This window comes from Sarcophilus harrisii, chromosome 6, assembly GCF_902635505.1.
Source record: "Sarcophilus harrisii chromosome 6, mSarHar1.11, whole genome shotgun sequence".
Classification (NCBI taxonomy): domain Eukaryota; kingdom Metazoa; phylum Chordata; class Mammalia; order Dasyuromorphia; family Dasyuridae; genus Sarcophilus; species Sarcophilus harrisii.
This window is the reverse complement of record NC_045431.1, coordinates 50,966,129-51,038,217: the sequence shown is the minus strand read 5'-3', so window position 1 is coordinate 51,038,217 and position 72,089 is coordinate 50,966,129. Positions and strand designations below refer to the sequence as shown.

Here is a 72,089-nt window from a genome sequence, read left to right as displayed (position 1 = left end):
GGTTTTTTGTTATCTTTTCCCATCTTCCCCCATTAGATCTTCAAGGATAGATTAAGTCTTTTGTCTTTCTTGGTAGCCCCAGTGCTTAGCCTAGTGTAATCACTTAATAAAATATGCTTATTAATTGACAAATCAAGAACCCATCATGGTCTCAAGTTATCACCCATTGTTGAACAGTTAAATACAATATCAACTATATGGCTTAGTGAACTGTTTGGTACCTTTGTCACTAATTCTTGGACTAAATAATGGACTAAATCTGTCCAGTGAAGCTTAATTTAACCCTGTTTTTATCCTTTAACCTAAACAGAATGTTCTTTGTCTCACTCAGTCTAAAATCTTATTGGAGTCAAAACACTTCCTTCTGGTTAGTCTATAGCTTTCAAACTTTTACATCAAGGTTATTAATGGTTCTTTTTCTTCTTGGCCACAGGTAGAGGTGGCATTCTATTTAGGTTGTTAGAATCAGCTAAAAAAGAGAGTTTTCATCTACTTTCCTAGTAGTTATCAAATCTATACTCTTCTCTCTTATTCTTCCACATCCTTTTCCTTCAAGCAGTCTAAGAAAGAAATGATATTCAGAAATACCAACATGTCTGGTTAATGAATTCCTTTTTTTATAACTCATTTATAACCTAAAAGCTTACTTTTTTGAAACATAAATACTCCTACAAGTATCTACCTTAAGCCTCAATACCTAAAACACCAATTATTAGCTGTACCCTCAAGTGGGATTAGCTGCCCTCAAGCTGAGAACAAGGACAGGACATAGGATTTATATGTGACAGGGAATTTACAGACTAAAGGAAATGGGTCCTAGCATGATAAAAAGATAAAAGCATCAAAGACAAATCACCCATTTCCCAATTCTCTATTAGGCTTTGGCCCAGAATATCATTCAACATCATACTATGGACTATGAAGAAAAAAAGACAAACTAATTGGCCTGAATAAACTGACCTTACTGTTAAAAGAGCAAAAATTTTTTTCATTTAAAAATGTATTTTATTATATAAAACGCCAAATATGATTTTAATATCTTAAATTTTGTTACAAAAGTTTTAGTATAATTTTATGTTGCTCTGCTGGGGAGAAACTGAAACAATTGCAAATTGCTTAATTTACAGATCACAGGACTTTGAGGAGAGCACCTTGTTCCTGTCACCTGGGCAGTTAATAGGAATAAAATGTCCCCCTGCTCCTTTAACTTTTTGTTCTGAAAACTGGAACTGGGAGTTACTGACCATTTAAATGCAATTGCACTGCAGAGAATTTCCTGCTTCAGCTCATCTCCACTTGACTTTCATTGCAAAACTCCTAAGAACTTGTCCTTAGAACAAGGAATTTAAAAACTAGATAGGATTTTTAAAACATATAATTCATGGTGATTTCAAGATAAATATTCCTGTCTCTACCCCTCACCTCCTCCCCAGACCTCAAGCATTGTGTTTCTCCCGTTTCTGTAGGCATTATTTGTAAGAATTCTGGCAGCATCATCTGTGTAAATATCACAAACGCTGGGGCTCCGCTCTCCAATACATTTCAGGCTTTTGGTAAAGTGAGATTATATGATGGCAAGCTACCTCAGCAAGTGCCGGGAATCAGTGACTGCCGGGATTAGTTGGAACACTAAGTTGTTTTACCTGCCTTGACAGAAGGAATTGACAAGTGGAGTTTCTTTGTGGAGTCCACGCTCACCAGACACAAAGACAGCTCTGGGCAGGGTCCGCAGACTGACAGGTAGGGATGGGGCAGGTGGTGAATCAGACACTGTGAGCAAGGAAGTCAGAGCCAGGAAGAAGGCGCCTGCCACTCACTGCCTCCGTCTGACAGCTCTGAAAAATGACGCAAGGAGGGAGAACATCCTTCAGCAGGGAGCAGAGCAGGGAACTCTCCACTGCTGATGGCGATCCCTGAGAAGCCGAGGACTCTACTCAGCACTTTCCGAATGGTTTTCCTATTAGCCCTATAAATTCAACACATCCGAGATCAGACTCATTATCTTTCTCCCCAAACACCTCACCTATTTTTCTAGTTTCCCTGCTTCTCTCAGGGCCAGGTAGATGACTCTTTATATAGACTGGAGTCAGGAAAAATCTCAGTACAAATACTGGCCTCGCACATTAGCCTCTCTCAGTCTTTGTTTCCTCAATTGTAATAAGGAGAAATAACAGCACCTACTTTCCAGGGCTATTGTGAGGATCAAATGAGATAACATTTGTGTAAATATGAGTGTAAAAGTATTTAGCACAGAGTCTAGCACATAGTAGGTATTTAATGAATATTTTCTTCCTTCTTTCCTCCCTTTCTCCCTTCCTTCCTTCTGTCAATCTCCCTTTTCTTCCTTCCTGCTTTCCTATCTTCTTCCATTCCTTTATTCCTTCCTTCCTTCCTGCTTTCTCTCCTTCCTTCTTGCTTTCCCTCATTCCTTCCTTTTTCCCTTCCTTCTTCCCTTCTATTCTTCTGTCATTCTCCCTTTTCTTCCTTCTTGCTTTCCAATCTTCTTCCATTCCTTACTTCCTTCCCCTTCTATCCTTCCTTCTGTCGTGTTTCCTTCCTTCCTTTCTTCTTTTGTTCTTTTCCTCCTTCCCTCCCTTCCTTTCTTCCTCTATTCTATCCTTTCTTCTGTCATTTTTCCTTTTCTTCCTTCCTTCCTTCTTTTGTTCTTCCTTTTCGCCCTCCCTTCCCTTTTCTCTCCCTCCTTTTCTTCCTCCCTCCCTCCTTCCTTCTTCCCTCCCTCCTTTTCTTCCTCTTTCCTTCCTTCCTTCCAATCAAGGGCACCACTATCCTTCTAATTATTCAGCTTCACAATCTTAGAGCCACATTAGGTTCTTCACTCTCTCCCAATTCTCCCACACAGATATATCCAATCACTTGCCAAGTACAGCTCATATCCGTCTCTTTCTTCTCTCTACTCATATGGTTACCACCCCAATCCATGACCTCGTCATCTCTGAATCATACCCAAACCATTGAAATAGCCTTTTAGCTGGGCTCCCTGTCTCAAGTCTCTTCCCTCTCCTTTCCATTCTTCATACAATCACCAGGTTAATTTGACATAGATCTCCCTTGACCAAGAAGATCCAGGATAAAATATAGACTCTTCTCTTTGATATTTCCAGTTACTTGCAAATGGACTCCAGTCTATGTTTCTAGGATTGTTACAGATCATGACATGCACTCTGTATTTCAGTTGAACTGACCTTGCTGCTGTTTTTTCCCCCATTCTCCATTTTATGCACCTTTTATAAGACTGTTCCAAATTCTCTGGAATGTAGTCCCTCCTTACTTCAGTTGCTTAAAATTCCTTCTAGATTTTGCTCAAGTGTGTAACTCCTCTTTCCCCACAGTTATTAGAGTCTGTTACCATCCATATTATTTTGTATTGACTCTGCACATAAGGTATCTTAAAAGTCTTAGTGCATTGTAAATTTTGAGAGCTTAATATTAATCATTATTAATAATAATCTTGTAAGAAATTGCATTAAGACTTTGGGAATAAATTTGTATATTCTGTGTTCAACTTCATAGCTCATAGATTGAAAACTGCAAAAGACCTCAGAGCCCACATCATCTAATATCTTTCTTTCAGTGATGGAGGAAGAAGCTGAAGTTCAGACAGGATTTGCCAAACATCACACATGTGGGTGGCACAGTGGATAGAGCACTAGCCCTAAGGTCAGAAAGACATCTTCCTGAATACAAATCTGGCTTCAAACACTTACTGATGTCCTTGGACAAGTGATCTTGGACAAATGACTTAGTCCTGTTTGCCTCGGTTTCCTCATCTGTAAAATGAGCTAGAGAAGGAAATGGCCAACCCCTCCAGTATCTTGGCCAAGAAAACTCCAAATGGAGTCACAATAAGTCACGTATGATTGAATAGCAATGAAGAACTAACATCAGATTCAATATTTCATTTCAGCAGAATTTAAGTTGTCTGAGGTTAGAGGCTGTTATTGAGGTTTTTGTGGGGTTTTTTTTTATTACTGTATCTTCAGTTCCTAACACAGTGACTGGCACAGTACTTGTTGGATGAATTTAAAAATTCAGCTGAGCCTGAGTTTTAAGGATTAGGCTCAGTCTAAGAAGCTCAGGCAAGCTCATTAAACATTCTTCCTACTACATCTAAAAAATCAGCAGTGTTTGAAGGAGGTAAAAAGTAGACATACCTACCTGCCTGTCTACACTATGGCCACAGGGTTTCCACGTTTTGCTCCTACAAATATATACTATATTTTGTTAAAATATATTTTACCTTGTCTTATATTGAGAACTAATAATTAGTCTTATGTTCAGGTCAGTCTGATATAAAGCATGCTCCTTAGTCTTAAAAGCTTAAAATCTAAGTCTTCTTTTTCTTTCTTTTTACTATTCCAATATCATAATTTAGGAGTTTTTAACCTTGGATCTATGAATTAATTTTTAAATATTTTGATAATTATATTTTGATATAATTTTATTTTATTTTATGCATTTAAAAATCTTTTTTTCTGAAATGGGATCCATAGGCTTGTCCAGACTTCTAAAGGAGTCTATGACATCATGCTTTTCTCTTTTCATCTTTTTTGTTGATTTGCTTCCAGTTTCATCCTTCAGTGTCCTTGGGATGTTGCCTAAGTTTCTCACTAAGCTGTATTTTAAATTCTTTATTTCTTTCTATTGCTCTTACCTGTTTTATGAACAGAATTCTTGAAACATGGTAACTCTTAATCTTCCTTTCCTTTTTCCTTTCTTTATCTCCTTTCTACCTAACCCTTCTTCCCCTCCTTATCTTCCATTTCCCTCATTTCCTTTTCCTTTCCCCTTCCCTTCATCTCTCTATCTTACGTGGTATGGAAGAACAGCTGCTACTCATTCTGTTATGCCCAGTATTTTTCCAATTAATATAGCACTTTGACCTATTCTGTTCCACACTTGGGCCAATTGACCCTTCCTTAGACAATATGGTCTTCCCCTTTACTCTGAGAGTCCTCACTATATTAAAGTCAATCTAAGTGTGGACCTTTTATCGGCTCAGGCCAAAGTAGCTCAGAACTCCTTAGCTACAGTCTCTACTGAAGTACAATTATTTATATCACTCTTTGTAAATAATATGTCACTATAACCAATTCTATTTGTTGTTATTGTTTTATAGATCTCAGAACAATGACATCATGTCATAAATATTTTTCATTACTATTAACACTCATAAGTAGACTTTTTTGGTTATAATTGCTCAGCAATCAAGAGGTAAGCTATAAATCAGAGATATCATACTGATAAATGGAAATCACTATGTTACTCCTAAGAAAACATATCTAAGACATACACTTAGTCATATCCTAAGTAGTATCAGGAGAAACTACTTCATAACAAACCATCATGACTTTTGCATCATGTTGCCTTGGCAAGTTTTCATGCAAAAAATAAGTGATGCCATTTCCTGAGACTTTCCTTCAATTTCCAGACATAAGACAAACAGATTTACAAAAACCAAAGCTTGTGTTAATGAACAGAAATTAAAACAATAAAGAAAAATCCATTGTTCAAGAGTGGGAAACAGACTTGTGACAGTGTGGGACTTATTAAGTAACTGGGCATTGGAAAAGCTCCAAATGCTATTCTTTTGATCAAAAGATTATCTTTTTAATAAGTCATTTAATAAGTCGTTACTTACAGTGATAAAAAAAATTAAGAGTTTCCTTGCTCTTTTCAATCAATAAATCAATAAACATTTATTAAGCATCTACTATGTGAGGAACCATTCTAGGGACAAAACAAAAGCCACAGTCCCTGTCTACTAGGAGTTTGAAATCTCATAAGGGAAATGATTTGTTGGGGGTTTTTTTGGTCATCTTGTAAAAGAACCAATGACAACACAGGGAGATGTCTCAACAACTCACTCATGAATTGGATTTAAGGCAGAGTTGCACTAAGTCAACAGTGTCATTCTCTCTTTCAGAGTCATCAGAGTCCAATGGCAAGACAAAACTTGGGATGACTAGAGAGGGCCTGGGATGCAATGTATGACTTAACAGCTTTGCTATATGACCAACCTCTGAGCATTTCACAGTGTCTGCTACAGCCATCTTCACAGCCTTGGAAATAAATGCCTTTCAGCCTTCCACTGGGGGGAATCTTCACATGATTAGGGTAATTAATAATTCATCAATAGCTTTATGGCCCATTGATTACCCTCAACTTGATGTCTGCTGAAACTGTTTACTCTGTTTACAAGCTCTGCTTTCCTGGAGCCAGAAGTGAGAGTTAAGTATCAGAGACACTAAAATTGCATGAGCAACCCTGAAAACCAGAGGTGTTGGTCTTCCTTAAACACTCACTTATACACCTCAATAGGAGATAAAAGGCACATTCACAAATAACTGTAATATGGAATATTATGGATATGGATATGGAATATTACAAATATGTAATATGGAATGGAACATGCTATATCCATGAGAAGTCTATAAAAATACTCTGTGTGTGTGTGTGTGTGTGTGTGTGTGTATGTGCAATAGGAATAAGAAAAGATCAGAGGGGTAGGGGAGCAAAACAAATCATAAAAGAAAGGAACACATAAATGGATTTTGACATTTTAATGGAAGGAGTACCAATGCTAATGATATTATGGATCATCAAAATTACCAAGGCAATATACTGAATTACTATAGAATATCCAAATCCATGTTCAGCTCTATTTCTATTAGCAGTAATTCAGAGTTTCTTAAATTATTTCAAAACCATTACCTCATCCTAGAAGATAGAGGTGGAACTAAAAATAATTCTTAGGTAGTTTATGCTGTTAAACATATTATTTGCAAAATCCTATCATTCTTGTTTATTGTCCTCCTTATAAACTAAATACAAAGCCATTCATTGGTTTTTCACTACTTTTGGGGAGCTTAAGGGAAATTCCAAAAATTGACTTTGACAGATCTTTAAAGAGGTTGAGTGTCCATGGAGAAAAACCTTTCTTTATGAGTGAGTGTTCTATTTATTTAGCCTAATTTTCTCTCCCATATTGAGAAAAAGCAGAGAGGTTTTTAGCAACAAAATGCATTTGTGCAAATACAGGAAAAAAAATAGTTCTATACACTATGTAAAAGGAGAGTGAGATAATTTGACCCAGTTGGGAGAAAGGGAAAGTGGGAGACAGAAGGAGAAGTCACTTCTTTGCAACAAAGATTTTCTTTTGGTTTTCTTGGGGAAGAGTAGAGTGGGAAGCTTTAAAAATGTATGGAGGAAAGAGAACAGGCAAAGAATGGAAGTTGAGGGAAGTAAGATGTCAAATCCGAGACTACTTTAGAACAGATTAAACTTCTTATTTCTTGTTGTCTTTATTTTAAACTTTAGTGATTAGCTAACCCCCTTAAAACATGATATAGCATATTATTCACTTTAATTTGCCACAGAATTAAGAGACTAAAAAATAAAATGAGCCAGTTTAAAAGAAAAGCCAGCATCCTTTTCCATTTCTAATATTATCCCTCTAATAAAGAAGCACTTTTCACCATTTTTGCATGTCTTCAAGAAAATTTACCTTGATAACTAAATTAAAATTTTTTTCTGTCAAAATTAGAAATTAATATTACTACTTCACCTTCCTAAGATTTTTTTTCTGACATTTTGATGGGCTGCACCAAGTGATTCATACCTATAGTTTAGTCTCTTTTCCTGTTGACTAATGATACATGGCTTTTCAGAAACTTTGCCTAGGATTACATCAGTTGCTTTATTGAACCCAAACTCTTCACTCAGACAAAAAATAGAGCTAATCCCAACAGCTATTAAATTGTATGACTTCTTTGTCATTTTAAATAGATTACTTCCTCTTTCTCCTCTCTCTTTTTGAGCAGAGGGGAGGAAGTTACTCCCCAGTTTACATCTTCACAGATTGGATAACAAGAGCTCTGATATTTCAATTATGATGTTTTCCCATTTCCTTTAATTTATTTAACAGTTTCTTCCAGTGAATCAATACCTATTCTCCCAGCCCTCACCTACTTTATTGATTGATTTTTAAAATTTATTCATAAAGAATGAAAATAACTCTTCCACACAGCAATGCTCACAAAAAAACAATCCTTTGCTTTCTAGCATATAATTCTGGGACAACATCTTTCTTTCTATGTCAAGCACATGTAGGCACACTGAATAGACAGAAAATTGGACAACATCTTCATGTTATTCTCCTAATGTCTGCCAGGTGGTGAGTGGAAACTAGAATGGGTTTCTGTTATAATTATATTGTTTGACAATTAATAATTGAGAATAAAAAAATTAAACAAAATTATTGTTAGAATTATTACATTTAATTTATTAAACACTCATTCAAAAAACATTCACTGAGTGAGTACTATTCTGTTTAAAGCGTTATTCTAGATTTTGTTCTTGCCAAGTAGGAATTTATAATCTAGGATTGATGCCTGAAAAAATAATATCAAATTGAGTGGGAAAAGGATAAAGGTATAAAGGAAGAAGTCAGGGATTGTGCTCTGGGCTGGGCCTGACTCAGACAAAAGCCCTGGTAGTTCAAGTGCAATATAGGAACAAAAGGATACAGCTGGCCATTCAACTGTTAAGAGATTTACCTAACCATAGCATGAGAAGGCTTTTTAACAAAGCGAGGCATTAGAGTTGATTCAGTTTTAGGAAAGCTCTACTGGCTGAGTGGTCCATTGTGATTCATTTACCAATCATCAGAAGGCCAGACTGAAGATCCTAAAGGCTGCTTGGTACTCAGGTGATGAGGAAATAATGTCAACAGTTTAAAATAATTAAATTTTATGAATGTTCTTAATTTTAAAGAAAAACTAGCCTAATTTACATAGAAGGAAGGATGAGGATACTACTCAATTACATGAGATATATTCAAGGAAAGCTAAGACATGAGAATTACCCTAAGTAGTTTATAATCTAGTGAGGAAAAGAGTTACATGAATAATCACATACAAGGCAATATATGTGATAAGACTCATAAATGTAAAAGTCACTGGATTTGCATTCAGAATAACTGGATTAAAGTACCAGACAGTAAACTTACTCTCTGTGCTATTTTAGGCAACATGATACAACATAGGCAAGAGCCCTAACTTGAGTCATTAGACCTGGATTCAAATTCTCTTATTCTTAATGACTAAGTTTAGTCAAGTCACTTAATTTCCCTAATTTCCTTATTTGTAAAATGAGGGGGTTGGATCAGATGGCTTTTGAGGTCCCTCAGTCTTTGATTCTATTAACCTTTGATCCCTCTGAGCCTCAACTTGAAGTGGACAGAGCTCTGACTCCACAGTCAGAAAGACTTATCTTTCTGAGTTCAAATCTGATCTTAGACGCTTAGTAGCTGTGTTACTCAGGGTAAGTCACTTAAGCCTGCTTATCTCAGTTTCCTCATTATAAAATGACCTGGAAATGGCAAAGCACTCCAGGATTTTTGCCAAGAAAACCCAAATAGGATCACAAAGAGTCAGATATAACTAAATGACAAAAACAACAGCAAGGACATCAGATCAGGTCACTTCTAAAGCCCCTTCCAGTTGTACATTCTATGATCTTATAGTCATAGTTCAGGAATTCAGAATAGGGAGAAGTCATTTAAAGCAGGGGGTGACAAGGGATTAAAAGATCAGGGAAGGGGCACAACTCTGAATCTCTTTTTTTTATTAACCAAAAAATTGTCAAAAGACAAATGTAAACATTTGAATGGCCAATAGTAAGCACAAAAAATGATATGGGAGAGGAATGAAGTGTTTTTTGGGAAAAAACAAATATTTAACCCAATGGAATAAATCACCAATGATAAAATTTTTCTATAGTCATATCTACAGAGAAATCTATTTATATATATGTATATATACACATAAACATACACATATGTTTGTATGTTTTCATTTATATACATATAAACGCATATATATATTTTTTTCAAACATAAATGACTTAACAGTATTGTCTAGATTGAAAATTCCCATGATTTAAAGGTGTTACAACTATATTTTGTAAGGACCTCTGCCATGTTCCCATGATCTATCTTTTTAACTTTATTTTTTACTATTTCCCATTCTATATTTTCATTTCTGTGGGCTATACTATTCACTGTCCTTTAAACATTTTTTACTCATTCTAGTTCTTGTGCCTTTTGCTCTGGCTGTATTACTCCTCATCTAAAATAGCCTCCTTTCTTTCTCATTACCTAATTTAGTTTTACCTATGCTTCAAGGTCTAATTCAGTTCCTACCTCTTCAGAGAAATCTTCCTTGACTATTACATAGCACAATGTTGTCTCCTTTCTCTGAATTCCTATGGTACCAATCAATTGTGCAGCAAATTAGTTGCTGTCATGTATCTATCATGTATTATTTAGCTTTTCATATGGTTATGACTTGTCTTCCTAAAATCATGCCCTTACTGTCAAAAAAAAATGGCTGATGATTAATTATTGTATGCTTAAGATATTTTTCTATTGCAGATCTGGATTGGAGGAGCTTCTCACAAAAGCACTCGCCAAAGAATGGGGCATCTGAAAGTGAGCCATCAATCTGAGAATACAGGAAATTGGCCAGGTCTAGTTTGTGAGACCTGTATAAGAATTCAATCATAGTGTGTCAATTAATCTTGCTAATGAGTCCAGAAACTTATTAACATGAGAGGATTACATGAAATGGTAGATTAATTGGAGATCTAATTGAGGTTAGTGCCTTTGGACAGGAAAAAAATGAGAAAAAAAATTACAAAATCCCAGAGTTGTAGGGATCTATTCCAACGCATACATAGAAGAATTTCTACAACATATGCAAAAAGTGCTAAATTAATCTCTATTTGATGCTATTCAACAAGGGAGAACCTGCTAAACCCTCAATCTCTTCTCCTACTTTTGGACAATTCTATTTTTTGAAAAGCTTTCTCTCCTATTAAGTCAAAATTTGTTGGTTTGAACTTCTACCCATTGCTCCTAATTCTGCTCTCTATGAGTAGAACGATTTTATTCCTTCCTCCTAGTGATAACCCTCTGAGTATCTGCAGAATTGTCATGTTAAGTTTGCCAAGAAAGGCAGAAATTAAGGTAAAAGAAATCTCGGAAAGCCTGGCCGTGCAGTCCAGTCCAGAAATAGGTCTAAAAAGCAACTTATTGAGATGGTCAACTATAAGAACAGGTGGTAAAAAAAAATAAGCCACCTAGATAGAAATAGTGAGTGGACCTCAAAATTATCAGAATATCAACAAGGAAGATGGAGACATGGGCACACAGGCCTGGAGTCCATGGGAGAACAGTTAGGAAAATGCTTCTGGGAGCTGGAGATAGGGACAAATAGCAAATGAGCTCAGAGTCATTGGGATCAAGGAGACAACTGCAAAGTACTTGGAAGATGTCCCAAACTCCAGATGAGGAATTGGATGGATTTAAAGGAGGGAAGGGTAGATTATAAATCCTTAGCATAATGCCTGATATATAGTAGGCACCTGATGAATGTTTATTGATTAATTAAAGAAAGAATATCAGATATCTAGGTCAAAGACTAAGATGATTTTGAAAAAGATTAAAAATACCTGTAGGTCATATAGTAGATAGAGCACCAAAATTGGAGTCAGGAAAACCCAAGTCCAAATCTGACCTAAAATATGTGTTTGCCTATATGACTCCAGACAAGTCACTTAATCTCTCCTTGCCTCAGTTTTCTCATCTGTAAAATGGGAATAATAACAGCACCTGTCTTCCAGAGTATTTGTAAGAATCAAACGATATGGTAATTAATTGAAGTATTTAGCACAATTCTTGGCACATAGTAAGTGCCATATAAGGGTTATATTATGTCTTATTATCTCAGCTTTTAAAAAATATTATATATATATATATATATATAATATCTAGGATACACTGTGACATGTTTAACTTGTATAGGACTGCTTGCCATCTGGGGGAGGGGGTGAAGGGAGGGAGGGGAAAAGTCGGAACAGAAGTGAGTGCAAGGGATAATGTTGTAAAAAAAAATTACCCAGGCATGGGCTCTGTCAATAAAAAATTATAATATAAAAAGAAAATATATATGTGTGTGTGTATAACATATAATCCTATATCTAATTCAAGTATCACTGGGATGGCACAACACTTTGGCCAAGATCTGGATGAAGGAGCTCAGTCAAGCAGGAATACAAAACTAAGAAAGCTGTGTACCCCATTGGTCTGACTTTCCAGCTTGGAGTGTTCAAATATGGATGCAAGAACTAAGTACTTGATAGGGAAAGAAGCCTCAAGCCCTTATCGCCTCACTAAATCCATGAATATAATATGGCTTTGCTGTTGCTGTGTGGCTGCTGTGGCTACCCTTCCTTCTTTCAGGTGAAGGAGATTAAAAATATATATTTTTTTTTTAGTTTTTTTTTTTTTTTTATTTAATAGCCTTTTATTTACAGGATATATACATGGGTAACTTTACAGCATTAACAATTGCCAAACCTCTTGTTCCAATTTTCACCTCTTACCCCCCACCCCCTCCCCTAAATGGCAGGATGACCAGTAGATGTTAAATATATTAAAATATAACTTAGATACATAATAAGTATACATGACCAAAACATTATTTTGCTGTACAAAAAGAATCAGACTCTGAATTATGGTACAATTAGCTTGTGAAGGAAATCAAAAATGCAGGTGGGCATAAATATAGGGATTGGGAATTCAATGTAATGGTTTTTAGTCATCTCCCAGAGTTCTTTTTCTGGGTATAGCTAGTTCAGTTCATTACTGCTCCATTAGAAATGATTTGGTTGATCTCGTTGCTGAGGATGGCCTGATCCATCAGAACTGGTCATCATCTAGTATTGTTGTTGAAGTATATAATGATCTCCTGGTCCTGCTCATTTCACTCAGCATCAGTTCGTAAGTCTCTCAGGCCTTTCTGAAATCATCCTGTTGGTCATTTCTTACAGAACAGTAATATTCCATAATTTTCATATACCACAATTTATTCAGCCATTCTCCAACTGATGGACATCCATTCAGTTTCCAGTTTCTAGCCACTACAAAAAGGGCTGCCACAAACATTCGTGCACATACAGGTCCCTTTCCCTTCTTTATAATCTCTTTGGGATATAATCCCAGTAGTAACACTGCTGGATCAAAGGGTATGCACAGTTTGATAACTTTTTGAGCATAGTTCCAAACTACTCGAAGGAGATTAAAAATAGATAGGACCTTGTGAGTCTTGAAAGCCCAGAAGGAAATACCAGGAATAAGTCTGGCAGCTGGGATTCGTGCCAGAAGTCACCAGAAGTTAGGTGGTCAGAAGCTAAATCTACAATAATCTGCTTGATCCCATCCAGTCATCAGTCTCAGAGATGCAGAATTATCAACTGCCTCCTTTGGGCAGGCATTTGGCAGGAGGCAAATGCTATGTACAAAGAGCTTTAAGTGGGAGCCATCTCCTCAGTGACCACGCTAGCAAAGGGAAGGAAACTTATTTATACTTTTGTGCTAGCTTCATCTCTGAAATAAATATGCCCTTGTATTTTTTTTTTAAATAACAAATTACATGGAAGACCAGGGATAACTAATAAGACTGTGATTTTATAGCCTCTAGTTTATTTTAACCCATCTATGCAACCTTCTTAATGCTTGTTGGTTTTTTAAATTACTTTTAAGACCGTAAAAAAACTGTTACATGATTCCTGAAAAACTTTTTATTTTCATCTATCTACATGTAAGATGAATAACACTCAAAGGTGGTGGTGGTAAGAATATAATGGAAGAAACTAAAAAGCTGAGTAGCAGGAGGTGTAATGTATAAAAAATAAAAGTCAATAATTCCTCATAAGGATGATAAAATCCTGTAAAGCAGGGATTAGTTCCACCTCTCAATATCCAGAATACGATGGAGAAGTGCTCAATATTTACTTTATGGAGAAATGCATCATTTTTAATTCCTACCACTGAAGATGAAGAATTAGGTGGTGTCATGATCCACACATGTATGAATAGCATCCTCAGATCTTTGTTTTGTTCAAATTTGTTTGGGCACTGAATGGGGTGCCATGACAATGGGACAATGATCCATCGGCTTCTGAATCAGAAGCAGTAATTCTTGAAACATAACAGAGGAGTCTTCCCTCTGTGTTAACACCTGTTGTTTCATTTATTCATAATTGTCCAGAACAAGGAAATTCTTACTTGTTTACGAAAGCCCTTGTGTCTACGGAGTCCATTCACTAAGCTTTGCCATTGGTTAAAGTTGATACTTTTAGACTTGCTAAACAAGTTATGTTTTAATTGACTAAGATTTCCTCCTTCATCCCCAGCCAGCACACAGATCACAATTAATACAAGAGATGACATTCATTTGAAGAGAAATCTCAGAGCAGTGGGTAGACTGAAGAAAGAATCTTCTTTTCATTCAGAAAAAAAAGAATGTATAGGTAAGTGGAGTTTTACCTTTCAAACTTGGGCTGCTTTGCTTTCAAATATGATGTTGTGCCAAGTGGGGGCATGTTTAAGAATTTTAGGTTTGTCTGAAAAATGCAAACTATATATAACTTTGTTAATTTTATGTTCAAATCATTGACATTGGTTGTTTGATATTTTGTAAACGTGAGTAGACCTGAGTGAGGGTTTCTTTGTTTGAAATTTTATCAACATAAAATGAATGAATCTGACCACATGTTCTGTTATTTGGGAGATAAAATTCTAAATAAAGCAGTGTTTTTCAGATATTTGTTTCACATGCACACCTAATTTTTCCCAAATCCAAATTCTTGGGTATACAAATCAATGAATTTTTTTAATGTCATGTGTTTAAAATGTCAGATTTGGTGTTTAGGATTCTACAGTTAAGCAGCTAGTATTCTATCATCATTATATTTTAGAAGATAACCACTGTTGAACTTTACTTTTGATATTGATACAAAAAACTCTCCTTTTTAATTTAAATGGGAGCATTTGTAAAAAAAAATTATCATGAAATCAAATCATCAAAAAAAATCATGAAGAAATAAGTAGATTATAGGTAGCTCATTCTAAAACCTACACCTGGCACAGTTCTTTGTACATGAGATACTTTATTATCTTTTTTTGTTAAATCCTATTGAATCTATGCTTTCAAAAAGACGAGAGTTTGAATTCAGTACAAGAACTTACCTTTTTGTGAAACCTCATCAAAATACATACAGAACACTATGAAAAGTATAGGAAGATATAATGTTGCATAGGGAGTGTTTGGGTATGTAAATCCAAGTGTACAAGCCATTGCTTGTTTTTTCTTTTGGATCAAGTCAATCATTTAATAAGGATATCATGTTTAGTAAATCGTCTACTAACATTTGAGTATATTGTACTGGTTTCATTGAAAAAGAATCCAACTGAGCAAAATTATTTTAAGTTGCTGCCTTTATTTGAATCAGTTCTAGTGACTGAATATTTCATTAGTAGCAAATGAGAAAAAAAAAAAAAGCTGTTTTGATTATATTTAGAGAAGGGCCTCAGCCACTGACAATTCCCAAAATTTTACCCCAAATTATGCCTAAACAGGATATTCTCTTACTTTGTTATATTTCAGAATTTAGTTTGAAGAAAATTTCAAAGTAACTGAGCAAAAAGCATTTTATGTCTTGACAAGGCTAAACATAAAATAGTTGTTTATCTGTGTTCTTCCTTTCTCTCTTCATATATAGTATTTATGAATTAAGTCAACTATGGAGACCTTCCATCCAAGGTCACAACCAAGAGGAAACCAAAGTATATGGGAAAATAATTATGAGTCATAACCTTAAAAAATCAACTCTGAGTTCCAACTTATTCATTCAAAATCTGAGTTTCTGAATTTTTTACTTTTAAAAGCCATGCACTGAAAAGCCAATTGATAACTGTTTCATTTGTCAATAAAAATTAAACATATGAGAATGGATATATCTCTGGATTGATGCAAAGAATCTAGAGCCATGAGATCTCATACTAATGGTACACACTAAAAATCCTTAGGATTCATATCCCCTTGTACAACCTCCTTTCTCCTTCAACCCCTCTTTTATTCTCAATAAAAATACATCTCTGCTTTCAATGAGTTCTTTGTAACTAAAAGTAGATTGAGGAGAAGGAGGCTCCATTATTTGAAGAAGAAAGAGCAATTGGCAAAACAGTCACGTGACAGTCTTATTAATCAAATGGTTCCCAACCTTTTTTTAGGTAGGAGGACTACTACTGCCACATGCTAGTACTTGAACTACTTGGGGGAAGAAATTCTGTATCTGGCATAAGAAATTACAGAAATAAAAACATCTTCCACCTAAAAAAATAGTCAATTGATCTGTAATTTATAGTTTCACAAAGTTCTCTGGGATATCGAAAGGCTTAGTAACTTGTCCATAGCCACATAGCGAATAGATTTCAGTGGAAATATTTGAGTTTTGACATATGATTGTTTTTTTGGAGGGGGGTATAACTTCTTACTAATTGATAAAAATTAAGTATCCATCATGAAACTCAATCATTAGACAAACTTTTCAATCTGGATGTAGAAGATTTCCCATAGGACAGGGTAGGAAGATTTTCTTTTTTTAGTTCTTCAATTATTCTTGCCTAAAATAGTCAAAGATCACCCTTAAATCCTCTGTAACAAAATAGTTTTTAATATTAACACAGGAAAAATACATGTGACAAAAAGCTCATATGAATTCATTCATGATTTTAAATCAAGTTGTTATTATTATTTTTTTTTGGTATTTTTTGGTATTGAGGCTGTTTGTGCCTGAATAAAAGACAACAGGTCTCAAAAGAAAGCCTGTGACAAAGTCCCACTTGTGATACATGCTGACTATATGACCCTGGACAGTTATTTAACCTCTTTGAACCTTAAAAAATTCTCTAGGATTCAGGGAAGATGTCAACCTACATTGGATGAGGGATTTTCCTTACTGTGGGAATTCTCTATTTAAATGAAGTCAGAGTTCCCATTCCTATGTTCCTTTATTAATCACAATAGAATCTACATACACTTAAAAACAGGAATCAGTATATGTATGAGATATATTTTTCAATTAGGTCATATTTACCTATGATATTGAACAAAATTGTGTCTTATGTTTGAGACAAAAATCAAGAGGTAGCATTGCACAGTGATTGGATGACCAACCTTATAGTCATGAAAACCTGGATTCAAAGTCTTGTTTTTGAAAATTTACTTGACCACTCTATGTCCCAAGCAGCTCCCTGAACTATAAATTGCAGAACAGATGCAAATCTTCATGGATAGAGATTTTCTCACTCTATAAATGGAAGGTGGAAAAAGAAGGCAGAAGGGAAAGGGAATAGGATAAACACTGATATATTGCTTATTATTTGCCAAATACTTTTTTAATATTTTTAATTTTTTAAGCCCTTTTAAAATATTATCTCATTTATCCTCACAAAATCCCAAGAAGGTAGATACTATTATTATGTTCATTTGACAATTGAGGAAACAAGTGACTTCCAAAAGGTCATGCGGCTATTAAGTGTTTGAGGCTAGATTTGAAATGAAGTCTTCTGCTTCTGGAATTCTTGGAAGTCTTCAGCATCAATAGAATCATTTGGTAAAATAAAATCACAGTATCTAGTGTATATTTGGATTCACAGAACCCTTTTAATAATTTAGTGAACAGATTGGGATCCATTACTGTAGTCATTTTTTAAATGTCATGACCAACTTGTTGTCTCTACCGTGGGGTCACCCTGGTCCTCCCAACTCCTGTCCTTCCCTCTGTTATTTTTCTCTTTCATTCTACCCAAAAGACAGCATAAATTCATAACCAAAAATATCTTAGACAATATAGTCTAACTACTAGAAGAAGAAAACTGAGAAACAAAACTATCTAGAAAGGTGATGAATTCAAAATATAGAAAGAGATATATTTTTCTTGATAAAAACAATGGGAGAAATCTGTTTCGCTTGACTATACATATGTGTTACAAGTGTTTTTCATTTTTCACAAGGGCATAGAAGAGAGGAAAAGATTGTTAGTTGAAATTTTTAAAAAACCTAAAATGTGGAAAGAATGAAAGTGGGATAATTTAGTTAACTTAAAAGAAGTTAGAGGAACAGAAAAGATGAAATCCTATTATAAATTAATATCTGAAAATTCACTTGTTTTTTGAATTAAAAATCTGGAAAAACTTGGTAGTATTAAATGTCACCTTTTCCATTCAAATGCTGTTGAGTTTTTAAAATTGTGCTTATAAGATGTTTGTACCTTTAATTTACCAGTATGGTATAATGGCAACAGCATCATACTAACAGGTCTGAAAACCTAGATTCTAATCCAGATTCTAGCACTGGGAGTCAAGTAATCACATCACTTTAAAGTTCCATTTTCTTGTTGACAAAGAGATCTTAATACTTTTCCTTCTTTACATACAGAATTGTTATGAACATCAAATTGGATACTACATGAAATAGCATCTTGAAACTGTAAAATGCTACATAAAAATAAGAGATTATTATCATCATAATTAATTATTTTCAATAACAAAACCTAGAATTTATAGAGTGCTGTAAGATTCACAAAACATTTAACATATTAACTTATTTGATTTTTACTATAATCCTGTGAAATAGAGATTGCTAATGGCCCTATTCTACAGATGAAGAAACTGAAGCATAAAGAGATTAAGTGATTTACTTGGGGTCCCAAAATTACTAAGCATTTCAGGAAGAATTCAAATTCATGTCTTCCTAATTCCAAGTTCAGTACTCTATCCACTATGCTACATAACTGCTTTCAAACCCAACTATTGTTGTTGTTTTTTAAGTTCATAACCAAAAAAAAAAATTATGTAAAGCTAAAGTGAAGGGAAGCTTAAATATTTTTGTGAAAAAATTACTTCATCTTCAATTTTTTCTCAAAGTCAGATTTCCAAGATCACCTTTTCATATTTCCAGGATACTTTTTATCCCATAAAAGAAAATATAAGAATTACTTCAGTCTCCCAATTTAATTTAAGCACCCATATATTTCAGAATAATTAAAAAGGGAATTTCATTTACAATCCCATGCTTAAATCTGAATTTGAGCAAAGTTAAAAATAAAAGAAAAGAAAAGAAAAGAAAAACTTATGCAGCATCCCAGTTCTGCCTGAGATGGATGACTTCCCAAAGTAATTATAAACAATCATATCCATAAAGCATTACATTATGACTTGTGCAATGGGACAAAAGGTAGTCATTAGTACAGATGCTTGCCTCGAGATTCAGAAACAACAATACTGAAGAGCAATGGGAATTATGATCTTAAGGTTCAATTTGGTTAGTTAACAATAAGTGTACCATACATGACTAAAGGCCTTTCTTTGTTCTTTGTTGGCCTTTACATTGAGATTTTTGTAAGAGTGAAGTCCCACCTCTCAAGTGTGCTGGGTAAAAGCTAAACACACATATGTACATAAAGACAGAGAAAAAAAGAGAGAGAGAGAGAGAAAAAGAGAAGCAGAGAGAAACAGAAACAGAAGAGAGAGAGAGAGAGAGAAATATTATTCAACTAATTTTGAAAACAAATTCTTTTTTTTTTCCCTGAGGCAACTGGGGTTAAGTGATTTGCACAAGGTCACACAGCTAGGAAGTGTTAAGTGTCTGAGATCACTTTTGAACTCAGATCCTCCTGACTTCAGGGCTGGGCAAATTAATTTTCAAACATGATATCAATCTCTGACTATGATCTAAGCAGAAGGAAGGGCTTCCAAAAATACTAGAAAGTACACTAGTCTGGGAATGAGAAGATCTATATTTTAGCTCCATGGCAAAATAGTAACCGGCTTTGGAATCCTGGTTATTTATCATGATAGGATTGTGCAAGATAACTTATTAAGTCTTTCCAGCTCTAGGGTAAATGAATTTAGAAAAATACTCATTAAGCACTTGTTGGGTGTTGAACACTTGTCAAGCATACATGAAAATAGTCCTTATCTTAAGGAACCTATACTCTTAATTAGGAAAGTTGCTGAATGAATGGAGAGGTCTAAAAATCATGAAAGAAAGAAAGTCCAGGAGTTCTTAAGTTATATCAGTAAATCAAATGGCAGTTCTAAATGTGTAAAGGTCATAGAACAGAGCATACATATGGTAAGGCTTGCAGGATCTGAGGGGACAATGGCAGGACCTATAGTCAAGCTTGGTGGTACTGCATTTCCGGGGAATGAAGAGGATAATGATTCGATTCAAGCTAAATAAGCAAGCAAGCAATATAAATTGGTTAAGTATAACTTTGGTCTAGAGTAGGGGGCAAGGAAAAGAGCAAAGGGGTAAAGCTGTCAGTCCTGGCAGGTTTTTACTGTGCTCAATTGCTCCAAATACATCTTGAATTCCATATTTAACAGGTCCCTTCTTTTATTCCTGGATGTTGTACTTAATTTGGTGTTCATAAAGAACCAGATTAATCCTCAGATGCCTTATTACCTCCTCTCTTTGAAACTCTTTTCAATAATTAGCTATTATTAGCCACAAGACATTAGCAAAAAAAAAAAAAAAAAAGAGGAGGCGCTTATTTAAGATAAAAAAAACAGGATGAATACTAAGAAAATTAAAATAATTAGGAAACATCATTACATTGTCCTCAAATGGTTTCTCCCAAGATCTAGTTTCCTAGCTCAATTTCTTTCCTCTCTGATCTTATCTTTGCATAAGGGGAGAGAGAGACAGTTATTTTTTCAGGAAGATTCATTACCTCCCAAATAGTGCTTGTGATTTCTAATAAAGCAGGAGGGCAAGAAGCTTATAGTATTGGAGGAGTGAGGAGATTAGCATGGGCTATAGGCAGTAATTGCCTTTTCATCTTACCAAAGTAGCAAGTCTTTAGGGTAGGGGTTTCTCAGACCGTGTATTATAGAACTGCTGTTGATGCTTATGGATTCTTGGATTTGGGTATTTCTCACTTGTTGGAAGGAAAGTAAACCAAGGATCAACTCTCATTACCCCAGCACTACTTTTGCCAAAAACTGGGCATAACAACAAAAATTTTCTGTTTGTTGTAATATAACTTCCAGCTTCTCCCCATGACTCTTTTCAGAATCTTCGACACCACCAGAGATTTCTCTTTCCTTATGAATGAAGAAGTTCCTAACTAAAATCTCACCTTTTACCACAAGACTTCCCCAATCCCTCTTAAATTTAGCATCTTTCCCTCTGTTAATTATTTTCTATGTATCCTGCATAGTACTTGTTTGCTTATTGTCTTTCCCTATTAGATTGTGAGTTCTTTGAAATCAGAGATTATCTTTTGCCTCTTTTTGTGTCCCCAATGTTTAGCACAGTGCTTGGCCCACAATGAATGCTTTTTGACTGACTGGGTTAACCTCCTGGAATTTGTAGTTTGAGATATTCTCCAATGAACAGAGATCTCTGGTCCCCAAATATTTGTGGGAATATAGTCCAGATGGAAAACATGGAGGCTTTACTTAACTCAAGTAGAAGTTTCATATATATTTTTTAGCACAGTCTTTCCATGTAAGGATGGGGGAAAGGAGGAAAAGAGGAAAGCTAGGATGTCAAATATAAGCATTTGGAGACTTTTCATGGAGTGATTTCTTTTTCGGAGTGATTAGACTTGTTTTGCATGGCCCTAGAAAGGAGGAACATCAGAGTCATAGCAAAAAAGGCAATATATCATTGTTACGTGAATATGTTTTGCCCTTTTTTTGGCTTCTGAGAAACCTCATTTTAGTTTATATTGTTTCCTACAAGTGAAATAACAAATGTCATTTCATCACTCACCCTAGCCAAATGGCATCCTTCCCTTATCTGAATTCCTACCTCATGGTGCTTGCTCTATATAGCATTTATTGGTCTTACTTTGTGGATTTCCATATAGATCTCTTCTTTTTTCTTTTCTCCTTTAGGACAGAGACTCTGCCCTGTTTTTATATATTACACAGAAAATAGTAAGCTGTCATGAAAATTGAAAGTATTTAATAAATGTTTGTTAAATGAATGTAAAACAAAAAAAAGTGAAGCTAGTCTAGAGGACCTTTGATTCCAAAAACATACCAATAAAATAAAAACCACAGAGACAATTAAACCGAAACGAATTTGGCATTATTCAGGAGAGAAGTAGAAGAAATGACAATCTGACAGGTGAAAACTCTGAATTATGGAAAATAGTTCAATAGTTTATTTTTGTTTGTTTCAAGCTAAAACAGAATATAAAGTAAATTTTAAATTGGTACTAATAAGTAATATAAAATAAATGGATTTAAAGTGTAAATCACAATCAATAGAAAGTTACTAATACCATATTGTAAACATAAAAATCCTTAGCATGGCTATTATTCTGAAAAAAAAGGAGGAGGTTTAAAGGTAATTGTAAGCGCAAATTGAGTCACCAACGTCATGTGGAAACCCCCAAAAGGCCATGTGATCTTGGATGCATTAATAGACATATTTTCCTTGAATATGAAGATGATAGTTCCTCTTTTCTCTACCCTTCTCTCTACACTCTTGAACTACAGCAAAGAGTTCCAGACACCATAATTTAAGAAGAACATTAAAAAGCTGGGAGGGATAGTAAGGTATTAAATGTATTAAATTTGAAGATTGGTTGAAGAAACTGAGTCTCTTTACCTTAGAGGAGAGTCACTTGGGGAATAGAATGGGATAACAGCTGTCTTGAAGGACTATTATGAGGATGAGGAATTAGACTGGTTTTACCCCAGGGGACAGAATCAAGAGCAAAGAAACAACTACAAAAAGACAAATTTTGTATTGATATTAGGAGAAACTTCCTAATGATTTTCTTGTAACTGTTGTTCAGTTGTTTCAATGGTGTCCAAATCTTCATGACCTGGCAAAGATACAACAATGGTTTGTCATTTCCTTCTCTAGTCCATTTTACAAATAAGGGAACCAAAGCAAGCCAGGGTTAAGTGACTTGCTGAGGATCATCTCACTTGTAAGTGTCTGAGGCCAAATTTAAACTCTTGTTCCTGACTCCAGGGTCAACTGCTCCATCCGTTGCATCACCTACTTGCCCTTCCTAACAATTAGCACTTTCCCACATGGAATGGTCAGGCTTTGGAGTCTCACTGAAGGTATTCAGACTGCTGAATAGCTACTCATCAGATATATTTTGGAGGGGATCCCTTTTGGGTATGGATTGATTAAAATAAGAATAAAGATATGAGATTTTATAGTCCTTTAAATTGCATTGAGACACCATCTGAAGATCTTTGCTAATAGAAGCTGTTTGATGAGACTAAGGGAACAGAATAATTTCCTAAACCAGTGAATGAAAGCTATCATTTTGAAATTAGGTAGCAATTACTGGGGAGCATCCTGAAGCTTGAATATTAATGGCCATGGAGAAAGAACTGTCAAAATGAAAACCTTCAAGGCCAGTCAGCACCAACAGGCCCAACATTCTTTCCATGTACCTTAAACACAAATAATATGGACGTGCTACCAGCCTGCCATCATCACTAGCATGATCTTAGTTGCCCACTTTGGTTCTATGCTTCAGAGATTGCAAAATACCTTCCTCAAAAACAATAACTATAAGGTAAATGTATAAGTATTATTACTTCCTTGACCACTTTGTATCCATGGATTCTTCCTGCCTTCTCCCCTGCTCAGGCTCAGACAGGGTAAGTCACTTATCTGTAGTCAAAGGGACTAGTATCAGAATTGAGATTTTAGCCATCTCTCCCTACACCATTTCCAATACACTCTACTGACTCTCTAACCATACTAAGCTGCTTTCTTCTAGTAATGATAATTATACTAATTAATTCATGCTCTTTTGTCTCATCCACCTTGTGGTGAAATGCAACAACCAATAAAGGGTCTGAAGTATTGGATACAAGCCCATCTTAGAGTAAAACAAAACTACTACTGATCCCCAGATGAATTAAACACAGGATGTAGTAATTTTTAAAATAAACACAATTTTAAAATATATCTTGGTTTTAGACATTAAGATCTTTTAAAATCTTTTGTAAAGTCACATATGTTAATATATGTGTAGGTATATAAGATATAAAAATTGTGAAAAAAATTACATGGTTTTTGAGCATCCAGATAGTATTGCAGATAGGGATCTGGGATTAGAATCAGGAAAATGAGTTCAAATCTTGTCTCAGATAATAAATACTCCATGACTCCGGGCAAGTCATATAAACTTTTTCAGCCTTTGTTTCTTTATCTGTAAAATGAGAAGGGAATATTCAAAGTCTTCTCTTCCAACTCTAAACCTATGAAACTATCATCCATAGGCTTTTCACCATTTTATAGCCTTGTTATTCCATAATCATACTATACCTTGTGCATATATGGTTCCCACAAGATTCATACATGAGCAAGATTGTCCATGTATATGCACATAAACATGTGCACGTCTGCACACTTGTTTTATATACACATTTATGTGTATGTATATGTGTATATACATATCCACATAGATATAACCATTAAATCAGAGATTTTTAAAAATGTTAAGGGCAAGTGTACATGTTGAGGACTTGCTCACTTCTCTGGCTTACTACCCTACCCAAACTACCCATGAATTTTCTGTCTGACTCTACCTAGTGCACTGTCACCAACTAACTCCCTGTGCAAAATTGGCTTATAAGGTTCCACGTTTAAGCAGGTTCATTTCTGGATCAAAAAAAGAAAAAGAAAAGAAAAACCCCAAGACAAAAATTAAATAAAACAACAAATAAAAAAACAAAAACAGAGTTCATAAAAGAGCTCATGGAAAATAATGATATTCCACCATGAGCAACCCTTCCCCACAATCTATATGAACTGAATAATTTATGGTGTCAAATTAGATAAAACTTTTAACATCAGCCAATTAGTCTCCATTGTAGCTTCCCTTCCCAGTTCCTCCACCATCTTGCATAGTATTACTTTACTCACATTTTTCCAATAGATGATGTCAGTTCTTCAGTTTTTAAAAGGTTGACATTTTTGTACTTCTGGATGATAACTTTTCTTCAGCTTTCCAATTGGTGATCACACAATAACAGGGATTATACCAATGTTCTCAGTTCCCTTGTCTTGCTACTCAACTCCAGACTCCTGCTTCTTGTTCTAATGTAGTAAAAGAGACCCCCAAATAAATGTACTTCTTTTTAAAATAGCTCTAATTCATGTCCGTGATCAGGAATACCTTGCCCCTCTCATTTTTCAAGTAGATCTCAGCCACAGGTTAGGTCAGTATGAATATTACAGTCTGATGTCTTTTCTCCCTTAAGACCTGGGCATTATGCCTCCAGTCCATGTTAGTATATCCCAGAAACGGAAGATTTCCATGTATCCCACTCATAATTTCCTCCACAATTTTCCCTTCTGTTTCAGTTTCTCTCATGTTGAATAAGGTTACTGGTATTTCCCTTCTCCTTCCCTCATCATTCAAGTCAGGCAGATTGTCTGGTAATCACTTTCCCAACACAGTCATGTTGGGGGGAGGGGGGGAATTATTATTAGGTCAGCTATACAAAAGTAAAATCAATGCGATTTTTAAAATTTATAAATGCTGAATTTGTGTAATTTTTCATCCCTGAAGCTTCCCCAATTGATAATATATGGCTTCAAGGGGAATCACGCATGACTGCTTTTTATCTGAGAAATTTTTACACAAACCCATCTGGAATGTGAACCAAGGTATTTCTGTCAGCATTCACACATGCACAGTGTTACATGTTATGTTCAGAACCAAGGCTGCAGTCAAGTTCCATGATGCAACACTGGCAAGTGCTGCCAGAAACACCTTGGATTCATTATGAATTTGGTTTTGAAAATTTTGTCATTTGATTCAAAAACCCTTTATTGTTGCCAAATATTTCATGATCCCCACATTCAGTTATCCCTGGTAGGGTCACACCCATAGTTTAAGAAACTTTGTCCTAGAAATATGATAATTATTAAGTACATATCACAACTGTAAAAAAATGAAAGGACTAAAGTGCAAGTACACAGGTAACTGCTTTTGACTGAGATCAACGGTTGCCTATCATGCCATAAAAATTAGATATTTTTTTACAAAAATCAAATTCACTCAATGAAATCTAAAAAATGATGGTCAGTTTGTAGGCATTTTATCTTTTTTTAGTTATCAAGTAAGCCCTGAATACCTTTCCTTTTTTTGTCTTGATTCCTCCTTTATCATCAATAAAGCCTGATAATTCATGTGTAAATAACTCTGTTATCAAGAGAATTTTTATATTTTAGATCAGAGTCTTATGTGCTTGTATAATTGTGAGATTAAGCTAATTTAGCTACCCTGCCCTCTGTTAACTGAGTCATGTGCTTTATGGTTCAGTAAATTAAGACAAACTGGAAGCAAAGTTGTTTTTAAAGAGATTTGCATAAGAGGATCATCCAACATACAGAATATGCTGACTCAAAAGTTTTGGGGCTTTTTAAAGGCTCCAATTTAATCCAGTTCTCCATTATTCTTAATCTTGATACTGAATTCTTTACTGTTTAGATTTGAAAATACAGCTTATTGCCAATTACTCAAAGGCTGATTACTTAGTTTGTACAGGATCTAGACTTTTGGTCCTAGACTTTTTTAGTCCTAGCCTTATAATCAGAAAGTCTGAATTCTGACTTTATCACTAGTGTGGCTCTTTGAGCTTCAATTTTCTCATCTTTTTGAAAGAAAAAAAAAAAAAAGAAAGAAAAGAAAAGAAATAACCCTTGCATTTGTAGGATAGTATAATAGAAAAGATAGGGAACAAGCCTCAGAAACAGGAAAACCAGAATGGATTTGAATATTGCCTCTTACATACACTAGCTTTGTGACCATGAGCAAAGTACTTAACCTCAAGTTAACTCAAAGGCTATAATTTGCAGAATAGTTACTGGTTTGTATTGATGGAAAGTTTCTCTAACTGGAGATTGCTTTGCCATGAAAATTACAGGTTTGAACAAAACCTCAAAAAGTAAACAAAATCTTTCATTATCTACCTATTTGGAAACACCTGAATAAATCTGGAAGCAATATAAAAATGTGTTTTTGTTTTTGTTTTTTCAACTATATGTAAAAATAATTTAAACATTCATTTTTTTTTAAATTTTGAGTTCAAAACTCTCTCTTACTTGGATGCCTACCTCCTCATTGAGAGCAAACAATTTGATATGGATCATGCAAAACATAATTCCATGTTACACATGTTATTTAAAAAATACAGACAAAAAAAACAGAAAAGTAAAAAAAATTTTTAAAAAGTTTGCTTTGATCTGCATTCAGATTACATCGGTTTTTTTTCTCTGGAGGCAGGTAGCAATTTTCATAAATCCTTTGGAATTATCTTGGATCATTGTATTGCTGAGAATAGCAAAGTCATTCACAATTGATCATTATATAATATTGCTGTTGCTGTTTACATTCTTCTCCTTATTCTGCTCACTTCAATTTGCATCAGTTTATTTCATGGAATTCATATACTATGACTTGTCCAGCCATTCCCTAACTGAAAAGTGTTGCCTTAATTTCCAATCTCTATGCAGCAGACTCTCAAAATTCTATATAAGTTTGACAGATAGATTTTTGAGTCTGCTGCATTGAAACTGCTTTTTGAGTTATTTCTATCAGAAACTGAACAGATAATAAAGAAGAAACAAAATTTAAACATATATATTTAACTACTTTGAAACTATTAAAAGATTTTTTAAGGTAAGGTAAGGTAGTAGAAGCAAATGTCTAAGTGATTTGATTTTGCAACAAATTTCATTATAATCTGTTAGCTTAAACTTGGCTAAAACAAATTAAAATATCATTATTATAAATACCTGCTTGCTAGATAAGGAGAAAATATATATGTCTCATGGGTCCTCTTTTTGCAAATATCAGTCAGGGAAAAAAAAGAGATCTAAAGAATTAATTAAATGAAAAAGTTTATCATCTCTAGAAATATGAACCTTTCAAGTAAAACTGAAATTGATTCTTTTTAATTAGTAAAGAAGGTCTAATCTAGTAAAGGATAATTTATTTCATCCTAAAAACCAGCTGCTATCTTCATGACAGGAAAACTGGATAACATAACTTACTTGCTGATTCATCTAGCCAGAATAATAATTTTCTGTAAATCTTATTCTGACTCTAATCAGAGTCAGAAGACAGAAAAGATCCAAAGTAGAAAACTACATATGTGAGAGTGTGTATGTGTGTATGTATGTATGTATATTGTATATGTATGTATGTGTGAATGCATGTATGTGTGTATCTCTATCACTCTCTATCAATGAAGAAACTTATGACAAGGAGAAAAATATGAATTTACAATATTTGATCTATGGTTAAAAATTATTCTCAGGTTAGACAGGAGCCAATTACTAGAAATTGTACAAGATCAAAGGAGAACTAGAAGCAAATGTTATTGGATGCTGAGCCACTACCCAAGTGTTCTGATATCTATTAGTCTTCAGATTAAAATAAATGATTATCATCATTGTAAGATCTGATGAGATTATGTTTTGCTTTTATTTTATTTTTTTAAAAATATTAGCATTAGATTCTCAAATAGCCTGGAATTTGGACACTAATTCATTGAATATTAACTAATTAATATTAATAGTTTCTGCCCACAAACAAAATTGTTCTGAAAGAGTGGGGATATAGCTAAATGAACTGATGAAGGTGAAGTTAGCCCAGCTAGATGATTATGGGACAAAAAGGTATTTCAAAATTCAAAGACAATCCAAATATTCCCATTAATCTTTAAGCACTAGTAGCAAGAACATCTCCTGAACATATCTGATGAACTTCCCTTTTACCTTTCCAAAGCTCTTTCTTTCTCTTTCATAGTGCAGTGGCAGTATTGGATAGTGGATGGAATAGAAAATGACAACAGTTCATATTTGGGGACTGACTTACCAATTTTATAAAGTTCCAGGAACACTGATGGCCTGCTATATGAATGGCTCCAGTATACTCAACAATTAGTTTTACAAAAGTGGAATTGTCTGCTCTAGGAAATAGTATCTTTTTTCCTCACTTGAGGTCTTCAGATAAGGAAGGGATGCTGACTTACTGGGAATGGTACAGAGAAAATTTGTGCTTGGGAATATTTAGACGAGATGATGAGTGAAAGGGGGAAAATGACTTCTCTGTTCCATTCTAAAATTCCATGAAAGAATAATAATAGTGACTCATTTCATCTCCTGCAAGTTTAGGCCATAAAAACCAGAATACTTCGTCAGGGTACAAGGGTAGGAAGGTACGAGGGCTGAAATAACTGCTTTCTTGAATTATACAAGTAAACTTTTGTCTTTTTTCCAATTTAAGACCAGGACGGGTGGGGTCAGCCACCAGATCCCTGAATCCATGTGTAGTTTGCTTTTTTGTGGTAGCTGGAGTGGTGATCCTGGCAGTGACCATCGGTCTCCTGGTCTACTTTTTATCATTTGGTGAGTACTCCCTGGTGTTTCTTAGCCCATAACTTCAGCTAGAAAAATTAGCAATTTTCAAATGAACTACATGCTGTATAGTAAAACCTGAAGACAACTTTATTTGTAACATTTACTCATGTCTGCATTTCCCCACAGATGCCATTTTTCTCTTTATTACAGGTTAGCGTTCCCATACTGAAGGAAAGGAACTTTTTTTTAATATGCTGCTTTTCTAAGAGTAAAATTTTCCTTTTTCTTTTCATTTGACTTTTTTCACTTTCACTGTTTTTAACTTTTGGTTTAATTGGTATAAGGATGAATTTCAGAGTGTCAGGAAAACATCTATTAAGCTTCAGATTAAAATAAATGATTATCATCATTGAGATAAGATCTAATGAGATTATGTTTTGATTTGATTTGATTTTTTAAAAATACTAGCTGTGTGACCCTGGGCAAGTCACTTAACCTTAATTGACTCAGCAAAAAAAAAAAAAAAAAAAAAAGGGAAAAGAAAAAATATTAGCATTAGACTCTCAAAAAGCCTGAAATTTGGATCAATTAAATGAAGACAATGTTTCTGATGAACAGATGCTTCTGACCTCTTGCATATGTGTGAAGGTAGTATTTGGAAAATAGACTAGTAGGAAAAAAATGATTCTCATTAAAGTATTTGGCTAAATAACCTTTCCAAAACTATATCTTCACTGATTAGATAGATATAAAATACATTGCTACCTTGCCTTTGAATTAATAAGGTAATATTTTCAGAGCACTTTTAATTTCTCTACTTAAAGATAATAGAAATTACATTGAAGCCAAATGATAACACTTGATAAACTAACTTAGAGACTTTTAACACATTTCAGTCTGTGTCAGAGGTAGCTGATAGAGCTGAATAGAGTGATATACATGTACTAGAATCCAGGAAATCCAAGTTCAAATCCAAATTCAAACATTTATTAACTCTATAACCCTTGACAAATCATTTGATTTTAATAACTCAGTTTCCTCAACTAATACTGTAGAAGTACCAACCCTGCAGGGTTTTTCTGAGGATCAAATGAGATATTATTGATAAAGTTCTTAACACAGTCCCTGTCACATAATAAGCATTTAACACATCTTTTATTTCCTTTCTTTTTTTTTGGAGGGGGGATAACTTGGAGGAAAAGTAACTTTATCAAATTTTACATAAGTTTTAAAATTCTCTTTTGCAATACAGTCTTCTGATGCTACCATTTTGGGAGCAAGATTCAAGGATCTGGAGAACTCACAGTGTAGACGCTCCCTCTAACAAAGCAGATTGGCTATGTATCTTTAATTATATTCTTTGAGATTATGGCACTGAGACATAAAATCACTTATGATTTGGGTATGTTTTGGGGTAGGGAGACTCAATCACAGATTTTTCTGACTCCAGAGCAAGTCATCTATCTTTTATGTTATATAGGAATAAGAATTATTATAGTCATTATTAATGTGTATTCCAATCTACTAATTAATGAACACATTTCTTTTCTTTATAGATCGGAAACCATACCTTTACCAAAGTAATCTTCAAATCACAAATGTAGAATACACAAAGCATTTGGATTCACCAGCTTCGCAAGAATATAGAGCTTTAAGTAAAAACATTGAAAATTTGGTAAGTTTGTACTTACTTTTGCTCCATTCCTTTTCCTTTATTGAAACTATTTTTAGAGCAACTAGATTTCATAGTGGATAAAGCACTGGTCCTGAAATCAAGAGAACTTCAGTTCAAATGCAGACTCAGACACTTAACATTTCCTAGCTATGTGATCTTGGGCAAGTCACTTAGCCCCAGTTGCCACATATACACATACCTACAATTATTTTTTTTTTAAAAAGAAAATACTCAAAAAATTAACATAATCAGATTTTCTCTCCCACCCCCAATTTCGTTGGGGGGGCGCGGGGAGGAAAAATAAAGAAAAACAAAGTCCCTGTAAATATGCATAGCAAAGCAAAAATAAATTTCCTTGTTGTCTATGTTCATAAAATATTTCTCATTTTGCAAAAAATATCTAAAGTAATGATGATTTTTAGATCTATGAATGATGAATTTGAATTAGTCATCTTTCATATTGTTGGAATATACTTTTCAGATCCTAGATCAATCAATGGTATGGTTCTCTATGGTTTCACTAACCACTCTGCTTATTCTGAGAATTGCAATCCCATGCACAAAAGTGATAGAAGAGTCATTGCAAAGAACCACAGAATCTCAGAGATGGAAGAAAACTCAGAAGCTAGCTAGCCTAACTTGTGCCTGAACAAAATCCTCTATTCCACTTGTCTGACAATTAGTAATTCACCTTTCATTTGAAGATCAATGGGAAGAACGGCACTGTATCCCAAAGTATCTCATCCTACTACAAGAAAGCACTAATTTTAAGGAAATTTCTCGTGACTTTGATCCAAATCTGCCTGATTTCATCTTCATCCATAGCACTCAGTGCTATTTTCTTGAGTCAAATAGAACAAGCCTAATCCAAAAGGCAGTAAAACATTGGCTAGAGTATTACATTTTCAGTCAGGAAGACCTCAGGTACCTTTGTGGTCCTTAGTAAACCAGTTTCTTCATCTGTAAAATTAGGGGACTGAACTCAATGATCTCTAAGATCTCTTCAAACACTAAATCAATTTTGTTGTTGTTCAGTCATTTCAGTCATGTCTGACTCTCTGTGACCCCATTTGGGGTTTTCTTAGTAAAGATACTGGAGTGGTCTGCCATTTCCTTCTCCAGCTCCTTTTACAGATGAAGAACATGAGGCAATTAGGATTAAGTGACATATCCAGGAAAAGACTATGTAAAAAATAAATGCCCATCAATAAAACATTAAAAGAAGAATTCAGAAGAAAATGACAACTTATTCAGATCAAGAGGTTAGATTTGAACTCAGGTCTTCCTAACTCCAGACCTGTACTCTATTGCACCATCAACAATGCTATGAAATTTATGATCCCATAGTAATCCCTCTTCCACATAACAGTTTCTTCAAATACTATAAGACCCCCATCATTCCCATGCTCTGTCTTCTCCATCTCTAGATTGAATCTCACCAATACTTTCAAATGATCTTTATACAATAAAGTCTGGAGGCTGCTCACCAATCTGATCATTTTCCTTGACATACTTTCCAGTTTGTCTATTCCCTTCCTAAAATGTGATGTTGAGAACTATGTGTGTTCTGACAAATCAGAGAACAGCAATGTTATTGTCTTCCTCATTATAGATAATCCATGTTAAGATTTTTTTTTCAATCGTAATTATCTTTTAATGGGTATCCCTACCAATGCTGTGTGCTTTATAAACCCAATAAAAATGCTTTGAATGCCTTCATCCAAATCTATGATAAGATATTAAACTGCACAGAGCCAAAGACCAGTTCTTAGAGTACTCCATTCTCCAGAAACTGGCTAGTTGACAAAAGGATATTAATGAATGCTTTTTTAGGTGTGGCCAGTCTATCTGTTCTGAATACATCTAATTGTATTATCACCTAGATCCACAACTCTCCATCTCAGCCACAAGTACCTCATGAAAGATTTTAAGGGTTTTTATGTTCAATAATAATGCTTTTTTAAAAAATACTGTAATTTCCCAAAACCCATAGAACTCTATGAAAAAGAGAAGATTAAGGTAGTCTCTGAAAAGAGATTAAGGTAGTTGGGGTAATATGATGATAGTGTTTATGTCTTTGAAGGATTCATGAAAGAGAAATTAGACTTGTTTTGCTTGGCCTGAAAGGGAAAAACAAAGTGTGGTTGATAAATATTACCAAAAAAGGAAAAAAAATCAACTTGACATGGAGAAAAAAACCCCATTAAGGATTGTAATTATCCCAAAATAGAATGAGACTCTATCAGAGATTTGTTCACAGCAAGGAAGAAATGGCCATTTGTCAGGCATTTCTCAAAGATTCTTGTCTGAGTATAACCTCTTTTCATTTCTAAAAACAAACCTTTCCTTTTACCATTAAATATTAAATATTAATGAAGCCATTTTGTTCAAAGACACTGTGCTAAACACTGGAAATACAGTCCCCTTCCTTATAGGAGCTTATATTCAACCAGAGTATGTAATATATAAATAGAAAAGTACAAGCAAGATTCTAGGAAAATGGTGGAGTAGGTCAGAAAACTTCAAGCTTTCCAGATTTCCCCACAAACATCATATTTGCACCTCAGGGTGAACATAGACTGGTGAAAAACAAGAAAATTTGGGTAGAACAGGGGTTCTGCTCAAACAACCCAAGAAGACAAAATACAAAAATATAAAAAAAGAACAAAAAACCTCAAGTTAAAGTTGTTAAGAATGATGTTCCTAAAAAATCTTAAGCAAGTTTCTGATATATCTCATGGGATGGGATTTAACCAGTGTATAGTGCAAATACCTCCAGGCTAGCTCTATAGAAATATTGACTGGGGAACCCTGAGGCTAGCTGGGTTTCAGCTGGAACCTTAGTCCCACCCACAGGAATTTTCACTTCCTGGACAGTTTGGGGAATGGGGATCTGAATTTGGAAAGAAGCTCTGTTGATTAGGCCCAGCAGGCCTAGATGTGCTGCAGAGACACAGCCTTGGGGGGGGGAGGAGGAGCGGAAACCAGCACAGTGGAAAGGCAGAAGGAGGAGGCAGGGACGTTACTGACTGCAGGCACTTGCAGAAGGGGAAAACTTTTTGGTTTGGAGTTCCAGATTGGAGGAGTGAGCTGAAATGAAGCTAGAGGCACCACCATCCCACAAAATCCAAGATTCAAGATGCTTAGACCAATAATTCTCATTAAATTAAAATAAAATGAACAGGCAAAGAAAAAAGAACCTAGTCATAGAAACTAACTATAGGAATAGGGAAGAATGGGGTTTATCTTCAGAGAATTAATAGTCAATTAAAAAAACCTCTTTTACTCCAAAATGTAATGTTAAATGGCTATCTACCCAGAAAGAATTTATAGAACTCAAAAAAAAAAAGACTTTAAAAATCAAGTGAGAAAAACTTAAAAAATAAAAAGAACTATCCCTCTCTCCCCACAAAAAAGAGACCAAAAATAACAAATTAAATATAAAAAATTCAAAAAGCAGAACAGAATGCAAAACATCTTAAATAAAACACAGATCTGGAGAATAGATCATGAAGAGAAAATATAAAAATAACTGTATTATCTGAAAACTGTGACCAAAAAAAGAACCTTGACACAATAATGCAAGAAATAATCAAAGAAAATTGTCCTGGAGTGACGGAATATGAGGAGAAAATAGAAAAAAGCCCATCGATTACCATATCAAAGGTATCCTTTGTGGAAAACACATAGGAATATCTTTGCTAAATATCCAAACCCAAAGTTTTGTAAGAAACAAAAATAAAACAACTCAAATATGTTAGAGTGACAACTAGAATTGTACAGGATTTGTCAGTAGCCACAATAAAAGACCACAGATGCTGGAATCATATATAATGGCAATCAAAAGAAAACTAGGCCTGTAGCCAAAAATATCATATCCAGCAAAATTATCCATATTATTGAATAGGAAAAATGGACATTCACTGAACTGCTCTTTCAGAGCAGAACAGAATTTTCACTCAACCAAACCTGAATTTAATAAAAAAATTAACATGTAAGAGCCAATATCAAAAACTAATTTCAAGGAACTCAACATGGACAAATTGTTTTTTACATGGAAATATGCAATGTTTAGGCTTGTTTTCTGGAGGTCCTTTGGACAGGTTTTGGTCTCAGCAGGATAGACATCATGAGAATGGTCAGGAATAGAGTTTAAATCTCTATTCTGGCCCAGTCTTGATCTTAGTGAAGGAGTTCAGGAGGCAGGAGAGCCACCAGGAGGATGGTCAAAGATAGAATGTCTTATTTCCAGCCCTTAAATACCCTATTGTAATTACATTATTACAGCAGAAATATATAACATATGTTTAAGATTGACATCAGTAATTGGTAGCTCAAAAGAAAAATTGGGGCAGATTCTAAAAATCCAAACTGTCTAGGAAAAGGTAAAAATAGTGGCTATATACAAATAAGGTGCAAAGAAAGAATAGACACAAAGGCATTAGAAGGAGGGAGAAGAACTCATCTCAGGAATAGGTTAAATGAACACTATACATTTATACAACGAAGGATATAGTATCTTTCAAATTCTATAAAGAAATAAGGGGAGAAGGAATAGGATAAGATGAGACATAGAAGGAAGCATAAATTTATGGGGACAAAGTATATAGATTAATGGAAAATGGGGAAGGAAAGGATAAATGGAGAAGATAATAGCCAGTCAAATTAAGGAGCAGAATTAAAATAGAAAAGTTAGCAAGGATAGGAAATAAGAAATAGTGTGTGTGTGTGTGTGTGTGTGTGTGTGTGTGTATGTGTGTGCACACACGCGCTTAACTATAGCTTGCTTGAGGGAAGTAGAGGGGATGAAAGGGAAAAAAAGAATAAAGTAAAAAAGTATACAGCAGAGAAGAAAAGAATAACCTACAAGGAAGCAAAGAAAAGATGGACACATGAATATAATTTCTTTTAAAATGGAAATTTATCGTTATATGTTTTGAATCCTCCCCAATGCTTTTCTGGGCATATTACAACATTTTGTTTTATGTTGTTTTAATCTTCCTTTTCTGTCTTCCTTTTTCTATTCTGTTTTTTTCTTATTTTGTATTAGGTCTATAAAAAATTCCCCCGAAAAAGTACATAGGAGCTTGTTGAGTGAGTTGAGAGTGAGAGATCATTAACAAGTAAGAGGAGGCAAAAAGGCTCTAGAAAGTGGAACTTAAAGGAACTTAGGATGTCAATGCTGCCAGTGGGTAAGACAGGCATTGCAGGAATTGGGAATAGTCAGTGCAAAAGTATGGAGAAAGAAGACGGAATGTCATGAATGAAGAACAATAAGAATGACAATTCAGTTGAATTGTAGTGAAAGGAAATAGTATATAATTAAGCCAGAAGGGCAAGAAAGGGCTGTTTTAAATTCCAAACAGAAGTTTACATTTGAGGCTACATTTAAGGTGAGTATTAGGGACTCACTGGAATTTATTAAGCAAGATAATAACATGGTCAGTCCTATACTTAAGGAAAATCATTTTGACAGCTGTGTGAAGGATGGATTAGAAAGGGGAGAGAGTAGAAACAATATGAACAAACTGCAATAGTTTGAATGGAAGGTGATGAGGTATCTGAACTAGGATTGCGATAATGTGAGTGGAGAGAGGAGAAGTATATGAGAGATTTAGAAATAAAATATATAACACCTGACAACTCTTTGGATATGATTATTCTTTGGTAGAAAAAACAAAAATCTAACTAGCTTTGAGTAGTTTTTCCTTTTCTCTGATATCTGTTATAATTATGCCATCCACCTCAGAGTACTGCTCCTTTTGTATTTTTTCCCAATATTGCTTTTAAATGAAACATCTTTTTTACTTGCTACAGTATTTATTGTTATGTACATTTCATTCCTATCTTTAAGCTCCAGAAGCTATTCCAACAGGATTATGCATTGTTTTTATATTAACCCTCCATTTTCTGTCTTTGATTTCCTTTTCTATGTTTTTCTTTTTTTGAAGTTTAAGTTGTTAATGAATTCTCCATGAATCCAAGTTTTTGGAGATCTTTTCTTTATCATTGAAATTAGTATTGTGTCTTCAGTCTTGAAAATGTCCCATCTCTCCTGGGCTGGTTTCCTTTGCAGATTTTTAGACTATCCAAAGCTTTTCTGAATGCTTTGAAATTTGCTTTTCTGAAATGGGTTCATGTCAGACAATGCTTGATTTTCTTCTTCTCTGTCAAATATTTAGAAGATACATTTTCCTTTTTTCTCCAGCTTCAAAACCTAGGTCCTCCCAATTAGACAGAATCAAGTTCTCGATAGCAATTCTTATCACTTCCACCAGCTTTGAAAGATGAATATATTCCAATACGCCCACAGATCTATGATCATATCATGTGGGTAGGAATTCTAATGCTCTAAGTCATAACTTAGTGCCCATCTCATGTGACCCTTCACTTTTCTCCTCAGGGGGCTGCTCCTGGAGATTTAACCAACATATAGAGAGCTTTCTTTTGTTCTTTTAACATTGTACAGATACCAATGGAATACAGCATTGCAAACTGGCCAAATAATTCATTCATCTTTTTTCCACTTTTACATGTATTTGATGAAAGTAATTTTTCATAGCTTCACTCACATAATTCCTCATTTGTAATGAATTGAGGTTTTCTTATGTCTATTATACTCACAATTTTTATTCCCCAAAATACTGTCAAGAAACAATTAAATTAAACTTATTACTATAACTCATAAATGTTTCCTTTTTTCACTTTCCTTCCCCACTCATGCCCCTTATCCTATTGACTCCCTTGAACAATGTAATATCTGTCCTTTTTTGCATATACACACTTAGTAACATGCATCTTCTATCCCATAGAAGTATAGCAGAAGTTAAAGATATATATGAAACCAGAAGAAGGTACTGAAGGCTAACATTTTTTGTTAGGCTAATAAGAGATCAATTTGGAAAGTTCTGAAGTGAAACAGAATGATACATGGTGGGTAACAGATAAATACTTCTGATTTACAATTACCCTACTGATGATTTACCTGGTTCTATAAATAAGTGAATCTGTGATCTTTTGTAGCAGTATAACATAATGGTATGACCAGAGTAGGTAAAAAATGAAAGGGGGAATCACAAGATTGACAGCTGGAAGAAAATATAGAGATCTGTTCTGCTCTCCCCTCCCATCCATATTATTTATGAGGAGAGTTTCTGAAAATAACTCATTCAAGATCTCCCAGATAATAAATAGCAGAGCCAGGAATTTTATCCAGATCTTCTGACTACAAATCTAGTACTTTTTTTCATTATGCTTTGTAATTGTAATGACCAGGAGAGTGGAACATAACTCAAAGGTACCAGACCTTGAATGATCTCTGTTCCCACTCTATTCAGTCAGTTAACCAAGTGGTCACACTTAAGTCACACTATTGTTCTGCTGCGTTTTTCCTTCAAATCCTGATCTCAGAAATTTGCTTCTTTGACCAAATTGTACTTTCCATCCACCTTTCCCAACTCCCTTTCCCTTACAAAACCTTTTCAGTGTTCTCACTATGACCCATTTCCCTGTTCTAGCTTTACTTTTTAATATAGGCTGGCTCCCTAGGTTAACAATTTCAGGGGTTTATTAAAGTTCTATAAAGAATCAACCTCCATTCCCTGCCTCCATTTCCTAACCACTATCACTGTTTCAGCCCCTGTCACTATTGTTTTGTTCAAGGTCTCCTGTGACCAAATAAAATAATATATCTGTCTAGTATTTTGCAGTCCTTAAGGCATCACTTTCCATCCAACATATAAACGTTAGCAATTATTTCAATTACTGAACACAATTATCCTTCCTGATTTCCTTTATTTATAACATTTGAAAAATTACCTATTTCATCCATGTTTTCTCTTTTGAGACTCTCTTCTCAGGCTGTTTCTCCTTCTCTCTTCTTCATTCTCCCTACAATTCAGCCAAATTGAATCATTCATCATTCCCTGATCATACCATCTGACTTATACTGCCTGAATGCTTGCCTTTGTACAATCCTCTCCATTTATAATGCCTTCCTCAACCAGGTTCCACCTAATAAATCCCATTTTTCAAGATCCAAGAAAAATATTTCCTTCTCTACAAGATCTTTCTTGGTTCTCTCAAATAGAAATTACCCTTCTCTCCTCTGAAATCTCATAGAAATAGTTTATATCTCATAAATTTTCATTTGAATTTTTGTAATTTGTACATATACCTACAAAAGTAGATAATGGTCACTCCCAATGTGAAAGCATATTTCTCTAATAGAAAATCAAGGATGCCTTCTCTGTGCTTATCTCCACCATTTTCCATCCAACTTTATCTTTAATTTGCCTTCCTACATAGCACAAAATTCATTTTGAACTTGCTTGAAGAGTTCTTTATCCTGGTCTCCAGTTATTTGATCTTCAGTCAACTGGTTATGGTAATATCTAGTTATTGCTGATTTCATGGGCTATCATTGAATTTGAGTTATATTTCTTATCATAATCAATGGATCTCCTAAGGTTGGACTTCCAGAGAGAGCTAATAGTAATGTTTATCATTTAAAGTACATTATATTATATCCATTTACCACTGAAGAAATTGAGAATAGAAATTAAGTGACTTGCTTAGTGTCACACACCTAATAAATATCTGACAGGGGGTTCTTATCCAGGTCTTTCTAATTCCCAGTCCGATATTTAAGCCACTGTATGACTTAGCTATTTATGAACATCAGTCTGGAGGACCAAGTGATCCAGGTCCTAAGAAACAAGCATCATAAAGTTTAGGTGTTGCAATGGCTAAGTAGATATCCAGGATTCTGATAGAAGTCAAATCAAAAGGGTTTGTGCTAAAAAGAAATCCAAATATTATGGGGAATCAGAATGTAGCTGTTTGCCATTACAACAAGATTCCAGAGATAGCCTCTGTGCCAGAGAGGTAACTCAGTTCCTGTCAGAATATATAACACATGGACTAGCTCATCCCTAAAATAACAGATTACAAAGTTTAAAAGTCTAAACTGGAAAGGAGAATGAAACAGAGGATAGGAAACAGTCCATAAATCAAAAGGACAACAATAAAAAATGAATTCCTATTGAAAAAAAGCATTTCCAGCATTTGAAAGGAATTTAGCTAGTCTTTTAGATGCTATTACAAATTACCAGAGAATATTTTATGTACTTTGCTGAACATTTTTGAAACTGAACCACGCTAGTGGTTCATGTATGTTTAATGATAAATATAAAATACTTTTAAAATATAAAAAAATCGACTAATATAAAGTATTTCCCTCTTCCTTGGTCAGTTAATTCAATAAATATTTGATAAGTACCTACTACATGCCCTATACTATCCTAATTACTGGGAATATAAAGCAAGACAAAACACTGTCTACCTCATAAAGAAGCTGACAATCTAATGGGGACGACAACATATAAACAACCATATATAAAGAAGACATAGACAAGATAAATTGGGAGTAATCTTAGATGGATGGCACAGATAATAAGGAAAACTGAACTGGGAAAAGCTTCTTGGTGAAGATGTGACTCATCTGTGGCCTTTTAGAAATAAATGGCTAGCATTAGAATCCATATTTCCAAGTAGCTGTGTCAAAGAATGAGTATGTTCTGGTTGACAAGTTCTTCCTAAGTAGAATCTGAAATAAGGCAATATTTATTCCTCATTTCCATGATTTCCTCTGTTCTAGACCTGCTGAGTTTCAATTCCAGGTAGCTAACATCATCTGATTGCTCTGCTTCAGATTCGGGATTACTGAGCCCAGGTAGAAAAAATTAATGAAACTAAGCTTTTATGTGCCATGAAATGTATGTTGTAAAATTCAGAAAGACCTTTCCTTTTGTTTAACAAGCCATCTACTCTCTACTTATTTGTAGCTTATTATATCATTCCAAACCTTCCTTTCTATCTCTCCTCAAAATGCTGGCCATATCTTTTACACTATTTCTCCTCAAAACATACTTTCACATGATTGTGCCAATGACTTAGTTTTTTATTTCTTTGAGATTGTTTAGTGTAAATTATCATAATTCCCTCTCAATTCTCAAAGCTTCTCTGCCTTATTATCTCTTCTCTCTATCCTTTTTATCTCTTTCTTTTCCCCAAATTTCCCCAAAGACTGATCCTTCTACTCTTATGATTGATCCCATCTTTGCCCCTTTACTCATTATTTTCCTTATGCATTTTCAATCTTTCCTTTATTTTAACTCATTTCTAGAAATTTATACATCAAAGCTTTAAAACTTCAAAATCTTCTTTAAGAAGTTATCTTAAATAAGGGAATAATATACAATGAAACTAGAAATATGGCTTGGGGACAGGTTATGAAGGGGTTTTAAGAGTTAAACAGAAGAGTTGATATTTGATTCTGGAGGCAGTGATTGAGCAGGGGAGTGATGTGGTGAGAAATGCACCTAAGGAAAATCACTTTGACAGCAATATGAAGGATGTTCTGAAGTGGAGAGAGAAGCAGAGAACCTAAATAGCTGATTTTTCTCTTTTGTCTTTGTATCCCCAGCCTAGCATAGTGCATGACACATAGTAAACATATAGTAATGTTTGTTGCTTGATTTTTTAAAAAAAAGATCTAGTCTATGTAGATAGACAAAATAGAAATTATCATCATTCTTTACATTTGTGTCTCTTTGCACCATCAATGAGATCACTTGTTAGATATTTCAAACTGAATATTTCAGAGACATCTGAAACTCAACTTCTTCCATATATCTATCCCACTTTCCAACAAACTAGAAATATTAAAATTAAAAATAATTTTGTAGAAATTAAAAAATAATCCTTGCCTTGCTCTTTAACTTGTCATTTAATATTCCTGAGATTGCCCCAACATATTGGTCATGCTAAAATAAAATATTGCACAAAGATGCTTTGTACCAAAAAAGTTAACCTACTAATTATTGTATTAATGGTTTTTTTTTTTTTTCCTGAGCAAGATAAAACAAAAATTATAGGCAGTCCTTACCCTCAAATACAGAAGCCATTATAATAGAGGGAGGAATTGAAGAGGTACAAAATAACTATTATTATATAAAGCATGACATATACGTAATATAAAATGGAATATAAATATGTAATAAAGGTGCAAATAAAATGGATTAAAACTGCAGGAGGAAAAGATTACTTTTTATGAAAGAAATTTTTTAAATTTCATAGAAAATAGGCTCTTGAACTATTTCTTGAAGAGTGAGCAGGACTTGAAAGGCTTTCTAAATAAAAATGCAAGAAATGTTCAGAAAATAGTAAGACGTAAAGTTTGGCACACAACATATGCATGTTAGTAGTGTGAGTTGTCTATAAAGGCATATTGGAGTTAGATCATGGAGGGATTTGAATAGTAGGCTATGGGAGTTCAGCCTCTTTTGTTAAGAATAAAGAGGTTTATCTAAGAGAGGGTATGGGGGAAGGGAGGGAATTTGGAACACAGGGTTTTGCAAAGGCTAATGTTGAAGAACTGACCATGCATATGTTTTGAAAAATAAAAAGATTTTAATAATAAAAAAAGAATAAAGAGGTTTTTAAAAATGAAGAGGTAAGTAATTAAATTTACCTGCCTTTTTGAAAGTAAGGGTCTATGACAAATGATCAAATGAGTTCACATATTTTAAAAATATTGCAGACCTTAAATTGCTATGTAAATTTACCTGAAGATAAAATTGAATTCAATATAAAAGTTAGTATAACGTTGTTGTCTAATTTAAGAAAACTTGAATTTTCTTTCTCATTTATATAAATACCAATTAGGCAACTAAGAACAAAAAGAATACTTTTCCTGTCTTTTTATTAGCATTACTTGGCATTTATATAGCACTTTCAGCTCACAATATACCTTCAATCATTTTAAAGAGATTTTAATTATATCTTCTTTGTTATGTCTAAGATTTATGCATGTTCTTAAATTGTCTTAGATTTATATATTCTACTTTTATGTTCATAGACATCCTTTAATTTTCTATATTCCTGAGTTTAATTGTATTTTTCCTAGCCTTGGATTTATTAATTTGATTTCACCAAATTCCACAAGATATTCCATTTACTATGAAGCAATTTTGCAATACTTTTTATTTAGGAATTTTAGTTAGAAAATAAATGCCTGGTAAAAGAATACCCTGAAACTCTAAACATAATAATGTAGCACATAGTTTTCTCTAATTTCATTCTATTCTATTAACTTGCATTTGAGAGAAAGAGAAGCAGGAAAAAAATGTTGCTAACAGTAATACACATTAAAAATAGAATTGTATGCTTCAGTCAAATGGGACTATTTATTCTTCCTTAAACCAACTATACTTTCCCATTTATATATCTTTACTCATTATTTCTTCCATCTGAAATGTCCTCCCTCATTCTCTAATTTTTGAAATCCTACAGATTTTACAAGGACCAGATAACTTCCTCCATGAGATCTTTTATGATTTTTCTAAGGCATAAACTTAATATCTTTTTTCATTCCTATAACACCTTGAATATCTATTATGTTGTACTTACCACATTCTACCAGTCCTCCAATTTTAACACCTGGGGAACATCTCCACTAAAATATTACTGCAGCAGTTCAAACTTTATATGTCCTACCATTTTCCTATTCTCTTCTTCCTTCTTAACTTCCCTATCTGTTAGTGATACTACCATACTCCAAGTTACTTGTGACTGAAATGTAGTCATCTTTGATTCCTCCCTCTTCCGTTTTACTGAGGTGACACAAGACAAACATTTTGTGAGTAATACAAAGTGTTGGGTGTGCAGAAAGTAAATATAAAAAATTGGAAGAATGCCCTAATAACTGGCAGGGATCAAGAAAGACCTTAATATAGGAGGTAACGTGTAAACTAAACTTTGAAAGGAGTGTTAGGGAGCTCAGAATTATAAAAGCAAGAAAAGGAAGAGTATTTCAGGCACAGAGGGGGCAACTTATACATGGTAGTGGAAGATTTATTGTCATAAATTGTCATAAACATCAAGAAGGCTAGTTGGAGAGAATAAAGAGTGCTTGAAAGACAGAAATGTAAAATAAGTCTGAAAAAATGAAAGCTAGAGATATCATGAAGGATTTTAAAGGGGGTTGAGTTTTATTCTATAGAAAATGAAGATTCTTCAAAGAGTCTTCAACTTGTAGTGACATGATCAAACCTGTTTTAAAATTATAAATTTAATAGTTATATAGACTATGGATTTAAAAGGGAAGAAGATAGATGCAGAGAGATCAAACAGCAATTTTAGTAGTCCAGAAAAGAGGTGATTAGGATCTTAATTAAAGAATAAACAGAAGGGAGCAGAAGGGAAGAATATTGTCAATATAGAATGAACAAGATTTCCCAATTGTTTGGCTAAATGGGGCTAAGAAAGAGTGAAGAAGTAATGATCACTCCAAAATTTTGAATTTAAGTGACTGGAGGAATGCTGGTACCCTCGATAAGAAGAAGCTAGAAAGAAGAATAGATTTAATATGAAAAATAAGTTCTGCTTTAGGTATGCTAAGTTTGAGATGCAGAGCAGATAGCCAAGCAGAGATGTCCAGATGATAGCAAAATGGCCCTAGAGCTCAGGAGAGAGATTTGGTTGAAAACATGTGGAGTCCTCCCAGAGAGATAACTGAACCCACAGTAGCTAAAAAGCTCAACATAAGAAGAGGGCCAAGAACTTGAGTACAGAAAACAAGATTCAAATGATGATCCAACAAAAAAGCCTGAGAAGTAGTGACCATATAGATAATGGTTAGAGAATTACAGCACATTATCTTGATGATCCAGGAAAGAGAAAATATCTTAGATATATAAGTGGTCACCAATGTCAAAAAAAACTACAGAGAAGTCAAGAAGAATGAGATTTTAAACAAAGGCTGTTGGGTATTGCAAAGTAAAAGCATTGAAAACCTCAGAGAAAGTAGTTTTATCCAACTGATGATTGTAGACTTATTGAATTTGTAAGCAATATGTCCAGGATGAATCTATAGTGGTAATGTAAGAACTCAGGTACAAGGGGGTCCAGGAATAAATTCAGTTGAGAAGATGGAGGCAATGGGTACAGATGGTTTTTATTAGTTTGTTTGTAAAAAAGAAGAGAGAGATATGAATTAGTGACATAAACTACAGTATAGTAGTGTTTCATACATATTATAAATTAATCCAATTTTCTTTCAATTCTTTCAAATTCTTTCAAAAATATGAAAATCAAGTCCATTAGTATTAACCTTATTTTTTTTTTAAAATCAGTCCTCACTGTCTTCAGAATTAATTCATACCAAAAAATGTTGCTTTAATTGAAAATGACATTTACTTCCATCTAGATAACATTAACCATCCTGAGGATACCAGTTCAGGAATGATTTTTTGCCATGTGACTTATAAAGTTAAAAATAACCTCTTTGGCCATCACCTAAGAATTGCTAGGTTTTTATAAGTTTTGTGAAGTTCTATAAAAATGTACAAGTAGAATCTATTAGCTATTTGAACCTTCATATTGCTATTGCTTACTTAAAATCTGACATTTGCTGATTTTTAAAAACTCACCTTTAAATTTGCTACTTTTCTGTCTTTGCTAACATAATTTCTTAACTTTGCTGAAAAGATAGAGACATAACAGAACTAATAGGATGACAAGATTGGGTTGATCTGACCTAGACTGTTACAGCAATACCAAAATAACCTATTAGAAAGTAAAATATTCCAGCAACCAACTACTGTTTTGTCTACATAACAAAATCCAGTTTGACAGCTTTTTAGAAATTAATTTGGCACAATATGATAGCCACATCTATTTGTACAAATGTGATCCCCTTTGCTACTAAATAATATGAAGTACCATGATCATTCTTTTGAATATTTGCATGCTATTTGCATGCTATGACACGCTCTATGAAAAAAAAGCGAAGGCTAGTAATTGTCTCAGTTTTCTCTCAAGCTCTGGGAAAGTTTCCTCTGTCTGGGCCAACAAGGAACTGATATTTTCATCCACCCAAATTAGGACATCATCCATAATGAAACCACAGTGCATTTGACTTCTCACCCTTGACAGAACAGCTTAAACCACTATCCCTAAATTACCAAACTCATTGCTGGAGTTAGGCAATGAATCAAAAAACACAATTCAATTCAAAAAGTAGTTATTGAGTGCTTACCATGTGCAAACACTATGTTAGACTCTGAGACACAAAAACAATAAGGAAATTAGTTCCTGCCCTCAAAAAGCTGCCATTCCCTGAAAGGGAAGGTTGCTTTGGATCTCCAACTAATGCAAAAAATGCTTCGCCCACAAATTTCTCTCCCCCAACTATCTCTCAGGCTGAACTTCTGTGCCTTTTTTTTCCCAATTCAATCTTCCCTTGATGTTCATCTTAAATTGAATTTGTTGCAAAACAAGGACAGCTAGTGGACAGAGGGATGCACCTGGAATCAAACCAGTTACTATAGTTGTGTGATCAAGGGTAACTTGTTGTTTTCCTTATCTATAAAATGAGCCTGAGAAAGAAATGGCAACCCATTCCAGGGTCTTTGCTGAGAAAACCCCAAATAGGGCCATAAAGATCTGAATGCAACTGAAATGACTGAACAATAATATATACAATGTGGGGGAAGAGGGAAAAGTTGGAATAAACAGAATAATTTGCTATATCAAAATTATCCTAGTGAATGCCCCTCTCGTGTATAAAATGAAGAGACTGGACTAGTATCTTGTTAATTATAATTTATAAAACATATTAGAACACACATATTTGTGTGTGTGTGTGTGTGTGTGTGTGTATCACAAATGAAGAAACAAACACTAAGTCCTACTTACAGTCTTGAATTACATCAGTGGTGGACAAAATGCAGTAATGCATTTCAAATAGGGAAGAGGAAGAAACTGAAAAAAAAAAAAAGGAAGGCCAAAAATCATCATAAGACACAATTTTCATTCTATTGCCTTTTTTTGTTCATACAGATGAATAGTACCTTCAAAGCATCAAATTTAGGAAGACAATTCATCAGAGCTCATGTTGTAAGCATTCGGTGAGTAGCATTGCTTTCAAGGAGAGAAGTTGCATTCACTCAAAAATATTCATTATTATGGGGCCATTAGAATGCAAGTTCTGGCAGATTCTACCAGGCTAGATGAATCTTGAGTAAGATCCAACAACAAACCAATTGTCTACAAGGTGAGACTTAATGGAGCTGAATTTCTAGAGATTTAAATCACCAGCTTAGTCAAAGAGTGGTAGATTTTTTTAGCTACAACTGTCCAAGACCATCTAGGAAGGTATGGACTGCAATTCATGTAGTAAGAAAAATTAGCTTATATTTGTATAGTTCCTTAAGGATTAGAACTTGAATCTCACTTAAAGTGATATAACAACCTAATAGGTTCATGATTTAAAGCCTTATTATCCCTACTTCACAGATAAAAGAACTGAGAGGCTCAGTTTCATACATTTAATAAGTGGTGAGTTGGGCCTTTAACAAAGATTCCCTGATTAAATCCTATGCTTTTTCTGCTATATAAACATAAGAATCCAATCTGTACAGATTATTGTCATGATTAGTGTTATATGTAAGTGGATTGAAGGCAGTTACTTGCTCTATAAGAAACAATCAATTTGAAGAATACAGAGAAACATAGGAAAACTTCTATGAACTACTACAGTGAGGTAAGTGAATTAGCAAAATAATATATTCAACAACCACAACAACAAAAATGAAAAGACCAAAGAAGAAAACTTACCATTGTTTAATTATAATGAACAAGTATGGCCCTGGGGGAAAAAAAGAGGAGAAAATATACCTCTTGTTTTTTCCTTACAGAGACAATGATATATTTTATACATACGTCAGATTTAGTTTATGTATTGACTAATTTTGTTAAACTTTTTTTCTTCTTTGTTATAAAGATTGTCTCAGTGGGTGAGTTGTGGAAAGAAATGTATTAGGAAATGAAGCTAATGTAAAAACAAAAACTATCAATACATTAAAAAAAAGAAATGGGAAATTATAAGGCTATGAAGTATAGTTTGAAGAGCACTAATAAAAGCTCCCCCCACCCTTTCATATAGTTACCCTTTCCTTTGTCTTTTCCACTATCTCAATCACTAGACCTTGAAATTCTTATACTTCCTTCTTTGTGCTAAAATACAAGTCAAGAGATGTCTCTTCACTCAGGGTACACAGACATCCAAAGGGTCTATGAATAGATTTCCAAAGGTCTGTGAACTTGCCTGGACAAAAAAAAAAAAAAATTGCATATTTAATTTTTCAAATTTCTAACTGAAATTCTTCTCTTATACCTGCTGTTATAAATGTTGGCAGCAAGCCATTATTCTGAGAAGAGATCCATAGAATCATGGACCAGACTACAAAAAGAATCTACAATTCAAAAAAGGTTAAAGGTTCCTGTATTATATCACTGTTTGCAATGAACTTATTAACACAATTAGTTCTTCAAATTTAGCAGCCAATGGCAATCCCTGAGCAAACTGGATTAGCTACTGTTCAACTGTGACTGGGCATGGAGGCATATTTCAAATAGAAATATGGCATAAATCTGAGATAAAAGGAAGCCCCCTAAGTGATTCTGTCCAGTTTGTATGTGGAGCAAAGTGGGACAGTGCAAAGAACACTGGATGAGGAATCCAAGCACCTGAGTTAAATCCCAGCTTTAGTTTTGTGACCTTGGGCCAATTACTTAAATTCTCAGGGTCAAAGATTTCTTGATCTATAGGTGATGCAGTAAATAGAGTATTAGGTTGGGAGATGTGAAGAACTGAGCTCAAAGCTAGCCTCAAACACTTTTATTGTGTGGGCAAGACATTTAATTTCTGTTTGCCTCAGTTTCGTTATCTGTAAAATAGGAATAAAAATAATAGTACTTACCTAGGGCTATTGTGAAGATTATATGATGTAACTGTCAAGTGCTTAGCCCAGTGCTTGGTACCTAGTAAGTGCTTTATAAATATTAGTATGAAATGGTGGTGGGGAAGGTGTGATTATATCTCACACTTACAAAGCATTTTAAGGTTTGCAAAGAACTTTACAAGTTTAATCTCCTTAAAATCTCACTTCCTCAATGAGAGGCAGGTGTTATTAATATTGGCAGTTGTATAGGAGGAAAATAAAGCAGACTGGCTAAGGAATTTACCCAAGGTCACCCTTCTATGAGGAGAGTGGATTTGGACTCAAGTCTTTACTCTCTGTGGTCTATGGTCCTATTTTAGCCCTCAATGAAAATAAAAAGTGTACAAACAATCCAAAAAAGACAATAATAATTTATATTTCCTCACCTGCTTGCATGGTTTTAGGCCGGGTGACCCTGGTGTGATTGCAGCTGTTCTCCTGAAGTTTCAATTCACAAGAAGGATCAGGGGATCATCAATGAAAAGCAGGATCGATCAGATTTTAAGGCAGCTACAGAATAATGCTGGGACTATGACAATCGATATTTTGCCTGCGGATGTTCAACGCAAGTATCGTGTTTCTATACAATTCTTTTTTTTTTTTTTTTAAGTGTATATAGTAATTTTTTGACTATGCAGTATTTTTGTCTTTTGGATTCTAGTTGGTCAAACTGAAGTTTCTAAAATGGATATTTTAATATTTTTACCTTTTTATTGTTGCTATTGGTTTGCATGTTTGCTTATTTTTTTCTTTCTTGTCTTTCTTGTTTCTTTACTTTCTTTCCCCTCTTTTTGATCTGATTTTTTTTTCTTGCACAGCATGAGGAATATGGAAATATGTTGAGAAAAATTGTACATTTTTAACCCATATTGGATTGCTAGCTGTCTAGGGGAGGGGGGAAAATAAGAGGGAGAGAGAAAAATTTGGAATACAAGGTTTTGCAAAGGTGAATGTTGAAAGCTATGACGATGAATGTTTTATTTATTATTTACAAATAAATTTACTAATAAATTCTAGGTTGACTGTCTTTTAATAAATGTTGATTAAGTTGAATTAAATCCTATTAAATTCAGTACTGAGAAGCAGATTTAGGGATTCAGGAAACCTTGAGTTCAAGTTCTACTTCTAATATATTCTGTCTCTCACCAATCCAATCAAAGACTATAAATTTCAGAAGAGTTGTCTACCCTGGCTAAAAGTGTTTACTTCACTATTATAACATTATAGTTCCGAACCCTACCCTCCAACAAAAAAAATCATTGTTGGGCTTTTTGTTATAGATTTAATAATTCCTTCATGTAAACACAATTCTGAAATAAAATATCACCAATAGCAAAATATAGTTAAAATATTTTATAAAATCAAATTATAAAATAAATTCAATTATATTTTAAAGGATGCTCCTGACAGAAGACTATACTTTTTTCCTTTAAAGAGGAGCTTTGAAAAATAACTTTAAAAGGTTGAAGTTATTTTTTTTTACAAGTGAAAATAATGGAATAAATAATCTGTTTGGGATATAATTCACTAAATGGACATTTCATGAAATGCAAAAGAATTTAGATAGGTGTCTGATTTTCATACATATCATACATCAGGGAACCAATAAATATCCCAAATGATATCAATATATATTTTGTTGATAGCATTCTGTTGTTTTAGTCTAATTTGACAAGACAATTTGGGGTCAAATCATAGGAAATATATACACAATAGACTTATGGTTAGTTATAGAGTGTAGTAAGATCTGTTGTAGGAATACACACACATACATACACACAAAATCCCAACTAGTAGCTCCATCAGCAATAAGCATTCTTCAGTCAAAGCCTTGGACCAGGACCTCAACTAACCTGATATTATCTTGGCCCTCAAATTCCTGGGGACTTAGAAATTTCTAACACAACTAGGAAAACTCAGCAAGCAATAGGAATAACAATACAGACACTTAGCTTCACCTCAGGGAAAAGAATTTCCCCCTGCCCCCCAACTAGGTTAAAAAAAAGTTTGTTTTGTGTGTGTGTGTGTGTGTGTGTGTGTGTGTGTGTGTGTGTCTGAATAGTATTTTATAATGTTTAGCATTCATTTTCACAAGATTTTGAGTTCCAAATTTTTCTCCTTCCCCTCCTCTTCCAAAGATGGTAGCCACTTTGATATAGTTTATACATGTGCTATCCTATAAAATATATTTCCATATTAATCACAATTGTAAAAGAGGAAACAGACCAAAAGGGGAAAAACCACAAGAAAGAATAAATAAACAAAAAATGTGCTTCCATCTGTATTCAGAGTCCTGCAATTCTCTATCTGGTTATGGTCAGCATTTTCCTTTTCGAATCCTTTGTATTTCTCTTGGATCATTGTGTTGCTAAGAAGAGCTGATTCAATCATAATTAACTATACAGGCAGAAAAGTTTTGACACAGATTTTTTTTCTCCACTGAACATAGTTCCCATGGGAATGTAATCTTATCTTGGGATCCATGACTCTAAATTGGGAGCTTCATCATTATTTTAAGATGAAATCTTCTCAAGCAGTTAATAGAGGACAGTAGTGAGTTATTGACCCATGAATTTTCTCATGCTCCAATCCTATATTGACTTTACTTCTAGTCCTTTCTATGGGATAAGTACTTTTGGGATAAGTCTTAAATTTTGCTTTGATGTGTAGCTTTATATTTTTCAGGAACTAGTCAGGTATTCATTTCTGAGATAATAAGTATATAAAAACTACTCTACTTTTCACCACCACCATCCTACCCCCAAGTTCATTTCTCAATTACTTTATATCCCTCCTCTGGTTGTAATGTGTCTTCATCCACAAAGGAGCTGTGGAGCTGGATAACTTTTAAGATCCCTTCATGATCTATGCTTGTCCAGCTGGTTTGGTTTGAAGAATGATGTGATGTACAAGACTTTTCTTTCTTACATTCTTTTCTTTCATTTCTTCATTTCTTTTCTTTCTTTCTTTTCTTTCTTTATAATCTCTTAATTCACAGCAACAAATTTTGGGGTTTGTGCCAATCCAGCTACCCAGTACAGAGCAGGAAAGGAGTCGAGGGCAATTCATCACCCTAGGGATCCTTACATATGGTGGACAATTGAACAAGCAGAGGGACACTAAAATCAAGAGAGGGACTTAGAGAGTCAGCCATTACTCCCCCAAATGATTTGCATTAATTATGCTAATTTATGGGTAGTTTTCATCCTAGTCAACCTACTCAAGGAGCAAGTGGCAAAGGAAAGCCAGGTCAGGTTATTATCAGACAGCATCCTGTGTGTCATGAACATCAGCAGCCCTGTCAGCTTACCTCAGAGCATTAAAACCTATGCTGACTAAGCTAACAGGAGGTACATTGCAAGGTTAGGGAGACTGGATTATAGGAATGATGAGTTACACCTTTGTATCTTTCAATAAACACCTCAAAATTTACAACTGTAAGCTTTTCTCATGCATTATTTCCAGCACCTCAGAGTTCACATCCAATACTGATCATTTGGCTTGGGTGTTAGACTTTGTCCAAATTATATTCAAAAAAAGGGGGGAAACAACAGTAGAGGGAAGCACACATATATCCACTCAAGAGAAGCTAATTCCTAGAAAACAGGAACTGAAGCAGAAAAGCAAAAGATCAGAGAGCATATGTTACTATTTTATAGAAAATTAAGAGAGTCATAATAGGATTTGGGACTTTCAAAATGATTTATAGAACAATAATAGAATTATTGTCCATGATACCTATGCTTTCCAGTCACTGTCTTATAAATAAAGACAGAAAAATTCTTAGATTTATAAATGCATTCTATTTTGATGTGAAATTCAGCATGTACACCAATCACTTTCTGAGCTTCCCAAGGTAAAGTCAAGGGTATCATCTTTACTGAGATGAAGCTCAGAATACTTCTAAAATTGAGAGGGGTAGCAGATATGTCTCCAGGGTCTCCAGGAGTTCTTAAACTGGCCTAATAAGAAACTTCTTTCTCATAAACCCCAAATAAATCTGAAATTTAAAGAAAATTGAAAATCAATCCACCTATTGGGAGTTAGCTATAGGAAGAAAAATGCCTGCCAAAATCATTTATTTAATCAGTTATGTTCTACATATTATTTCCAAACTTGTGAGTCAATCAATCCATTTACTACACCTCAAAATTAATCATTAGGGTGAACCTGAAGATTCGAATTTAAAAAAAAAATAAAAGTACGTGGGACTCTATGAAAGAGGTACCAAAGCCTTGTTTCTTTGTTTAATTTCCTTTTTCTTTTCACATCAGCTATTCCTCCTGAGGTTGCACAAGAAATTTTCATCAACGGTAAGTTTAAAAAAACGATTTTTTTGAACAGACAATGAAATATAATAAATGGAAGTTGTATAATTAATAATAAATAGAAAGGGTTTGTCTAATGGACTTTGCAAAGGTCTTCCTACCTGCATTTTAATCTAAGTATGACTCTCTGTATGGGTGGACATAACTGATATCTACTGACACTTTTACTGTTTTTTCTTACTAACATGAGTAGTTTTTTTGTTTGTTTGTTTGTTTGCAGTTTGTTAATCACAACATATGTGATACTTCAATACTTTAGGTCCTTAGACCTAAGGCTTTATCACTATATATACATTTTCTCTCCATTCAGCTCCTAACCAATCTCTACATTTTAGTAATTGGTCTTCAAGAAATTTTATAACCCCAACATCATTATATGAAGACCAAATCTTTAGTGATAAACCTATTTAGCTGTGCTAGTACCTGGTCAACAGACACAAAGGATACCACCAAACTCATACTAAAAAGAAGCTTTTCCAGCTTTTGGCTAGTAAGTCCAGATGGAAGATTACAGTCTGCTGGCATAATCTTCAAGACTCCAGAGTCACTTTTACATTTTAAATGGGGATTTTAATACATCAATATTTTAATATAATTGATAATTATTAACATTAATAAAATTGAAATATTTAATATTTCAATAATAATTGAGACATTTAGCTGGTGCAGTAGATAGAGCATTAGTCTTGGAGTCAGGAAGACTCAAGGATAAATCATAGTTATGTGACTCTGGGCAAGTAACATATATATATGATATTTTATACATTATATATAATATATCATATTTTATATACATTATATATATTATATTATATATAAATATATTATTTCTCTTTCCTTCTTGTTGCAGGACTGCCCTAATTCCAGAGACAGCTAGGTGATGCTATGGATAGGGCACTGAGCTGAATCAGGAAGTCCTCAATTCAAATTCAGCCTCATATGCCATTATTTCTAATACCTCATAATTCACACACCCAACACTGATAGTTGTGTGATCCTGGGCAAGTCATTTAACCTGTCTCCCTTAGTTTCTTTAATTGTAAAATAATAATAATAATAATAGCACCTACCTCCTACAGTTGGAAGGATCAAATGAGATAACATTTGTACAGGGCTTTGCATAGTGCCTGGCACATAGTTGGCACTTAATATATGCTTGCTTCCTTCTTTTCTTCCACTTATTTAAGAATAGCTCCAACACTACTGTTATTACACAATTCTTCATTCATAATGCGCTCCAAGTTACTCACACCTACTGTACATTTCTCTCTTGTCTTATGGATGAACTCCTACTTCAGGCCTTTGAAACCTGGAATTCCATGCTTTGCAAACATGTAATATCACTAGAAGAACACTAGAGCTTTGGTTTTAATTTTGGTTTTTGTTTTTTTTTTCTAATGAGTCTTCATCTAATGAGCCAAATCGGAGGGATTTGGAACCAATGGAAACACTATACTATTCCCTAAAAATAACATAGCTTCTCTCCTCATTTGCCAGTGTCAATTCATTCTCCTATTATAGTTTTTCTCTCAATAATGTACATACTGGTAGAAAAGCACAACATAATCTTCACAATAAGCATTCTTCATCTAGTTGATTTTTCTTATTAGATTTTTTTGTTGTTCAGTCATTTCAGCCATGTTTGACTCCTTATGACCCCATGTAGGGTTTTCTTAGCAAAAATACTAGAATGGTTTGTCATTTTTTTTCTCTAGGTCATTTTTAAAATGAGTAACTGAGGCAAACAAAGTTAAGTGACTTGCCTAGAGTAATACAGCTATTAAGTTTTTAAGTCAGATTTGAACTCAGGAAAATGAGTCTTCCTAGCTTCAGATCTGACATTCTATCTACTGTACCAGTTAGCTATCCCATTGTGGATAGTTAGAGTGAAATCTAAATTAAATTCATATTAATTCCCAATCTTACTTCTTGACACCTATAATTCAAAGGTTATTCAAAGGTTCCCCCAAGAGACTTAATTTGACTGCCCACTGACCATATACTTTTACTTCTAGAGTTACATGGAAGAACAGATAGAGCAAGATAGAGTCCTATAAAGTACTTTATCTATAAAGTAATATATCAATAATATTGATTTATTGATAATCAGTAATAAATGATTATTAAATTTCTGAAGACATTCTCTAAAGCTAATGGTTCTTATTTTTATCAGAATGTGGGTCTCGCCCTGACCTTATGTCATTGTCCTATGAAAGAATCATAGAAGGAACACAAGCCAAAGCGGGAGACTGGCCGTGGCAAGCAAGCCTTCAGCTCAACAATATTCACCACTGTGGAGCTATCCTCATTAGCAACACCTGGCTCCTGACTGCTGCTCACTGCTTTCGAAAGTAAGTTTATAACCAATAAGGTAGAAATAAAGCAGCCATGACAACGAACTGTGACTTAGGGTCCCCCATATGGGACTGAACGTACCAGAAGTCAAGAAACTGAATAAAAACAACCTCTTATTCCTAATGCTAGTTTTTCATAGCATTTTATAGGATTGAAAACTAGGACTCAGCTTGCTCCCAGAAGTTACTGATCTCCACCAGACTAATGATATTGTTTCTGGGAGAATGTAGATTCAGTTGGTTCAGGGTTGCTTCTTGTGAAAAAAGGGGTTGTGCTAAAATAATACTATGAATACAAAGAAAAGACTATGTTGCATACAACAGAAACAAAATTAACCTAATATATATCTAAAGATACAAAGTTCTCTTTTATTGTCACTTAATTTTAGGACTCATCCTAAACTTGAGTGACGTAGACCTAGCTAGGAGACCTAGATTTTAAAGGGCAAGTTTTCCACAGAGGTAGCAATGAGAGAGAAACAGAGACAGAGAAAAAAGGGACAGACACATATAGAGGGTGAGTCTGGGAATAGTACAAATTTTATGAAATTACAAAAATGTAAGTAGACCTGAAGATATTCTGAATTCTACTATATGTCTAGATTATAATATGTGACAGTATTCCCCAACTTGTTGATTTGGTTTTGAATTTGTATTACCCAGTTATACCTAGAGGTATGTTTCTGATTTGTGTCAGTGCCTTCTAGTGTTAGGTCCAAAGTTCTACAAGGAATAAGTGGGCAAGATCTTGCCAGGCTAGTTATCTATTAGAAAGAAGGAAAAGCAGAAATGACCCTATTAATCTCATTTATCCTTGTGAATTTATAATTCAGAACTGAAAATGTCCTGTAAATGCAGGCTTTTAGCACTTTCACATTTTCCATTAATGGTAAGAGAACTTCAATTTAAGATGCTCCTATATGATTAAGATGCTTAAGTCTAAAAATTGTAATCTCCATAGAAGCAACTACATTAAATAATCATACTGTGTCATTAAGTATCAAATCACATAGGATTCTATTTTTGAAGCCTTGGAACATTCTCTGAATCCTGTCTTCTGTTCACCTCTCTACCCCTGGAGCTAGTAAAACATTCTTTTATATACTTTGTTGTTGTTGTTCAATCATTCAGATATGTCTGATTCTTCATGACCCCATGGACCATTGCAGAGGAGGCCCTTCTATCTTTCACTATCTCTCAAAGTCTGTCCATGTTATGTTTGTTTTTTCCATGTCACTATCCATCCATCTCATCCTCTGCCATTCTCTTTTCCTTTTGCCCTTAATTTTTTTCCTCAACATCAGTGTCTGTTCCATTGAGTTCCACATTCTGATTTTTTAAGCTTCAGCTTCAGTATGTGACATTCTAGGGATTAGTCTGAATTAGTTTCCCCAAGTATTTCTTGATTTTATTTCCTTGCAGTCCAAAGGATTCTCAAAAGTCTTCTCTAATATAATTTGAAAAAGTCAATTCTTTAGTGCTCAACTTTTCTTTTAGTCCAACTTTCAGCGTCATATATTGCTACTGGAAAAATTATAGCTTTGATTATATTGGTATATTTGATTATATTGAATATATTTGATTATATTGATTATATGGACCTCAGTTCAGCTGAAAAGAATCCCATCATCTCCACTAGTCCTATTTTTAGCAATGCTTCCTAAGACCCACTTGAATTCATTCTCCAGAATATCTCACTCTAGATCTGTAACCATATCATAGTGTCATGTTTCTTGTATAATACTTTTGTGTGTTTTTACCTCCTCTTTTTAATCTCTTCTACTTCTGTTAAGTTCTTACCATTTTTGTCTATTATAACACCCATTTTGCATGTTGCCTTGATATCTCTAAATCTCTTGAAGAGATTCCCTATGAGCTACATTAAAAGACAAGGTACTAGATACTGAACTCACAACTTAGCCTGAATATCTCCTGTAATTTGAGAATTCATCAAAATGGGTCAGTTCAGAGTATGACCAGCCTTGTCATAAGACACATGGAAAGGAGCAGGTTCCTGGAAAGAAAATAAGGAGTCTGGAGGTTCTTTAGGAACCCACAATCCTATAGCATTCCAGGCCAGTGTCCAATTATAGGGAATAAAGGAAGTTGAGAGGATAAGAATGACATTATGTGCTCATCCCCTCCCTGGGTCTAGGTCTCCAGCAGTACTCTCATATCTTAGGTTCTAAACTTTCACAGGCTGATCTTGCTTTTGCAAAATATTTAATATCAATAGTTTTATTCTTCTTTTCAATATATGCTATCTGTATTCCCCACATTCATCTTGAAAAATCTTTTTTCCCCTTTCCTTTTTCCCCTTCCACTTAATAAGTTGTCCATGCAATCAGGGACTTCATGGAGAGATGGAAAAAAATATCACCACCACCAATATTTCCCTGATAAGGACAAAGACCTACAAAATAATCATTTGAAAAATTGTTTTTAAAAAGAGGGGGGAAATCACCCTGAAATTCTAAAAAGTGACCCATCCAAAATGATTTCTGGGATGAGAAAAATAACACACCAGGAATCCCACATGTTACTCAATTGTTCATTATGTAAATTTTAACAAATCAAGTTAAAGTTATAAAATTTCAGTCCAGAAGTCTGTAAAGGAAACCTCTACCAATCTTTAGGTTTACTTATGCATTATGAGTCATTTTCTTCTAAGTAGTTTTACTATTTCTATGTTAAATTTTTCTTCAACTATACCAGTGCAAATTCAGGGTGACAAGGGGACAGTGGAATAACCTCTGAGAGGTTTTTACTAATTTAAGTAGGCCATATTTTTCTTGGATTTCCCCAATATACTGTGTATATAGTGGCAGAAAGAGCCAGTCTTGAAGTCAGGAAAACTGTTCAAGTCCTTGTTCTGATACAACCTGGCATTTTAACTCTGGGCAGATCAATGAACCTCTTTCTTCTGTCCTGGGCCATGTTACCCTGAAATCCATAACTCTGTTAAAGCAAATTAAAATGTAATTGAAAAACATTTAGTGAAATAAGTAAAATGTAATAAAACATAAATAATGTTAATAATGATTTTCTAAGTGAATATGTGCCAGTTAGGGCTAGTAATGGCCCCTATATTTATTTTAGAGTTTGACATCACTATCCTAGACAACTCTCTAAGCCTGTACATTGCAGGAAAAGTGCCAACTGCTTTAGTCAGGGGAGTCCCTTCACCTGGCCGTTTCCTATACCAAGAAAATCACAGATCCAGCCACTATTCCTTACCAAGAAGTACTTAAGAGGCACTATGCCATAGTACAGTGGTTCTTTACCTGAGATCTGTAGTATAGATTTCAAAGAATATGTGAAGTTAAATTAGGGAGAAAATACATCTTCATGTCAATACAAATGATTTCCTTCAAAATTCTATGTATTTTAGTTTATGATTTAAAACAAATAAACCCATTATTATGACAAGAGACCCTTCTGAAAGGGTCCATGACAGAAAGTTAACCCTTGCTTTAGAAGTCAAAGCAATGGATTTGGAGTCAGGAAGGCCTCAGACACTTCTTCACTGTGTGACCCTGGACAAGTGATAATTTAAATCTAAATCTCCTCATCTGTACAATGGTGATGGTAATATCACCTTCTGCAAAAGATTGCTGTGAAGATAAAATAAGGTATGTAAAGTCCTCGCAAATCTTCAACTGGCTACATAAATGTGAATTACTTAGCTACCTGATAGTGGATTTCACTGTGATTTTAGTTGGAGACTATAGCTCCAAACATTTTTTTCTAAAATCATTGAACTGAGTTTTCCTTGGGAAGCAATTATTTCTGGGAAGGAATTCCTTATAAGCAATCTAGTTCTGTTACATGATTATGAAATATATAGCATGCAGTCTAAAAGAAGGGGGGAAAATTGTGAAAAAAAATTCACATGCTCAGAAATTTGGATGGGAGGTACTCTACAAACTCCATATTTTAGGGTTTTGATCCAAAATATTTTTATTGCATATATTTCCATCTTTTTTCCCCTTAGTGTCCGTGACCCACGCCGATGGAGTATTAGCTTTGGATATTCCCTAAGTTCACCAGAAAAAAGAGCAAATGTGAAGAGGATTATAATACATCCTAATTATATATCAGCAACTCATGAAAATGACATTGCATTAGTGGAGCTGAGTAATAGCGTCACCTTTACCAAGAGCATCCATCGAATCTGTCTCCCAGAGGCCAATCAGAATATCCCTGTGGGGAGCAGTGTTTACGTGATAGGATGGGGATCCCATAGACTTGGTGGTGAGTATCTCAGGAAAAAATTGCCTTAACTTCATTTAATATTCAGGGCCTATGAAGATATGGAAGAAGCTATTAAAGAAGCAATTTGACATATTAGAACAGTGGATTTAGATTCAAAAATAAAAAATAAAAATAGAAATACTTCTTTAAATTTTCAGATTCTGGCTTACCTTTGAACAAATCACTACCTCATTAGGCACTCCTTTCCTCATCTGTATAATAAACGCTTTGGACTAAGTGACCTCTAAGGTCCTTTCTATCCCTGAGTCCTATGTTGCTATGATAATTTGAATGCCAAATTTTCAAACTTAGAAACCTATGTCTGTCATAAAAATAACAGTCTAGAATAATTAATAAGATTCACATAGTATCATCTCATTTGATTCTCATAACAATCCTATGAAGAAGGGATTAAAAGTATTAATAAACACATTTCAAAGAGGACTAGAAAACTGGCCATGAAGAAGTAAGTGACTTAGCCATAGTCACACAGCTAATAAATTTCAGAGATGATAGAATTCAATCTCAAGTGTCTCCTGACTGCAAAAACAATGCTCCTTCCATTATATCCTGGAACCAGCTCTTGTTTCTTTAGCCCTGAGTTCTAGGAGGAGAACGCAATAACAGTCATGGAAACTATCAAAAATTTGGAGACATGGGCAAAAGAGAAAGACTAAAGTTAACAAAGGAAGGGGAACCTCTCAGAGAGATCTTTGGGGGGGGGGAAATCTTCAGTCATACCCACATATATCCTCAGACTTTCCAGAAGCATCAAAAGTCATTGTGCATGTATTTTATATAAATGAATTGAATATAAGAATACTGACATATTTGAAATGTCTTCCCTAATAAATATTTGCAAATACTGTATATGTCTTACATTGCTTTAAGAAATAATATCATATATTCAAGTTCCATTGAATGGTGGTGATAGGCATAAAAGGAGAAAGGAGAAGGAATGGTAGTAGTAGGTAGGTAGCTAAGTAAGTAGCTAGGTGGTGGTAGTGATGGTAGTAGTAGTAGTAGTAGTAGTTAGTAGTAATAGTAATAATGGTAATAGTAGTAATAGTAGTAGTAGTAGTTAGTAGTAGTAATAGCAGTAATAGTAATAAGTAGTAGTAACAGTAATAGATAGTAATAGTAATAAGCAATAATAGTAGTAGTAATAGTAATAATGGTAGTAGTAGTAATAGTAATAGTAGTAGTAGTAATAATAGTAGTAATAGATAGTAGTAGTAGTAATAGTAATAGGAAGTAGTAGTAATAGCAGTAATAGTAATGATTAGTAGTAGTAGTAGTAGTAGTAGTAGTAATAGTAATAGTAGTAGTAGTAGTAGTAATAGCAATAGTAGTACTTGTAGAGTAATGGTAATAGGTAGTAGTAGTAGTACTAGTAAGCAGTAATAGTAGAGTAGTAATAGTTTTTAGTAGTAATAGTAGTAGTAGTAGTAGTAGTAGTAGTAATAGATAGTAGTAATAGTAGTAGTAGTAGTTAGTAGTAGTAATAGCAGTAATAGTAATAAGTAGTAGTAACAGTAATAGATAGTAATAGTAATAAGCAATAATAGTAGTAGTAATAGCAATAATGGTAGTAGTAGTAATAGTAATAGTAGTAGTAGTAATAATAGTAGTAATAGATAGTAGTAGTAGTAATAGTAATAGGAAGTAGTAGTAATAGCAGTAATAGTAATGATTAGTAATAGTAATAGTAGTAGTAGTAGTAATAGTAATGAGTAGTAGTAGTAGTAGTAGTAATAGCAATAATAGTAATGAGTAGGAGTAGTAGTAGTAGGAGTAGTAATAAGGAGGGGAGGAGTAAGAGTAGCAGTAATAAATCTTCCATCTCATACTGTTGCCACTGAGAGACTGTGGAGACATCTTTTTCATATGAACATCTTATCAGTGTTTTGCCTGTGATAATATAGGGAAGAGGATTTTTTTGCCACAAACTTGGAAAATGTGCATTATTCAGTAAATCATGTTTGCGACTGTAGGGAATCCATTTTCTAAATTCAAAGTTCTCATCCTCTCCCTTGTAATCCATAGGTTCAAGTGTAAATATTCTTGAGCAAGGTGGAGTTGAAATCATAAGCAATAATGACTGTAATTCATTAGAACAATATAATGGACTGGTGAGACCCGGTATGATATGTGCTGGAAAACCTGGAGGTGGCATTGATGCTTGTCAGGTAGGTTCCTGAGCAGCAAAATTATTTACATAGCAATATGTGGCACAGTATTAATGGGACATATAAATTGCCCTGAAGTTTTTCTTGTCCTCTCAGAATATATCAGAGAGAAAGAAAATTGCTTTTACAGGTTTGTTCTAATATCCAATGGTTAGGTCACAGGAATAATAAGAAATCAAGATGATATCAGAATAATTGTGAAATAGGTGATGGCTGTCATTTTATAATTTTCTTGATCTTTTAGAAATGGATGAATTTTGGAATAATTAATAATAGTTCAATTTAAACATGAAAATCTGTCTTGCTAAGAATAATTATTTAAATATCATAGATTTCCACAAAAATCAGAGTGATAAGTTGTGTAAACTCTTTCCCAAACTCCAGATGTACATGTCTGACTGTGTATTAGATGTTTCAAACTAGACATCCCATAGGTATTTCGGATAAACAAACAGAGCTTATTATCTTTTCCCGAAAACACATCTCTCTTTTCAACTTTCCTATTTCTGTCAAGGACATCCATATAGGATTCTCTCACTTTTGCCCCATATGCCCAATCAGTTGTCAAGCCTTGTGGGATCTACCTCTATGACATCTCTGCCCCCTTTATCCACACACACACTTACTACTCTAGGTCAGATCCACATTCCCTCTCATTTGGGTTATTTCAGTAGCCTCCTAATTAGTATCTCAGGTTCAAATCTCTTCCCTCTGCCATCCATACTACACATTTTTAAAGTTCAAGACTGACAACATCACTCATCTACTCCATAAATCCTAAGGAAGAAAAAAGATATAAAATTTTGGAGGAAATTAAACATATGGGGCATAAACACAACAGAACCCAGAACATTTCTGGAGAAAGCACTTTCTTGTGCTGCTGCTAGGAATGATGCTGTGATTACACATTACTCCAAATAAAAGTTCATCCACTAAAGGACATCAGACTCAGAGAAGAATGACTAACACTCCTTGATGACTCTGCTGAGGCAAATGACAGATTCCATTAAAGTGTGGGCTCTTTGAGAGCAGGGAATGTTTGGTTTTTATCCGTTCTTTGTGTCCCTAGCATTCATCACAGAGCCTAGTATGGAGTAGACAGTTGATAAATGCTGATTGCCTGACAAATTAAACCTGACATAGACAATTGAATGATTGTCATCTCTGGGTATACAACTAGAATGTTCCCAAGATTTTCCAGAGAACAATTAAAACTAACGAACACTAACCTCTTCTTGGGATTCACAGAAAGCATATCTAATCCTTATGAATTCATAGGGAAGGGAGGTTGCAGAATGGAAGACTTTGAGGGTTCAAGTAGTGATTGGATCATCATTCACAGGTGAAGATATAAGATTCAGCATAGGAAGGAAGTTTTAGAAATAAACTACTGACTACAAAGATCATGCCTGAAAATGGGACTTTGGAACATTGTTTAAATTAGAAGAATGATGGGCTCTTGATGAAGGATGGTGTGCATCTAATAAAGACTGATTGATACATTTTATTGGAGTATAGTAAATCTAATTAAGAAGATTTTAAACAAAAAATGGAAGATGAGGGAGAAAGTTGACCACATAGATCTGACAAGCCAGGTACACAGAGAAAAACAGTCACAACATTGGGGAAAATGGCAGAAGGAAGGACCAATAAATTACAATATCTGACAAATACAATATCTGCTATCTAAGAAAAGCAGGAGGAACTATAAAACTCAAAGCTTCAAGTATCTAAAGACTTTTTCGAAAATGATAATGATGATGAGAAGGAAGAGGAGGAGGAAGAACAAAAAAGAACAAGAAGGAAGAACAAGAACAAGACAAAGAACAAGAACAACAAAAACAAGAAGAGCAATAAGAACAACAAAAACAACAAGAACAAGAACAACAAGAATAAGAACAAGAAAAACAAGAACAAGAGGAGGAAGAAAAGGAAGGGAAGGAGATGGACGCAGAGAAGGAAATGACAAGACAATAAAGTTGACAATATCAAAAATGAAGATGACAATGAAAAGAATGATAAGGACACCACCAATTTGCCTCCAGAAAGAAAAGGAGAAAAGCAAAACTTGTTTTACTTAAACCAAAAAAAGTGCTTGTGATAATCTCAATCTTTTCCATAAAACAAAGCATTTTTGCATAGCATTCTTCCAGACTAGAGGCAACATTAAATCATGAGGAAAGAACCAATTTTGACATGAAGAAGACCTGTCTTCATCTCCCACCTTTGGCACACACTGACCATGTAAACCTGGCCAACTTCTCTGTGGCTCATGTAAGGCAGCATGTTTTAGGACAGTTGCAGATCTACGCTGTTAGAGGAGTTTTTACATTAAGAATTCTCTACACTGGGGATGTGACAAGTCTAGACCTATATATGAACACATATATATATACATATACACATGCATAGATGTATGTTATATATATATATATATATGTGTGTGTGTGTGTGTGTGTGTGTGTGTGTGTATACATATACCATATACCAGAAGACTATATATATATATATATAATTAATATATATATATTATAATTAGTAGTAATAGATAGTAGTAATTGTTAGTATATTTATATAGTATAATATATATAGCATATATAATAGATTATATATACAGTATAATTATATAGATATATATGCAATATGTAATTTATATATTATATAATTAGTAGTAATTATTAGTATATTTATATTGTATAATATATATAGTATATGTTATAAATTACATATATAGTATATATCTATAGTATAAATATATAGATATATATGAATTTTATATATATATATATATATATATATATATATATATATATATATATATGTTCTTCTGGTATATGGCTCGAAATAATGGAATACTACTGTCACCAAGGAATTAAAACTCAGGATGACCCAAAAGACAGTATAGAGATCCTTTATGGTCATGAGCAGGCTAAAACACATTATTAACCCAGAATTGTGCAGGGGAAGTGATAGAAAGAATGTCACCAGACATGTATGACTGAAAAAGGTTTAAGTATGTTGTAGTAAAAGCAAATGGTAATCTGCTCTGATATCTCTGTAAGGAAGGGCCCAGGAACATTGAATGGACTTCTTACGGAGTATTTACAGGACATAAGAGCAATATGAGTTGAGTAGATACGCATTTTGCACCATTGGAAAGTATACCTGAATCAATGAAATCACAGAGTAATAGGGTTGTGAAGGATGTGCCAGAGGTTGGATTTCACTGCTATAGACTTCAAGGACAGTGGGGCATGCACATATCCTGGCAAAGCAGTAAAATGGATTTGTATTGGTCATTTTATCTTTAATTCTAAAAAGAATGACCCCCCCCCCAAAAAAAAAAAAAACCTTGGGATTAAATAGCATTTTTGATCATTATTAGGCTCATGGATTCTTAAATTTTGAACCAATAAGGATCCCTGCATTGTTCTCCCCCCCAAAAAAATATGGCAGGTTTTGTAAATTATAGTTTCACTTAAATTGCTGGTAAAAGTCTAGAATTCATTAGGAAGGAAAATAGGTGGAGGGATGAGAGGGAAGAGACTGGGTGTCTCTGGCTTCAGAGAATATACAGGACTATGTTCAGGAGTCTGTGTAGAAATATATTCTTTGCATCTGGGTAGATAGGTGAGTGATAGGTGAGCTGGCACAGGGAGCATTACCACCTGGTTGTAGCTAAATCTTCTCAGCACATGTACAGAAGCACCGTGTGGGTGTCCATACAGATTAAACAATTGTATTGATCCCTTGGGACCAGCTGTAACTCCACCTTGCCCAGGAGGCTTTAGAGACCTAAAACTGGTCACAGTTGAGTCTTTTGTGATCTTTTCAATGTCACTGACCTATTGCCACTGACCCATATAGAAAACTGGTATTATCTGAATAATTTGTGTATACCTCCATTCAGAATATGTCTCTCCTTTCCCCCCACGCTCCACTCAAGTATCCTTCTATTTGTCTTCTTGCATGGAATATCTGCCTTTGGGTACAAGTGCCAGTGCACTTGATCAAGCAAAGATCACAATTGTAAGGACCTTCAAGTTGGTTATTACTATCAGAACAGAAATTATTAAACTGAGGTCCACAGACACATTTCAGGGATTCTGTAAACTCAGATAAGGAGAACTATATAAAAATATAAAAAATACATACACATTAATATTTATTAAAGATTTATTAAATTAAAAAGTTAAATGTAATTCATGTATTAGCTAAATTAGTAAACTTAGTTTATTAAATTGATTATTAATCTTTAATATAATAAATTAATGATTATATCTACAAATATTAGAAATATATAAATATTTAAATTAAATATATAAAAATACTTTACTTTAGCATTATGGATACTCTCCATTTTATTTTATGCATTTAAAAACATTTTTCTGAGAAGGGATTCAGAGGTTTAACCAGAGTGCCAAAGATATTTGTCCATTATGGGGAAAAAAAAAGTTAAGCCCTTCCCATTGCCATGCAGATCCAAGTTCAGGTGAGATTCATTGCCTGGGTCTCTTTGCCAGTGCCCTTCATTAAGCAAGCAATCTCCTTAGTATCTTCTCCTGACTATAGCTTTCCTATTTCTCTAATCAGGTGTAGTTCTAGTCTTTTTTATGTCGTAATAGTGTCCTTGTTGTCCAGAAAGAAAGGAGCCTTCCCTCCAAATTAAGAATAGAAATTATTCTAAATCTTATTTAACTCTGCCCTGGTCAGACCACTTCAAGATTGCTGTTTATAGCTCTGGGCACCACAATTCAGTAAAAATATAGAAAAATGATAGATGACCTAAAATTAAAGGTTACATCTTTTAAAAAAAAAAAAGGCACAGAAAGAAAGTACTTGGGGAGAATTCTTAATCAAGAAAGGAATAGAAGTGATACAAAATAAAATAGATAATTTATATTACACAAAATGAAAAGACTACTACCAAAATTATATATCCAGAGAAATCGCAGGTCATAATACTGTGAGACATAAAATGCTTTAAAATTTACAAGGCATTTAATAGACATTTTCTCTTTTGATAACATTATGTATTCTATGCTAAAACCATCAATGCTGCATGTACCCTTTATTCCATCCCCCCTCCTTTTTATTTTTCCAACTGATTGCCCTATCATCCCTGCCCTCTCTAATGTGTCTCTTCATATCTATTGGCTTCTTCCTATCTATAACCAAGCCCCCAAAACCAACCAACCAACAAAAACTAGCTATCACTCTAGTTAACTATTATCCTATATTTTTTAATACCTATCTCAGTTAAACTCTTTGAAAAAGCCATTTATACTTTTTCTCACTCTCATTTAAATACTTTGAATCTGGTTTCTGACTTCATTCAGTTGGAACTATTAGAATTATATAGAACTTCACTCTAGTTCATAACTCACAGGCAGCAAATCTTCAGACCACAAATACAAACACAAAATATTCTTGAGAATTCAACAAATAAATTGAAGTGTTGCCTACAACTGCTTGGACACATTGATTGAAAATTTTTTTCAAAATATTTTAATATATTGCTATACCAACTCTTCAATCATCAAACTATATAGAAAAGCTTTTAAAAATAGAAAGACTTAGCAAAAGTGATTACACCATGTTGGCACTGGTCAACATGAGTGCCATCTCTATTGTCCTGTCTACTATAGAAAATCTTTTAAAGTAGAGGGAATTAGTAGAAATGATTACACCATGATGGAATCAGCCTTTTTCACCATTTTGTCCTATCTACTACTGGAGAGGTCCCAAAGATCCTTTATTTGAGTCTACCAGTGATGGATTTAAATGGCAATACTCCCATTCAGTAACAAAAAGCTGGCATTTATTTACCTAACACAATAGTCTGCACAATATTAAAGTATTTGGAAAGATAGGAAAGTAATATCTTTATAGTATTTCTCTCTGAGTTCCATTTTTTTTACAAAAAAAATAAGAATAAGATGATGATGATCAATCAACAAGCATTTATTAAGGGGCTTACTATATGTGAGGTGTTGTGCTCAGAATTGGAGACACAAAGAGAAAGCAAAAAATTCTCTGAACTCAAAGAGCTTAGATTCTAATGAAGGAAACATGTACCCAAAGAAGATGAACAGAAGGTATATATTGAATAAATCCAAGGAAATCTGGGTGCTTCTGGCAAAAGATGATGTTTGAGCTGGGTCTTAAAAGAAATCAAAGATTTATGATGATTTTTAAAAATTAAATAATAAAATAAATAAAATAAAATAATTGTACTAGATGATCTCTAAAATCCCATCTACTATGAGACTTGTACTGGAGAAATCAAAACCTTTCTTGCCTCTTCATTATATGTTATGTTTCAACATTATCAACATGAGACTATTTAAATCAGACTACAACATAAAAATCCTATACCTGTTTTTTTGATAATTCCTCTCTGTTAGTAATAAAATAAATGCCATTCCTACACGTACAGAGTTCTTTGTGATTTAGAGTAAAATCATGATACTTAATCACAAATGTTGATTTTCTTTCAGGGAGATTCTGGTGGACCATTAGCGATGGCTGACTCAAGACAGATCTGGTCAGTTTGGGGAATAGTGAGTTGGGGATATGAATGTGGCCTGCCCAACAAACCTGGAATCTATACTTATGTGCCCTTCTATCGTGACTGGATAACTCAACAGACTGGAATCTAGTACAATAACCTGCTTTCTCCTGTAAATGTTGTATGCAAGGTGTGTCTGTCTGAAATGTCAAAGCCTTTTCCACTCATTTTTGGTCATTATCTTAACATGGTGCTTTTATGAATTCATCAAAGATTTTTACAAAATATCTCTTCATTAAAATACTCCTTTTAGGGGATGGATTTTTTTTAACCCAAAAGGTCTTTCTAATGTTGCTTTTGTAGGACTTTCTGTTTTCTAAATTGATCAGATTGTATTGTCATTTCTACTTAGTCTTTTCATTTCTGTTTATCCAAGAAGACTGCAGTTCTTTCTTTATAGGGAAAGCTCTGCAGTGTTGTGAAAACCGTACTGGCAGACCTTAGTTTAAATCCAAGGTCTCCACCTGCTGCCTGTGTGACCTTGAGCATGTCAGCTAATCACTTGGAAGTTTGGCAGTTTGTAAATGAGAAGATACCAGGTGTAAATCTCAGGTCCTATAACTGCAACTTTATGAGTTTTCTGTTGCCCAAATATAAAGTCTTTCTAAGCATTATTCAGATTAACCTTCATATCATTCTTTCATTTCCTACTAACAGAACATAGTAGTAAATAGAAATTTGTTTCTGGAATTTACCAAATGTTACTTAAAAGTACTAATCCAGGGGTAATTGAATGTACTTATTTTTACAATATTTTATATCATAATAACCAAAAGAGTGTGTTTTAGTAACTAGAAAAGAAATTTGATGTTTATTTTGGCACAATCATGTATTTTTCCAGCACTATTATTGTATCTTTCTCTTTTTTTCCATCTATCAAGTGTAAATAAAAATATATGCCATTCCTCTGCCTTTCAGGAATTGAATGAAAGGTAGCAAAACCCTGATCAATTCATGTACTTAAGCAATGGGTACTCTGATTAATTAATTCACTTTTCATCCTTTATATATACAATATGGGGAATATTATTTAAACTTTAAGGATTTTATAGTGTCTCTGAGGAATAATTAAGGCAATTATCTTCTTTACATAATTCTGTGAATACATAATGTTTGTTATGAATATTTGAAAGTCCTGATCAATCAAGGCTTTATTGTAAATATGATGTGCTTTGGATTCTAAAATTAAATGTATCTCTCTCAAGCTCTGGTCTGGATCACCAGCTACTTATTGGACATTTTGAATTAAATGGCATCTCAAATTCAACATGTGTAAAACAGAAATCAATAGCTTTCCCCCAAAATCTAAGTCTCTTCCAAATTTCCTGATTTCTGTCAAGATAGACTCTTTCCAGTCACAAAACTTCAAAACTGAAGCCATACTCTACTAATTCTTACTGACCTCACATAGCCAACCAGTTATCAAAGTCTTATCAATTTAACCTCCAATATCTTTCCCATCTATTTCCTTCTCTTCAATTACATGGCTTATAAGTGAAGGACCTGAAATCCTAATCATCCCATGCTTGGACTATCGCAATTCCCTCTTAATTGGTCTTCTTAATTGATTTCAAATTTCTCCCCTCTCTAAACTAACTACCACATATTTGCCAATATATCACTTTGGCATATAAGTGATATATTCCTAAAGTACAGGTCTGACTATGTCAATAAACAATAAACAAAAATAGCCCCCTAAGATCTCTAGGGTCAAATGTAAACCACAGTGACATTCACAACCTGTTCTCAATCTGATTCCAACATAACTTTTTCAGCACTATTACACATTCTTGCCTTTCATTTACTCAATAGTCTCACCAAACTAGACTTCTCTCTCTCATATGTCATACATGACATTCCATCTCCCATAAATCTCTGAGGCACAAGTTGTTTGTTTTCCAGTCCTAGAATGCTCTCCCTTCATCTGCATAACTTGAAATCCCTTGCTTCCTTCAAAGCTCAGGTGATGATACCTCCTACATGAACCCTTTCCTTATCCTTCCCCATCCTCAACTATTATTGGCTATTTACAAATTTACATCATATTTATTTTGTATGTACATATATATTTGTATGTACTTATTTATATATATATATTATATATATATATACACATTAATCAATCAATATACAATCATTAAGTTCCTTCTGAATTCAGGAATTGTTATAAACACTGGGAATACAAAAAGTGGCAAAAGACAGTCCTTGCCCCTAAGAAGCTGTTCTGTCCCCTCAAAGAATATTAGTTCCTTGAGGGCAGGCCAGTTTTATTTTTATTTTTATTTTGTATTTTATTTTTGTCTAGCACAATGTCTGACACAGAGCAGGGGCTTAAAAAATATTGATTTATCATGTCATTTTCCATCATTCTAGTATAGTACTATTTTAATGGTCCAATTATACTTAGAATCACAGAATTTTGCATAAATGCTGAAATATAGCAAAGCACTGAAGCATCAAATTACAAGATGCACCAAAAATCTTAAATCCAATTTTAAATTTTAATGTATTAGGATCTAACATAAAACTATTCAATTCTATTTCATACAACATCAAGGCACTATACTAAACAAATGGGATTAAAAGACAAAAATGAAATTATCCCTGCTTCCACTGCGTAGATATTTTATTCTTATATAAATCTTATATAAGCCTTTGTGGGAATAAATAGTGACATTTTTAGTTCAATTTGTATTAATTGTCTACTCTGGCCAAGGTAATATGCTGGGCATAGTCTAGAATAATGCTAGCTATATTTTAATTCTTGTCCTCGAGGAGATAAGTGAAAAGAGAGTGGAGTGAAAGCTTGGGGGGGGGGGGAGGTATATTATAGTTATACAATTGAATCTTCAGGTTCTAAAGTTTAGAGTCAAAATAGGTAATTCCTCAAATGAAATCAGAAAGCAATATTACCAGGTAAACCTGCTGATTTCATGATAATTTTCACTACTTTAAGAAGCTTTATTTTCTTTTCTGTAAATCATCTTAGATGATTTCTATTGATCTGATGCCATTTTTCTTTGAGGAGTTCAATACTTAGAATCACAGAACTTTGAGAATGAAAAGAACTCTAGAGATCACCTACTTTAACAACTTCCAATTGTAGTCTGAATCTGCTCTCTACAACATCCCCAATGGATGATCACCTCATCTATCCTTGAAGATTACCAGTGACAGGGAACTCACCATTTCCCATGATAACCAATTCCTTGTTGGAACAGCCATAATTATAAGGAAGTTGTCTTAGTTGAGTTAAAATTTCTCTTTCTAGGGTTTAATCCCATTGATCCAATATCTGCCTTTTAGAGCAAGTACAGATCTCCCTTTCATATAAAACATTTTATTTCTTTGCATGAGCTATGGCTATAAAGCCTGCTCAGGTATTTCAGAACTTTGGTGGATTTTGGACTTATAATGAGAATCTATATGAGATATAATTTCTGGGGGTGGGAGGGTGGGAACCAAACCTTGGAGAAAGGAACTCAATGAACTTGGAGAAGGAATTAAAGGAACTCAATGAACCTCAGAGGCCAAAACAGAAATATGAGAACTAGTGAAAAAAGATAGGAGAGTGG

General features: G+C 34.1%; 1 protein-coding gene across 1 annotated transcript; it reads left to right on the top strand.

The window, feature by feature from the left end:
• The first annotated feature begins 28,569 nt into the window (after positions 1-28,569).
• Positions 28,570-69,353, top strand: TMPRSS11D (transmembrane serine protease 11D). The gene is made up of 10 exons (XM_012552226.2): positions 28,570-28,613; positions 29,224-29,345; positions 30,854-30,972; positions 46,876-46,943; positions 49,223-49,383; positions 53,093-53,131; positions 55,320-55,497; positions 59,495-59,754; positions 61,801-61,943; positions 68,444-69,353. Exons 1-10 carry the CDS (start codon positions 28,570-28,572, stop codon positions 68,603-68,605), a joined length of 1,296 nt encoding a protein of 431 aa, XP_012407680.1. The 3' UTR covers positions 68,606-69,353.
• Positions 69,354-72,089: the final 2,736 nt, after the last annotated feature.

What these genes read in the sequence shown, in the direction of transcription:
- TMPRSS11D (XM_012552226.2), top strand. Translation starts at nt 28,570, where the DNA reads ATGAAGGTGAAGTTAGCCCAGCTAGATGATTATGGGACAAAAAG. An exon ending in GTAAAAACATTGAAAATTTG is followed by an intron (nt 30,973 to 46,875) that starts GTAAGTTTGTAC and finishes TTGTTCATACAG; the next exon opens with ATGAATAGTACCTTCAAAGC. An exon ending in ACAAGAAATTTTCATCAACG is followed by an intron (nt 53,132 to 55,319) that starts GTAAGTTTAAAA and finishes TATTTTTATCAG; the next exon opens with AATGTGGGTCTCGCCCTGAC.